The sequence below is a fragment of the Phyllostomus discolor genome, chromosome 2, assembly GCF_004126475.2.
Source record: "Phyllostomus discolor isolate MPI-MPIP mPhyDis1 chromosome 2, mPhyDis1.pri.v3, whole genome shotgun sequence".
NCBI classification, from domain to species: Eukaryota; Metazoa; Chordata; class Mammalia; order Chiroptera; family Phyllostomidae; genus Phyllostomus; species Phyllostomus discolor.
The window spans coordinates 166,582,747-166,643,694 of record NC_040904.2 but is presented as its reverse complement, the minus strand read 5'-3'; the positions used below and the strand labels follow the sequence as shown (position 1 = coordinate 166,643,694).

Genomic DNA, 60,948 nt, shown 5'->3' with positions numbered 1-60,948 from the left:
AATGAGGTAGAAATAGGAGCAGGTCTGGGCAAAGCCCAAGATCGGAGGGGAAGTTTAGAATGTGGCAACAGTTTGAGACCCAGTTGTGCCTCCCCTTCATGACGACAGAAGGCTAGACACTTAACTCCGCTAACCATCCAGCCCCTGAACCTCAGTCTGCAGGTCCCACCCATCTGATAGGTACAGGGGTTTAAACACATGCCCACGGCTACCGTCCCCAAGGGGCAGCCGCGCCCCGGCCCCAGGCCAGGGCAGTCTCTCCGACACAGCCCCCATTCCAGGCCCAGGCGGACCCCCATCCACCAATCCTGTTATCTTCTGGGTAAGCCTGGCCAGCTCCCCTGGTGCAGGGCTTGTTTGCTTCAGAAGGGTGCCCGGGACTGAGTCTCACCCACACCCCACCTGGTGCCCACATTCTCCTCACACCTGTCCATCCCTGAGTTCTCCCACAGAACAAACCAGTCGGGGGCACAGAGGGGCCTCTACGTTTTATTAGGGACACCGCAGAAGCAGAGGCTGGAAGCAGAGCAGCCGCATTTATAACAACAGATAAATTAACCGCAGTGCGGGGGTGGGGGTAGAAAGTGGGGAGTGGGCCAGGCGCTTTAATATAAAAAAAAAACAACGAAAAAGACAGACAAACGGACCCCAAAGACATGGGGCAGGGAAGGGCAGCACCATCCAGACAGCAGGGAGGACCAGGGCAGATGAGAGAGAAGGCAACTGGACCCCTCACCCCCAAACCCCGCGAGCACGTGGCCTCCGGGCTGGCCCCGTGGGGGCTGGGGCGGGGCGGGGGGCGGCCAGGTTGGGCGGAGATGGCACAGCTGGCGGGCAGGAAGCCCAGCACCACAGATGGCTCAGCCTGAAGTAGGAGCTAGGGCTGGGACACAGAGGCCTGGAGACTCAGTCCCTCAGAGGAAGAGCCTTACTCTGGGCGAGAGGAGGGACCAAAGGTGGGGTCTCTCCCTGAGCTGAGAGTGGTCATCTCCTCCACAGCAGCGGTGGGCGGTGGGGTGTGTCAGGGACCCCTTCGCCTTCTCATCCATCTGCCTCCTCGGTCCCTTGAGGGAGGAGCCCATGGCCCCCGAGCAGAGCTGGGCTGGGCTGCGGTCCCAGAGGGGCCGTGGCGCAGCTCCTCAGCCCTGACTCCCACAGGAGGAGAGCGAGTCGTAGAGCGAGTCGCTGAGAGACTCCGAGGTCTCCAGCCCTGGAGGGCCCCCGCTGGCCGCTCTGCCTTCCTCACCCATGTCCGATGTGCTGGGAGTGCGGCTGCCCCCGAACGCGGGGCCCTGGGGCGTTGTAGGGGCTGGGTGGCTGCGCTCCAGGCTCCGCTTCTGGTCCACAGGCAGGGCCTGAGAAAGGAACGGGAAGCTCAGGAGGAACCTCCTCTCACCTCCTGGCCCAGCCTGAAAGGCCCTGGGCTCTGCTCTCGGGCTGGGGGCTCTGCAGGCGGGGGCGGTGGAGATGGGCCGTGCTCAGAGGAAGCAGGCTGGAGGCAGGGCGGAGCACAGTCCCACCAGGGTTCTGTGGAGGGGGAGAAATGCTTCCCCCAGGAGGGGTGTAGGAAGGGGGTAGGTGGGCTGCCCAGAGGGGCATCCAAGGGGCTGTCCCCTCAATCCTCCGGGACAGGTCTGTATCTCACTGGAGAAACTGGCCTCCCTCTTTCCCTCTCACCCTCCAGTCCTATTCCCTTCCCCTTTGGCCGTGCTTACCATGGGGGTCCTGGGCAGCCCCTCCAATTGTCGGGGTGGACACAGGAAAGGGTCGGTGGATCCACCGGCCGCCCTGGCGTTGGGGAAGGTCCAGTTTTTGGCCAGCTGAACAGGAGGGGAAGGTCCTGGGTCTTCACAGGGATCTATGCAGTGACAAGGGGAAGGTAGGTGGTGGTGTGTGGAGCCCCAGGGACAGCCCTCCCCCCTGCCTGGACACTCACCATCAGGACAGGTCTGATGGCCCCGGTGGCCCGGAGCAGCAGCGAGCAGCGCGGGGAAGGCCGGCATGCTGGGGTGCCGCCCATTCACCAGCAGCTCCTCTATGCCCGGCACCTCCCGTTCCAGCGTGTGGGCGCGGCGGGGGACTTTGGTAAGGAGCGGTGGCCGAGCTGGGGGCCCCCCGGGTGGGGGCTCCAGCCTTGGGGGCTTGGTCTTGGGAGGATTCTTGCTGGGGGTACCACTGCTGCCATGGTCAGGGGGCGGGAAGGTCCCAATGCCACTGTCCAGGGTTCGAGTCAAGGAGCCACAGGCTGGGGAGGGGAGCGTAAGTCACCAACGTGAAGCTGCAGGTGGCTCATCCACTCTGACTTCTTCTAGGTTCCTGCCCTAGCCCCCAGCTCCAGCCCTGGTCCTGGCCCCTCCAGGCCCAACAGGCTTAGGGAATGGGGGGCAGGAACCCCTAGGGTAGGAAGGGGTAAATGTCTGTGCAGCCCCAGTGCCCACCCAGTGACTGGCACCAAGATGACACTCAGGGCCTGGCACCTGCTGCAGTGACAGGAAGGAGTAAAGCAAGCAGCAGGTGAGGAGCTAGTCACATCCTTGGCCCTTGACCCTGCTGACCTGTGAAGTGCGAGGTGGGCACTGGGTCAGCCAGGCTGTCCTCTGAGGGCATCTCTTCCCGCCTCCCTGGCTCGCTGCTTGGCTGTGGGAAACAGAAGAGCTCTGAGCCCATCCCTCCCCAGACTTCACCTTTAGGACCCCTGGAGTATGGATCTGAGAGTACCCAAACCCTGCCCGCCCTCAGGGGGCCCTCCCCCGCCCCAGCACCCTCTGCCACCCCTCCCTCCCAATAGAAGTGCATGCAGCAGCTTCCAGGCCTCAGGGAGGGGAGTCCCCACCCAGTCCCTGCCCCAAGAACTTACCTTCCCAGAAGGTTTTCCACAGCTCTGGAGAGGGCCCACCAGACCATTTCGGGGCCCACAGGCTGGCCAGGCGTTCTTGGGGTCAGAGGACACTGGCTGGAAGCCACCATACTCGGGTTTGGGCTCCCTCCAGCTCTTGGGTGGCAGCTCCTTGCCATCCACCCTAGGGGCAGCAGTGCAGAGGTGGTGTGGGCTAGTGAGGTACCCCCTGGCCGCCCCTGGAGAAGGGGACATACCCCTGGTGATTGCCCTTAGCAATCCCGTCTGACACTGGGAACAGGCAGAAACCCTAGGAAAAACCCCAGGGCAACAGCAGGGGCAGGGAAGATGGGAGAACTCTCCCAAAGCTATCTAGAGTCAAGCCTAGAGACCACTGGACAATGCTGACAGGCAGATGGCAGACCTGGTCATGTCCTGGTCCACACACAATGAACCTTGCCTGCCCCAGCTGCATCTGAGTGCATTTGCTGTCCAAATCCCACCTTACCTGGGGCCCAATTCCTGCGGACATTCTGCCTTGACCCGGCCCAGATATAGCACCCCCAGTCTGGGGTGGCCCCTTCTCTAAACCACAGCTCCCACTGCGGGGTCTATCGCAGGTACCGAAGAGCAAGATGGGAAGGAGACCTCCCCCTGTGCTACAAGATGGGAAGCCCCAGCGTAAGACCTTCAGCAGGCCGCAGTTAGGAACGGGCATTCCCTTGACCACTGGGCAGAGGCACTTAGGTAGCCCGTCTCATCTGCCACTGGAGACGGCCCAGCGAAGTGTGGTCTGTTCACTCCTCCCAAATGAGAAACTGGGTCTCAGCAAGTCTGAGGTCAGAGAGCCAGAGAGGCGGGGAGCTGGGACGCAAACCCTCCATCTTTCCTCTCGGTCAGACTACTAACCCCCAGGTACCTTGGTGGTGTTTTGCTTGGCTTCTGACCCCTTTTGACCTCTGCGAAGCCCAATCTCCCAAGCCAGGCAGTCCTAGCAGTCTCTGCTGTGCCCACGGAGGGACAAGTGCCTCTGGTCACCGAGTACCTGCCAACTGGTCCCAGGCCCTCACCTGTTGAGCAGCTGCTGCATGAAGGTGTCTGCGCCCTGGTACATGCCGGCCAGCTGGCCCTGGACCTGCCCCAGCCCCGCGCTGGGCCCTGGCGCCGGCCCCCCGGGCCGTGGCCTGGCCCTGCTGCTCAGGTAGGCCTTCTCCTCCTCCAGCGCGCGGCGCAGATCCTCCGCCTTAGCCATCAACTTGGAGATGTTGAGGCTCTCCGCCTCCAGCTTCCGGGATTCCACCTTGACCTCCTTCCGGAGTGGGGAGCTCCCGCCGGCCCCCTCCTTGTTCTTGGTGGCTTCTGTGCGGCGGTTCAGTGCGGGCAGCTTGCTCTTCTTCAGGCCAAACCAGCTGGCAATGCTGCTGGTGTTGCGGTGCTTGACTTCGGTGCCCGGGGCCCGCTCCTGGCCCTGCAGCCGCAGCACATTCTCCTCGATGCCCTTCATCACCTTCTCCTCAATGGCCGAGTGCGGGGCACGCCTCTCGGGGCCCTGGCTTGGGTCAGTGGGGCCAGGTGCGGAGGGTGTGGGCTGGGCCGTGGGGCTGCCGCAGTCTGTCCAAGGTGGGCCTCTCCCTTTGTCGGGCTTGGGGTGCTCCTTGGTGGCTGGCGGGGCTAGGGGTCGGGGCACTACCTTGGTAGGCGACTTGGAAGGTAGCTTTGTCGGGCTGCCGTGGGGGCTCTTACTGGGCTTGCCCTGGCTGGGGGCTGATGTTGGCACTTTGGCAGGGGTGCGGGGTACCTGGGGGCACAGGGCCCCTGCCAGCCGGCTCTTGGCCAGCTCCACTTTGGTGAGGCAGCTCCTTGGTGAGATAGGCTCCAGGTCCACCCGCGCTCCCATGGAGTGGGAGGAGTAGACTCGGGTCACAGGGTCCCCCAGGAGCCCAGGTTCTTGCTGCTTCAGGCTGCTTGTGCTCAAGGCCACTGTCCCCTGCAGGGCCCCCTTGGCTTCTGGTTGCTCAGGGGGCCTGGGGGTGGAGAGCACCATGTCTCCAGTGCTCTCCCTGGACCTTCCTGCTCCCCGCACCTTCTCAGTGCCGGGCCTGGCCGGCACCCCGTTCTTCTCTGGGCCCTGGGGCCCCTCGGGGCCAGTCTTCAGTTTCCCCAGGGCTGCCAGTCTGTCCCGCAGAGGTGTGTGGCCAGAATCTCCAGGTCGCCGCCCCGCCCCCTGGCTGGGCTTCTTGGCTGAGCCACCCGGGGTCCTGCGGCCAGGATGGGGTGACTCCAAGCCTGCCTTGTCCAAACTCTTCTCCTGGGGGCTCCCATAGGGGCAGGATTCCGGGAGGCAAGGGCTAGGGGGTGCTCCAGGGCTTCTCAGGGCCTCAGGGGCCCGCTGCACCTCCAGAGTTAGCTGTGGGTAGGTGGACACCTGCAGCGGGGATGGAGGCGGCTCCGGAGAAGGCCCTCTGAAGGTGCCCCGGGAAAGGTCCAGGATACTCTCGTAGCAGGGGGACACCGCCGATCCAGGGGATAGTGCGGTGGACAAGGCCGGCTGGGGAGGCCGCAGCTGTGCAGAGTCCAGGGCCGTGGAGCAGGGCAAAGGGCTGGTGGGCAGGCCCTGTGCCCCTTCTGGGGACAGCTCTCCTCCACCCAGGCCCTTCCGGGCCAGCAGCGGAGAGGGGCTGCCGTCTGAGCCGCTGTTCCGGCAGGGGATTCGGGAGTTCCGGGGGAACTGAGGGCTGAGCTGAGGGCCTCCTGGGCTGGGGACCTTCTCCGAGGCTGGAGGCAGCTTTAAGAACTTGAGACCTCTGGCTGGAGAGGGCAGAAGGGGTCCCTGGGTTTCCCCAGGAGAAGGGGGGCCAATTTGGAGCTTGCTTTTCACCTGAGATGAGGAGTGGGGGTGACCAGGTCGTAGGCCCAGGGGGGCGTCCCCTGCATCAATGAACATGCTGAGGAAGGGGAGGGGCTCCTGGCCCTCTGAGGTAGCACCAAAGCCCGGCCTGTGAGCCTCTGGGGTACCCCCACCCCAAGCCGACTTGGGGAGGCCTTTGAACTTGGACAGCTGTGGAGGCCCCTGGTCTGGGGAGGATGGCTGCCCGGGCCCAGGGTGGTCCCCATTGAGTGGGCCTGCAGCCCCAGCCAGGAAGGCCTGTAGGTAAGACTCTGTGTCCTCAAGGAGCTGACCCAGGTTCAGCTGTTTGCGGGCCAGGGCCCCGAGCAGGGTGTCGGGGCTGGGTGCCTCACTGGGCTCGCCTGCCTCATCAGAAGAAGAGGAGGAGCTGCTGCCCGGGACACAGGGTGGGCCAGAGATAGCACCTTGGGCCTGGGGGGATCCTCTGCTGGGGACCCAGGGCCGCCCAGCACCCTCTTCCTCCCCAGGGTTCCCCAAGAGGCGCTCCCAGTGGAGCAGGCCTCCGAGGCTACCAGGGCCGACTAGCAGGTAGGGGGCCCAGGGGGAGGGTTCAGGCTGGGGTGGGCCACAGAGCTCGCCGTTGATGGGCTCTGGGGAGCCAGGACCCTCGCTTGGAGGCCGCCAGGGGGTGGCAGGTGAGCAGAGAAGCAAGGGGTCAGTCTCCTCCAGGGCTCTCAGCACCTCCAGGATCTGGGCTTTCTTTTGAAGGAACGGGGATAAGGCATCCAGCGCTGGGGGTGGGGCGGCTGGGGGTCCTGGGCCTCCTCCTGGCCGTAGCTGCTGCTCCCAGCACACCTTGGGGGAGAAGCGGCATGAGGAGGAGACCACACACAGACCCGGGACCTGAGCCGCATGTGACGGAGTATGTCAGGAACACAGCTGGCCTGGTTCCTCCGTAGCCCCAAAGGGAATTTGACAGCTCCTGGGATATGACGGCTCATCTTCCTTAAGGGTCACCGAGCCCTGGTTAGCCCCACTATTTCTCCCGGCGTGACTGGGGTTGGGTGGGCACCCCAACCCCCTCCCTGGTTACATAAGCCCGCTTCCCCACCACTTCCCGCTGCTGTTTGGGCCGGCAGCTCTGACCACCTGCAACCCCGACAGCTGTGCTTGCCCCAGGGAAGGGAGGCCCGTTCATTTTTCAGCCTCCAGAAAGAACGCAGACACTCAAGAAGGGGCTGTGATGTGGCCAAGTCCAAGGTCAGTCACGGCAGGCAAGCCCAGGCCTTGTCAGGTCAGACAGCAACCTGCTGGCGTGGTCTCTGTGGAGAAGGGGATCCTTGCCTGACCCCTTAACATGCCCAATCCGGGCTAACACAGTGGTTAACTCCATGGGCTCTGGAGCCAGGCTGTGCAGGTTCAAGTACCAGACCTACTACAGAACTAGTTAGATGGCCTTTGGCAAGTTATCGAATCTCTAAGCTTTGTCATATCATCTGTAAAATGGATAGTGGTTATCTTTAACCTCATCACATAAGGTAGATGAGACCCAAGTGTTCAGCACAGTGCCTGGCACAGCAGAAGCTACGGCCCTTACTGCAGTATTAACCTGTTTGCTTGCAAGGCCAGTGGCAGGGGGTAGGATCTGTTTTCTCTTGGTATAAGGTGACAGCGGAGGGCTCATACCCAGCCTGGACAAGAATCTGCACGGTGACACAGTCCCTCCCCTGGGACTCATCAGGAAACAGCAAGGGAGATAACTGAGAAGCCCACAGCCAGGGGAGCCACGGACCACCACGCCCAGCCCTCCTACCTCTCTCTGCCCAGCACAGCGCCCCAGAGGCATCGAGGTGGCCGGCCCTTCAGCAGAGCTCAGGGACGGGGAGGCCGGTGGCTCGGACGGCGGCTGGAGCGGGGTCAGCGGGATCTGCAGGGAGGGACAGAGTTAGCACTGGTGCTTGGTCCCAGGTCTCTACTCCCTCATGAATTAGGTCTTCCCATCCCGGGGCAGGGACACCTCCCGGCCCAAGGGATGCTTTCACCACTGTCCCCGCCACTGGTCAGAGGAGCCTTAGGAGACCCAGGCACAGGCAGGCTGAGGAAGTGCACGCCCAGGAGGCAGACAGGGGACACTGGTCCGGGAGCTCTGGAGAAAGGGGGGTGCCCCGGGCCCGAGGGTGGCGGCGGCTCCAGGACCACTGCTTTTCTTAGGATCCTCTTCCCCGATTATGGGGGGGGGGGGGTGGCAGAGAGGCCCCCTCCTGTTCTGACTACTCGGGACCCTCGAGTTGCAGGCCGAGACTAGGGGAAGAGGCACTTGTCACTGGGTCCCAGAAAAGAGATGGTGGTGGAAGTCATCACTTCTGTCTCTTCCGATTGGTCTCTTGTGGCACTTGTGCTCTGAGGGTCACGAAAGTACCATTTAATCATAGGTCCCCTCTCCCCACCCCCAAGAATGTCACTTCCTTCACTTGGGCATCTTGACTAGACACCAGCCAGCTTTAACCCTTCCCCATCTCTCTGCCTCCACAGCTTTCAAACCCAGCCGGGCAGCACCTCTCTGCCTCCCCGCTGGCCGCCTGCAGCTGCTGCTTCAGCCCCGGTCCTCCGCCTCTGGCTGGGCGCGGCTCTTGGGCATTTCCATCTCTCCAACCTGGGTGGCCATTCAACCTTTCAGTCTCCGGTGTGCGAGATGGCCTAAAGCATCTTTTACTTTTTTTTCTAAAGCATCTTTGCGTTCCAAGCCTCTCGTGCCTGCCCACTGAAGACAAGTCTGAACCCCTCCACCGGCACTCCCGGCCTGGCAGGCCCGTTCTCCTGCCGCCGTCTCCAGCTCTGTCTCCCTCAAAGCTCCTCCACACCCTCTGTGCCAGCCCTGCCACACAGCCGGCTGCTCCCCTGACTTCCCTGCTCTGCTCCTTCCACAGGGAATCCCTTTTCTCTAACCCCTACTCCACTCCTTTCAAATCGCCCATCCCTCGAGGCCCAGGTTCCACGGCATCTTATGAAGGGAGCCCTCCCCAGCCTGTCTCCGACGGCCTCTCCCCACTCTGGCTCTCGGACAGCACTGCTCTGCACTCCTGCTGCTGCAGTACTCTGACTGCAGACCTGCCTGAGCTTCCGCAGCCCCAGCCTCCAGGGGTCCTGTGCGCTCGCCCAGGCCACAGCCCTGTCCAGTTCCGTGTGTGTTGGCAAAGGCACTACTCACAGTAAGAGCCTGATTAGCATTTTATCAATGGAGCTTTCATTCTAGCAAAGCACAGCTTGGGAATAACATTAATAATGATAAATAGCTGCCGAATGTTGACTACCCACTATAGGCCAAGCTCTACATATTATCTCATTTAATCCTGCAATACAGGCAGCCGTATCTCCACCTACAAGGAGAAACCGTGGTTTGTAAGATCATATAATTTGCCCAAGGTCACACAGCTAAGAATTAGCTAAGTTAGGGATCCAACCCAAGTTTATCTGAGGCAAAGGCTCATGTTTTTTCCATTACATCATGTTACCTCTGGGGAAGATAAATCTACTGCCCCAAACCAGAAAACTCATTTTAAAAACCCAAATTCAAGTCCCAGAATTCATTTCAGTAAAAAAGAAATGACTTAAGGGCGATCTACACCTCTTTTATCACCAGTTACTGAGAAGGGCATGGACGGGGCAAGACCGGCCAGTCCAGGTGAGCCCTGCCGCAGGATGAGATGCGGGGCCGGGGGCCGGCACAGTGGGGCAGACCGGGGCTCTGGAAAGGCCACGGTGATGGCAGCCTTCCTCTGCCAAGGGCCAGGCTTCCCAGGGAGCTGAGGGCTTCCTGCTCAGGGTCTAGGAACCAAGAGCGGCCTGGTTTGTATCAGACAGACAGACAGACAGACAGACGCACACACAGAAAGTACTTCTCTTCTTGTCAAGGTCAGAGGTGGGGTGGGGGTGCACTGGCTGACTTCAGAGCTTGCTGCTTACCTCAAGTACCAGGAGCTGCTCCTGATGCCTGCACCTGTGTCTCACCCCATCCTTGAGGCTTCCTGACACAGTGACCCCACATGACATCTTAACCAAGCCCACGGTTCACTGCCAGGAGGCCACTGCTCCTCCCGGGTGAGGCAGGTGTCAGGCAGGACTAGAGGCGGGCACCAGGGTCTGCGGCCATGCCCGAGTCAGTGGGTGAGCACACAGGGTGAGACAAAGCTAGGTTTACAGTTGTTTGTATGGGAAAAGTGTCATTATTAATCAATAACAGCACAAGAATAAACTGTGTTTTGCATACGCACAATGGTAAACCTACTCTCCCCACACCCTGTATGCAATGTGCACACGCAGAGATGCACACACGTGACCGGGTGGTCACATGCCTTCCCGACCTCTCTGTGACACGGAGCCCTGGGTGCCTTCCACCCAGCCCCACCCTTGCCCCTGGCGGAGAAGAGGCAACGCTGTGGCCAAGGGGGCCCCCTGGGAGTGTGAAATAATTAGTGCATTTTCAGTCTCCACCCTTCTCCCCACACAGGGTGAGAGCGAGCAAGAACCTTCTCTGTCAACAAGGAGGGATCCCCTCCAGCGGGCATGCGAGCACCTGCGAGGCAGGGACAGCCCAGCTGCAGGGGACTCAGGGGTCTCCCCCCACCTAAGGCTCGGATCTACCGGGCTGGGCAGGCCTTCCCTGGGAGGGGCGCGGCTGACAGCCAGTTCTGTGGGTGTCAGGGGAGGAGGGGGGTGGTGATGACGCTGGGGCTGGGGGGCCGGAACTGCAGTGTGAGGAGAGAGGGAGCACGGCCCCACGCACCTGAGGGAGGGAGCCTGTTGTGAGCTGGAGTTTCTGCTGAAACAGGGCGCTCAGCATCTGGTTCTGCCGTTCCAGGTCGAACACCCTCTTCTTCAGCTTGATGCACTCCTCCCGAAGGTCCTGCCGCAGCCAGGAGGCGGTGCGGGAAAAGGAGACAAGGTGGGAGGGGTGGAGTGTTCGAGCACAGCCCCTTAACCAGAGCAGCAAGTACTCCTCCCAGGCAAGCCCTCCCCGCAACCTCCTAGGAGGGAGCTGAGCTGCCAAAGTCTGTAGCTATCCAATCTCTAGGGGACGGTAAATTCTCTCAAGTCAACCACCCCAGGAGGGAGGTAAATCCACTCCCACTGGTACCTTCCCCAATTCTTGGAGCCGACCCCCTGCCTCTTAGAAACCACACATCAGAGAAGGGTGCATACAAGGCAGGGGAAGACCAAGGGGTCGGAGTGGACTGTAAGCCAAGAGGTTGCCCACGGCACTTGAGTAAACATTTCCATGCCACCTCATGGCACAACACTCGGCTCACAACATCAACACTGCTTTTTTTTTTTTAAGATTTTATTTTTTTATTTTTAGAGAGGGAAGGGAGGGAGACAGAGAGAGAGAGAAACATCAATGTGCGGTTGCTGGGGGTTATGGCCTGCAACCCAGGCATGTACCCTGGCTGGGAATTGAACCTGTGACACTTTGGTTCGCAGCCCATGCTCTACCCACTGAGCTACGCCAGCCAGGGCTCAACACTGCTTTTAGCACTGTCACAACCTGGAGAAACCAGCCGGAGCCCGGGGAAGGGAAGGGTTCCACTCAAATCAAAGGTGCCCTCACTCAGGGATCTGGCCTCACCTATCTCACCGCTGCCTCCAGGTGGAAGAGAGGCAGGGGGTGGGGAGTGTCGTTGGGTCAACAGCCCCAATCAGACGCTTAGCTGAGCAGGCTCAGGGGTTACCAGGGGGGCCTCCCCTGTGGTAGCCAGGGTCTCTCCCAGGGAGGCTGGGCTTGGGGGTGAAAATGTCTCCCGTGGCCACTTACCTTTTGGTTCAGCAGTGCCTGTACCACATGGTTGGCAACCTGCGGACAGAAAGCCCCAAGGCAGAGCTGTCAGCTGACACAGCCTCTGTGTGGAGGAGGTGAGCTGTGCTCCCCCAACCCCCCTCGGGGCCAGCCCCCCTGCAGACCCCACAGACCTCGTCCAGGCAGCGTTCATAGGTCTCCCGCTGGTTTTCGTTGGCCTGGGCCAGTGCCGAGTTCTCTGCCTGCAAGATGGCGGGAGAGGGCAGAAAGGAGGCCATGGGATCATTCTTCCCTCCGGGCAAATTCCTTTGGGGGAGGGAAGGGGAGGAGAGGAGCCTACAAACTACACCCCAACCCAGCTCTCGGTTCTGGTGGGATTCTGCCATGGGAGGCGGGATTCCGCCAAGGGCATTACGAAGGCAGAGCTGCAGTGCCTGGTTTTCTGTGAACCTCAGCCTCAGTCAGTGAGGCTGGCGAGGCTAGGGAGACACAGCAGCAAGAGGACCCAAGGTGGCAGGTGCCAAGAGTGACCCTTATTTCCCTGAGGAGAGGGCAGAGGAGGCTGGCGGGAGGAGGGCAGGATCTTAAGAATGTGACAAAGGGCCTTAGTTTAAGAATCTGTGTCCTTTTCCCTCAACTCCCGAGTGCCAGGTCGCCTAAACTCTTCTTCCTGTGGCCTCTGTGACCACCCCTCTGCTAGAGCCAGCAGAGGCATGACAGTGGGGGAGAAGAGGGGTAAAAAAGGGAGACATTTAGGGGTCAGGACAGCCCTGCCCTGCACATGACTCTTGTCCCTGAGCTGGCACCTGGCCCAGAGAGCTGACAGTGAGGAGGGGGCTTCTTAGAGGAGCTCTGCTAAGAAATGTCCGTCTCTGCCACAGCCTGGCAAACGGGGCAGAGAGGAAGGTGCAGCCCATCCGAAACTCCCCCAGCATGCGCAGAGGAAAGGGCAGGCCCGACGCCCCCACCCTGCCCGCGTCCCACCTCCAGCTCCCGCAGTCGGTGCAGGAGCTCCTGGCAGGTGCCTGGCTCCATGCTGCCGCCGGCACAGTCTCCTGGCCTCAGGTCTTCGGGACTTCCAGCCGGCGGGTCCATGGCCTCCGACATCAGGCCCTGGGAACAAGTGAGAGAAGGCCAGGCGGGCTACTCCAGGGCCCAGGGAGGAGGTGAGCAGGGGAGGAGGACACAGACGAGACTCGTCAGTATTCTCTGAGTTTAGCTCAGTGTGGCCGATGTGCTGTGGACATTGTAACAGCTCAGGGTCAGGCTGAGTCTCTCCTGGTCATGGGACAAAGACACTCTCATCTTAAGAACAGAAACCATTGTCTTATAAGCCCCTGTAACTGCACTCGCCCTACCACAGGTCACACGGACACTGGCCAGGAGCTGAGAAACCTGAATTCTCCATTGAGACTGGCGCCTGATGGCACACTGTACCCTCCTGGGGACAGTGGGAGGTGGCTTGCGTGCCTCCTGGAGCACGCGGGTCCTCTGTGGGCATCTCGACCCTTTACCCCACTTTCCATGTGACCAGCTCCTCCTCCTTCCTCAGGGCCCCCAATCCAAGCCCAGTTGGGCTCTCCAGCTCTGCCCCAGACTGTCGATGCCATGGGGGCAGGGACGCGGTATGCACTTCACTGCCCAGGCTGACACTTTCTGGTGTGACACCTGGTGTGTCTGTCACCGACTGAACACAACTCAGCCAGGTGTCTGACCTGAGTGTGGGTGTGACCCCACCCCACCACACCGTGGCCGAGGATACTGGCTGTCCTGACTGGGCCTCATCTTCCATTAGAGTTTCAATTTCTCTGCCAGAGGAAAGTGCTCATTTCCTTCGTCCGCAAATTACTGTGGAAATTTCCAGTAGATGGGAAACCCTTTCTAATGTAAAAGGGTGGAGGCTCTGATCCACAACCGACTACTCGCCTCCCTGCCCCGGCGAAGCTCCCACAAAACGCGCTTAGCACTTTTGGACCAAGGAAGAGAGAACCTCAGCAGCTCACCACAGGCATCTGAATGCTCTCGCCTCCCCGCTCCCCGGTGGGGCACAGGGGTGCCTCTCCCACCCCCAGCCTCCCCCCTCCAGCCCCCACCCCCAGCCTGCACAGGCCCCAGAGGCCCTCACCTGTGTCTGCCCCCTCGGCCAGGCTGGCACACTCACTCGAACAGCCAGAATGGTCACCTTGCCTGTGGAGGAACAGAGGGAGAGGTTAGCCGTGCATTCCACAAGCAAGGACTGAGCTACTGCTGTGTGCCAGCTGCTGGGCCACTGGGATGCACAGGCCAGCGAAAGCCCTGCCTTCATGACACTTCCATTCTACTGGGGGAGGCAGATAATACACAGATAAACCAAGGAACATATGTGGGGTCCAGCAAAGGCACTGGGAGGTGACAGTTAAGCAGAGACCTGAATGAAGTCCAGATGAAATCCCAGGATGGAAAAAGCATTCTGGGTAGAGGAAGAGCCAGTGCAAAGGTCCCAGCTTCCAGCCAGGGATCTCAGATGCCAGGTAGAAATGAACAGCAGTATGTGGTGCCTGACAGCTCTTTTGCAACCTAAGTCTTCTTCAAGCCTCACCACCACAAAGGGGGTCAGATGCTACTATGGACACCTGCGTTTGAGATGAGGAAACCAAGGAACAGAGGGTTACACTTGCACTCCCTGAGTGTACCCCGTGTCTCAGTACTTTCTCATGCACCATCCCGTTTGAGTCTCCTACCTACCCTGTCAGGGGAGCACCAGCCTGGGGAGGAAGCAGGCTCCAGAGGCAAAAGATGGGGCCCAACTCGCATGGCCAGTTCACAGAGCACACTGGACTGGCCTGGACCTTCCCCACCCCTGACGTGGCCACTCTGGACACAGGTTTTACTGGAAGCTCCTTATACTCAGTGAGCTCTGTGTAGCCCCCGGGTCTCCCGGAACATCGCAGCTAAACAGATCTGGGTTAGAATCCTGACTCTACAAGATGTTTCCTTACCTATATAATGGGGATAAAAATATTATGCAGAGCCCTGGCTGGTGGCTCAGCAACGTCCCGTACACCAAAAGGTTTCGGGTTCAGTCCCTGGTCAGGGCACGTGTGGGAGGAACTGATCCATGTTTCTCTCTTATAGCAATGTTTCTTCTTCTTCTCTCTCTCCCTCTCCCTCAAATCAGTAAGCATATTATCAGGTGGAGATTGACAAAACAAAGACTACTGTGCAGAAAGGGTTGTTGGAAGATGAAACAAGGTAACGTCAAGAGCGTCACGCGTGAACTCAGCAAATGCAGGTTTTCATGTTATCACATCCTGACGCAGGCGCCGCGCGAAGTCCTGCGGTGGAAGCTGAGGCTACACCCCCACTTCTGGTCTGCTCAAAGGCAGGTGGACCCTGAGTCTCAGGCCCTTCACCCTGGGGTGCCCACTTAGGGGCACCCGAAGATCTGAGGGTGCTGCCCAACCCGCCCTGTCCTTGGGGGGCTCCTCCTCTCCAACCCTCTTCCTGCCAACCCAGCCCCCGCTGATCTCTGCCTGACGCCCTAGAAAGTGGGGCACCCGCGAACGGGAGAACATGCCTCCCTCAGTGAGGGGGTGAGTGTGTGAGCCGCGGTGCAGGGGGTGGGTGGGGCTCCTGGAAATGAAAGAAAAGGGAAAAACCATGTAATATTTATTGTTAACACTCTACTACTATTAAAGTCCTTTGTTATTTTAGCATCACAAAGATGTATTTAGTATAATGTCATTTGCTTATGGCATTATCATGTTTGATATATTTAGAAATGGACAGGCCTGGGAAAAATTAAAAAAAAATTCAGGGCATATCCTCCTTCCCACAGATATAAATAGGGGTTAGAACCAAAACAAGGCCCTGGCTGGTGCGGCTCAGTGGATTGAGCAAACTGAAAGGTCGCTGGTTCGAGTCCCAGTCAGGGCACAGGCCTGGGTTGTGGGCCGGGTTTTCCAGGTGGGGACGAGCAAGAGGCAACTGACCGATGAGTTGCTCATATGTTGATGTTTCTCTCCCTCTCTTTCTCCCTCCCTTCCCCTCACTAAGAATAAATAAGTACAATCTTTAAGAAAAAAAGGCCTTGGGTTACCACCACCACTGGGCCAGTTCCGTCTACCCTGCAACACTCATCTCCGCGCCGGCACCCACTGGGTCCTGCTGGCCGTGCCCCTGCTCTAGGAGCCGCCTGCCCCCACTGATCACTAGCTTCCCCTCAATCCCCCCATTTACTTCCCCCGTAGACACTCCCAGGGAACAGGCGGGTCCGGACAGGCAGTGCCGAGGGCGTGAAGGATAAAGTTAGGCAGGCGAAGGACAGGGGTGGGACGGGCAGGGCAGTGCTGGGAGCCAGGGAAGCATAAAGCTGAAGCTGTGGACACCCAAGTCTTGCGTCCTTCACACAACAAAAAGCGAACTAAGGGTGGAGGTGGTTTAGGAGAATAACTTTTCCTAAAAACATAAATACAGGGTTCAGCCTTAGGCTCTTAGGCAGCCCCTGCCCTGAGCAACGAACGGTTGTACTAGGGGGAGACACCCTGGCCCCTGAACGTGTCTCCCCCAGTCAGCCCGAGAAACTAGGGTGCACCAGAGCCCTACAGAGGGCACCCAGGGATTGGAGCAGCAAGGGGCCTGGGGAAGAGCAGGAGGAAACCGGTACAGGCCCAGCTGGCTGCTCCCCCCAGCCCCTGAACCAAGCTCCTGAAGGAGGGGAGGTGGAGCGGCACCAGTGGGGGATGGAGAAGACGCAGCTGCAGACCGTCAGGGTCAGATCCAGGCCCTGGGGCTCCTGCCTGGGCTCGGGAGGTCAGACGTCCCGTGGGAAGACCCTCCGAGCCCGGCAGGTATCCCCTGCCGAGAAGTGACCATCTTGAGAGCTGCCTTATCTCCCTGCATCCCACACGGGAAGGAGCACAGGACTGAACACATCCCTGGCTGAAACGCCCATGCGCATCCTCCCCATCTCCCTTCCCACGGCAGGCCAGCTGGACCTCTCGGAGGCCCACTTTCTTCATTCTGTACATGAGGGGTCATCGGCCTGAGCCCGGTCCACCTTAGCATGTATCACTCTGGAGAATAAAGCACCCTATCCACACAGCTAACACACACACACACACACACACACACACACAAGTGAACAGCCAGAACAGACTCGAGGCCCCAAATGTGAGGACTGGCTGTGGGTTATGTACATGTGGTTTTGTGTGTCAAGGAGTGTGGGGACCCAATGCACCCCGCAGAGCCAACCATGCCACCCTCTGGTCTGACCCCCTGAGGGTCCCAGGGCAGGGAGGCCTGAGTCCCACTGTGACCTGGGAGACAGCCTCCAAGCGACAAGCCACCCAAGAGCAGCGGCTCTGCCACGTGCGTCTCAGACCCCCTGGCTGGCACTAGGAGCGGCTCCGAAAATGTCGGCGCAGGCAGGCTGTGACTCACCCTCACTTTGGGGAGATGTTGGCTGCTACTGGCCAAGGTAGTCTGGCCAACTCAGGATGAGTGTCCTTCTCTGTGTTTGCAGGGCCACATGGAGAGGGCAGGAAACTTTTGGCCAGGGTTGTTAGGAGTCACAGGGAAGAGGCCTGCATTTGAACTTGGTGGTGGGGAGGGGCTCACCCTATGAGTCAGACCAGAATTTGAGTTCCAGATTTCTATGGTGTTAGGAAAACTTCCTGTATCTTTATACTCCTCTGGGAAATACTAAGATCCAGAGAGATACCACCACCTCCGGCTCCCAATCAGCCTAATTAGGCCCTTCAGAGTCTGGGTTTTTTCACCTTAAATCTCATGAGAAAAAATCCCAACCCAGGTTAATTCCCCAGTGGCTGTCCCTGCTCAGTGGCACTGGGGGCCCCTCGCCTCAGGCCCGAGCACCCTCCCCGCCTTCTCCCAGGCCCACAACTACTCACAGCTCGTGTTCACCCTGACCTGCGGCCAGGGAAACCCCCGGCCTGGGTGTTCAGGATGGCCCTGGTTTCAAACATTCCTCCAGTGGTCCCAGAACACACCCTGGATGTTGGATGTTGGGTCTGGAACACATGAGGCCAGCCGGGCGGGTAGAGATGAAGCTGTAGGGGGTGGAAGCTCCAACTTGAACTGGTGGCTTCTCCCGCCAGAACTGCCAACCAATGGGCAGTCCTGCGTCCCACAAAGGCCTGATTCAGAGGGAGGTGACCTCAGTGCTAAGAGGAGGGAGGGAGAGGAAAAGCGCCTCTCTGGGTAGTCTGTGGGGGGTGAGGGCAGTTTGCAGACAGCCAGGGACAGGGATGGGGGAACAGCTGCTTGTGCTGGGTGAAGGTGGATCATCCCTGGCCTGGGGACGTGGCTGGGTGAGCCCAATTGCAGAGTGAATCTGGGTGACCACTATCTCTTCAGCCTAGTCAGGCATGACCCTACTACTCCCTGCTCCTTTTTATTTATTTTCAGAAAGGCGGGGAGGGAGGAGAAAGAAAGGGAGAGAAACATTGATATGCAATAGAAACATCAATCAGTTGCACAACCAATCCTGAACTGGGGACCTGGCCCACGACCCAGGCATGTGCCCTGACCAGCAATCAAACCTGAAACCCTTTGGTTTGCAGGCTGGCACTCAATCCACTGAGCCACACCAGCCAGGGCAGCCACTGCCCCTTTAAAGACAGGTGGGGACAGGGGCTTCCAGGGCTTCAAGAGAGAGATCCATCTTGGCCTTTCAGACAGCCAGATCAAAGGAGTCAGGTCTGCAGCTCCCACTCCCTCTCCGCCAGGGCACAGGCAGAACCCAAGTCCAGGCCCAGGAGGAAGGGGCCAGGGAAGCCGCAGCAAGCCTATCCTCCACACTCCTTAAGCTGGGCCCTTCGCCAAGGCCTCCGGGCCCTGGTGAGCCCCTCACTCACCAGCTGTTCCCCCCAGAGTCCTCTAAGGACAGAGCCAGGGACAGGAGGTGGGGGAGGGGTGGGCAGCTGCAGGAAGGCAGAGACGGAGAAGCTCCTTTTAATAACAGAATCATCCATAATACCAACGGTTTCCCCCTCTGCTCCCCCCACCCCTCAGCTGCTTTCTGGAATCCCCGTCACACCCAAGAGTCCACTTGTAAACAGCAACTTCTTCACCCACAGCAAACACCCTTCCCCAGCCAGGTCAGCCCGGGCTGCCTTGGGGTGTGGGGAGGAATATAAGGACAGAGGCCTGGCAGCGGCCACCTGCATTTCTAGCCCAAAGCGTCTTTTAACCCTAAGAATTCTAACGGGTCTCCTCCCCGATCAGGGAAAGAAGACCAGAATTTCCTTCCCTCCTCCTGACAACTGGTCCTAAGACACAATAGCCTTTCTGAGGGGCACTTGTCCATGGGGCAGGGGCCCCCAGAATCCCTTCTCTAACTTCCTCTTCACAGCCACTCCAAAAACCTCCACACTATGATGTGGGTTCTTTGCACTGACGGTGGGACCGGTCACCTGCCCTTCCAGGCAGGGCATGAGGGAGGGCAGCCATGCTGGGGGCCCAAAGGCTGACCTCCTCCCCGGGACTCTCATGTTCCCTGTCCAGAGCACAGGCCAACAACAGAAGAGCAGCTGCTAGGGGTGGGGAGAGGAAGGGGCTCCACACGGACACAATGGGTTTATTTATAGGACCACATGCCAGGGGCGCTGCAGCCAAGAAGCCTGAAGCCCAGGGGGCTCACCGCTAGCCCAGCCAAGGGCACTGGAAAAAGCCTAAGACCAGGAGGCAGAAGAATCAGTCTGGTCCCCACACTGCAATTTACTTGCTGTGTGACTTTAGGCAAATCCCACAGTCCCTCAGGGACAAGCTCCTTCAGGCCACGCGGGGGTTCTTCCAGAACAGTGCAGTAGGTCTGGGGACCCTGAAGCCCTTTCCAGGAATCCGCAGGGTCAAAACTTTTTCACCACACAACTAAGACATTACTTGCCTTTTTTACTCTCTCATAGAAGTACGTGGTAGCATTTTCCAGAGACTATGTGATATCACAAAAGATTGAATAAAGAATAGATACTGAGAACCCAGCTGCCTTCTATTAAGTCAGATATGATAGATTTGCAAAAATGAAGAACAATGCCATTCTTTTTACTAATGTTTTTGTTTTGGAAAATATATAATTATTTTTCATAAAATACGTTAACTTTTAACAGCATAGAACAACGATTTCTAACTGGTCTGCCGCAGGGATTTTTACAACATGCAACACCTGACTATTTAAGTCCGGGGCACCGACCTTTTCCCCTAGATTGTCAAACAGAAAATGACGACAGCTGACACAATGATAGCTGGCTGGTGTGAAGGAATCAAACGCACACCTATTTTCTTGTTAGATAAGCAGCAATCTAGTTTCTGGTGAGCACAGAGTTTCGGTCATCAGCTTCTGTGTGCAGTGGGATGAAAAGACTGAAAACTGCTGCGGGGAGGGGCCCTCAGGTCAAACAGCTGGAGAATCACTTTTCTTTTTTTTTTTTTAATTTTATTTATTTATTTATTTTTAGAGAGGGAAGGGAGGGAGAAAGAGAGAGAAACATCAATGTGCGGTTGCTGCGGGTTATGGCCTGCAACCCAGGCATGTACCCTGGCTGGGAATCGAACCTGGGACACTTTGGTTCCCAGCCTGTGCTCAATCCACTGAGCTATGCCAGCCAGGGCGAGAATCACTTTTCTAGAACAGTGTGGTCCAGCAGAACTTTCTGTGATGATGAAAATATTTATTCTGTGCTATTCAGTGTTGTAGCCACTCATCACATGTCCAACAGAGGAACTGAATTTTAAATCCGATGGCCACATGCAGTCAGCAGTTGCTGTGCACGACCGTGCCGCACAGCGTAGCCGTAGACGATCTCTGGAGTCTAGAAGATTCTTCTTCGCTTTAGCATTCCAAGTCCAAGCTTCTTTCCAGGCTCTAGAGGCTGGGGTAGGAGGGGACAGGAACTGACATGCACTCCTGTCCCCAGGCTTTTAGTCACACTATCTCTCCCTTTTCCTCACTCAAGGAAAGCGGTCTCAGCCAGATGGGCAGTCCCACCGGGCACTCTTACCAAGGCTTCCTGTTAGAGATGCCCTCTCACACTCTGACATGACTGCCTCACCAGCTCCTGGCTTACCTGCCGCCTCTCCACTCTCCTCAGACCTCTGGCTTACCCCCTCTCGTTTCCCTCTGGTGCATCCATCCTTTGCAATGAAAGCCAGCTGAGGGAAAACCCACCAAGTCCCTTGCCACCAGCCTCCCAGTGGCATCAAAATCTCTGCATTGCCTCCTATTACAGCAGACGGGCTGCCCTCTTCCCAGGCAAGTGGTCCTTCCCGCCCCAGACCCTGCCCATGTGTGTGTCTTCAGTAACCACCTCCTGGAGCAGGGCTGTCAGGCTCATTTCCACCGGGGGCCACATCACCCTCGAGGCTGCCTTCAAAGGGCTGAATGTAATTTTAGGACTGTATAAATGTAACTACTCCTTAACAGTAAAGCGAGAGATCAGTGCTGCCGCCAGGTAGAAACAAGGTGCTGGATTGGATAAAACGAGGTGGAGGGCCGGATTGGGCCCGTGGGCCTTATGTTTGCCACCTGTGTCCTGGAGGGAACTTTCCCATGGACCTTAAAACCTCTCAGGTGTTTTTCATCTTAATAATTCCCCCTGACATTTCTCCAGACTCTGCCCTCTTCTGTCTCTCACAGCCAAACTTCTCAAAAACAAAAACAAAAGACAACAGAAAGACCCATCCTCCTCTCACTCCTCAGCTTGGTCCAGCTCCAGCAGCGACTGCCGCGATGCTCAACGAGGGGTGGTTTTCAGCCCCCAGTGCTTCTCGGGCACAAGCACCTCTGGTGGCCACGGCTTCTTGGATTTTTCTTTTTTTTATAGCTTCAAAACATAGTCCACATCTCATACAACTAAGCCATTTAAAGCGAACAGTTCAGGGGTTTGTAGTATATCCAAAGGTACATGCGATCACGACCAGTAGATTTCAGAACATTTTCACTGCCTTCTAGTCAGTGTCCTCTGCCCCAGCCGCAGGCAGCCACTCATCTACTTTCTGTCTCTATAGTTCCCTATCCTGGACAGTCCGTACGGATGGAATCATAAGTGGTCTTTTGTAACTGGCTTCTTTCACTTCATTCCTTTTTATGGTCGAATGATACCCCATCGTATGACTATCCACAGTTGGTTTGTCCGTTGGGTCATTTCCACTTTTTGGCTGTTATTGATAATGTGGCCTTGAGCGTTCACACACACGGTTTTGTGTGGATGTGTTTTTCACTTCTCTTGAGAATGTACCTAGGAGTGGAGCTGCTGGGTCATATGGCAACTTTAGATTAAACTTTTTGAGGAACTGTCCAACTATATTTCAAATAGATACACCATTTCCCAGTCCCACCAACAGTACACGAGAGCTCTAGTTTCTTCACATCCTCACCTCTTGTTATTGTCTGATTTCCTGATTCGCCGTTGCAGTAAGCGTGAAGCTGTGTCTCGTCTTGGTTTTGATTCCCACTTCCCTGATGTGGAGCACCTTTGCATGTGCTGATTGGCCATTTGTATATCCTTCCTGGAGAAAGGTCTACTTAGATCCTTTGCTCATTTTAAAATTGGATTATGTGTCTTTTTATTATGGACTTGTAAGAATACATTCTATATTCTCAATATAAGTCCCTTATCTGATATATAATTTGCAAATACGTTCTCCATTCTGTAGGTTGTCTTTTCACTTTCTGGATGACTTTCCCCTTGTCTACTGCGGTCCTTTCCCCCCGCCCTCAGCCTACCTTCCACCTCTATTTCCCTGTGTGTTATTATTGTGCATGCACATATTCTATATTTTTTAAACAGATACAGCAGCATGCTCTCACTCTTCTACATCTTTCTTTAGCAGAACAATTTTAAAAAATGAAACCACAGACTTTATTTTGGAGAATGTTCCCTAATTTGGGTTTGTCTGACGTTTTGTCCAATTAGACTGAGGTTATGAATGTTTGAAAAGAATACCATGGAGGTGATACGCCCTCCTCAGTGCATTATATCAGGGCTTATGCATGACATTAACCTTGATCACTTGGTTAGGAGTGTCTACTGGGGGTTTCCCCACCATGAAGTTACTATTTTTTCCTTTAGAATTAATACATATTCAGGGAGCAATATTATGTGACCATGCAAATAGCCATCTCTGCTTAAATTTTCAGTGGACCTTACTTGTAACATTTGCCCCAGTGTTCTAATGACAATTTTCCATTTCCCTCCTTCCTTGCACATTTACTAACTGGAAATTTTCTGTAAGGAAGAGCTGCCCCTTCACTCCCATTTATTTACTTTATTACATATTTATACTAGTGTGAGTCATGGACATTAATTTTAATCTTCGGATTAAGAGTCAATAGGATTATCACTTACTTCATTGCTTCAATTCAGCTTTGGCTGATGAAGATTCTTTCAGGTTAGCTCCTACATCCTCCCTTCAACACTTCCCCAATCTCCATTTCGAAAAAGTTATTTTTTACCATTTGCTCACTTTCCAGCACCGTAAGCTGTTCCAGACTTATCTTGTATTTCCCCTGCCACAATCGCTTCTTTTTAACTTTATTTTTAGAGAGAGAAAGGGAGGGACAGAGTGAAAGAGAGAGAGAAACACTGATTTGTTGTTCCACTTATTGATGCATTCATTGGTTGATTCTTGTGTGTGCCCTGACTGGGGATCGAACCTGCAGCCTTAGCATATGGGGACAACGCTCCAATGAACTAAGCTACACAGCCAGGGTCACAATCACTTTCCTGGGGCTCTACCAGAGCAACCTTCTTTCTAAAGCTATAAATCTGATTGTGTCCCTCCCTCTTCAAATCTTCCTATGACCTCCTACTGTGCTGGTGACAGACCAAAGCCCTCAGCACGACTCGGGCAGCCCTGCCCTGGTTTGGCAAGCTGAAAAGCTAACCTGGACTGACACAGCCCACATCCATCTTTCTTCTTAGAGTGCCTCCTGCAGATCAGTATTTCAGACTGCAGTGCACCTGTTCTCTAGTGCTCCCTGAGAGGAAGAGGGGACTTGCCGTGCTATCAGAAGGGGGCCCCCTGAGGAGGGATCCTGACTGTATCTCTGTTCTCCCTCCACACTCTCTGCCGGCACACCGCTCCCATCAGTGAGGCCCTGAACCTGGGGATCTGTTTCATTCCAGACAGAAAAAGACCAGAAAGAAAAGACAGGTGGGAATGTACAATGGGCTCATCAGGTTCCCCAAAAGACCCCCAACTGACTCCTACCCAAATGGCTTTGAGGGCCCACTGACAGACCATACTGAAAAGTGAATAGGAGGGACATTTTCAGATTTGTCCTTGACATTAATATGACCTTTTCCAAGCTCTCAACCCATTCCCAGACCTCAGTGACTCCCTCTGGCAAATGAGGCTAATTTATTCAATCTTGAGATATTTCCAGACAGATCACTCAGTATGAGGCATATGCTGGGTACTAGGGTGCAGTTCAGAGACGGGTCAGCTCTTAGACTCCCTGGAGCTTGGAGTCAGCAGGGAACATAAGCCAGGCAGGGTAAATAGCTGGACTGTGAAAGAAGTTCCACGTGTTAAGTCTTGGAGAACTTTAAAAATCAGGAGAGAAAGATTAAGAGGAAGCTTTAAGAGTTTTTCAGAAATTGAGCCATCAAGTAAACTGAGCCTTTATAGATGTGGGTAGGACTTATGTACAAGGAAAAGGGAAGGGGACCATCCAGTCAGAAGAAAGGGCATAAACAGAAACAGGAGGCAGAAACCTCTGGATGTACATGGAAACAGAATGACTCAGTGCAGCCGGACCAAAGGGCATCTGAAGGAGAGTGTTTCCTGGTCCCCTTGCCCAGGAAACTCCTCTCCTATCCCCTGACTGAATAGGACCGTCAGCATCTTTGCAACATCCCGGGTGTAACCAGAGACATAAACTGGGTCCCATAGGAGGACTGGAGGCAGAGAGGCTCCTGGAGGCAGCAGCAGAGCTGAATACTGGAACATCAGCTATCTGCTCTCAGATCCAAGAGAAAAAGGGTCTGGGAGGCCACATGGCCCGCTGGCTCTCAGGCGGTACCAGCAGGCCCAGGGCTGCTGGGCGCATGTCCCCCAACCCCCATGCTCAGCCCCCAGTGCTCGCTCCCTCAAGCTTCATATCCTGGCCTCTTTTTTCAAAGGAAACAGGCTGCGGCCAGCCAACAGCCTCCTGTGCCCAGGTGGCTCAGGGTTGACTCGTGGGCATCATTTGGCCGGAGCCCAGAAGCAACCTCCTGTGCCACCAGCTCTGCTCTAGGAGGAGAAAGTAGCTCTAGTTCTCCCACAAGCCTCCACTGGGCTCTCCTCTTGTTTGTGTCCACTAATGGAAACCGGCTTCCTGGTTCCAGTCCAGGAGCAGCCATGTGCATGACCCTAGGCGAAGCCTGGGAACCCTCTAGGACTCAGTGTTCGTATCTGTAAAACGGGGTGAGCTCTGATTCCTCTCTCCCTGCAGGGCACAGAAGAAAAGGATGAGATCATGTCTGGGAAAGAACTGCAGCTGCAAAGGCAGGTCTCCTTGTGTGGGGTAGGGGTGGGAGTGAGGAGCTCGGCAGGGCCTTTGGGGAGCAGTCGTTGGCTTTGATGTCACCTTCCTCCTGGAGAGGAAGGGACTGCAAAGCCAAGAGCTTTAACCTTCTCCTAGCTCCCGGGACAGGAAGTGAGGTGCCGTCTACAGAGGAAGTAAGAAGCAAACAGCCCCCAACTTCCCCTCAGCCTACAGTGGAAAGGAAGGCCCATGGCTGGGGAAAGAGAAAGCTGGGGCAGGGGTGGGGAGGACGCATTATCAACACCATCTGGTGGAGAAGGGGGTTTCACGTCTTGGACACAATAAAACTCAAGGGCACAGACCAGGGGAGGCGGGAGAAGAGAAGCCACTGAAGCTGAGAATCCCTGCGTTCCAGGTCACATGGCATCGTATCTGCAGTTCTGGGCCCCGGCTCCTGCCCTGCTTCGCCCCCGCCCCACCCCCCACACCGAGACGGGCCGGGTTTGATTACTCACTCTTACAGTGTACGTCCTTTCTTCGCAGCCTTCATCACAGCTGTAATTCTGTAACTGTTTAATTATTTGATTAATGGGGGCCTTTGTTGATGAACATTTTACCTCCAGAGCCCAGCATGGCACCCAGCACGTAGTTAAGTGCTGACTGAATGCATGTGCTGACCACTGCTCAAGAATTTCTCAGGCTGCTTTTGGCTTAACCCCTGCATCTGAGTGAAATTCAGTGTACGAAGATGAACAAACACTGCTCATGGCCTGGGGTCAACTGGGGACCACAAGGTGAGTGACAAAGGTCAGAAACTGACAGAGGTGCCAGGGAAAATCTATGCACGCTCCTATACTGCCAACAGGTAAGGCGACAGAAGAAGACAGTATACGCTATATGCTATCCTTTGGGTAAAAAGAAAAAAAGAATACATATTTGTATTTGTTTTTGTGTAAAGAAACTCTTGAGGGAGAGGTAAGGAATTAGTAAGTGATTATCTATGGAGGGAGAAGGGAGGGGAGGTGGCAGCAAGATTTCTCAGGGTATGGCTTGTTGCCTCGTTCTGATTTCTGCACTAGGTAAAAAAAATGTAGTTAAATAATAACAAACTTTTAAAAAATGTTAGAAGGAATAACCATGTGAGCAGGTGATTTCTAAAGCCCTCCCGGCTGGGGCCATTTATTCTCTTCCCCTCTTAGAGAGCAGGAACCAGGCCCCTGGAATGGGAGCGGGTAAGAAGGTCTGGCCAGGTGAGTGGGGGGTTCTGGCCAAGGGATGCCCCGTCTCCACTTCCTTTCTTCCCAGAAATTTCTCCTTGGGCTAGAAGAGAGGCCCTCCCACACCAGACTGTGGTGTGGCACCAAACTATTCACAAGTTGATCAGGGCCACTTCTGATCTGATAAGAGTTCATTCTAGCCCTGGCTGTGTAGCTTAGTGGATTGACCACGGGCTGTGAAACAAAAGGTTGAAAGTTCAATTCCCAGTCAGGGCACATGCCTGGGTTGCGGGCCAGGTTCAGTGGGGGCCACGTGAGAGGTAACCACACATTGATGTTTCTCTCCCTGTTTTCCTCCCTACCCAACCCCCCCACCCCACTTAAAAAAAAAAAGGAGTTCATTCTAGATTCTTGGGAAGGGGGTTAATAGGGTCTGGCCAAGGTCAGGGGCACAGTGGGAGGTTGGGCAAGGTGAGAGTTTGGGGCAGGTGGGGGTAAAGTTGGGTAAAGTGACTCTTGAATAGGCCTGGGGCTGTTGCAGCAGGTTCTGGGGGTGTCTCAACAGATCCTCACACAAAAAGGCCAATTACAGCCCCCACTCAAGCTAGCCAGGGGTCAAGTGAATAGCCCCTGGGAACTACAGCTCCTGAGAACCCCAGGGCCACACCCCAGGAGTTCCAGGGACTCTCACAGTCCTGTTTAGGAAAAGCCTCATTATTCCCCTACCCAGAGCGCCTTTAGGGAAGGACAGCAGAGAATGGCAGACCCATGCCCCCAGCAGCACCTACCACCCAAGCCTTGCAGGCAAAGCATGAGCTGCAGAATAGGGTAGTCTCTCCTTAAAAAATATCTACACATTCAAAACAAAAACCAAAAAACCCAACCTTCTTGAGGACTGAAGAATTGCCAGAGCTAAAGGACCAAATATAAGGTTTAGAGAGCTGTGCCTGACTGGGCTCTTCTCAGAGGCTGGTGGATTTTTAGAAATCAGTAATAACAGCAATGATAATTCACCTTAATAACAGCCTGGCTTTCTCGGGCCTCTTTCATCTGTGGAACTCCCAGAGCTGGGAAAACGGTAATTATCGAGCAGGTGCCACACCCCAGCGATGATGTGTTATTAATCCATCAGCACAGCCTGGGAAACTGAGGCCCAGGGAGAAGGATTTCCCCTCACACAGAGCTGAGGCTGCAAGCATCAGGGCCCTTGGGCGGAGAAGAAACAAAGGTGCCAGCCCCTCAGCTGTTGTGTTTTGAGAGCTCACTGAAGATGAGGGTACTCCTTCCAGAGTCAGCCAGATCTGGGTTTGGGGAGGTGAGGGAAGACCCCAAATGTGTGTCTCAAGCCACCCCCGCCCCAACCCCAGGCTGCAGCAGGGCTTGGTGGTGGCCCTGGCTGGGAGCCAGGGCCTCTGATCTTGAGCCCATGCACCCCACTCTCCCAAAGTTCTGCAAAGCAGGCCGACAGCTGCTTGGAGCATCTCTGCCATCTGCAATGCGAGCAGACACCATAGGGTGAGAGAGGGCTTAGCCCTCCAAACCACCCATGCCACAGGCTTAATATAGTAGGACTGGGGGGCATCCTGCAGCTGGACGGGTGGATCAGATCAAGAACCAGAACCCATCAAGAAGTAGAGAGACTGCTTCTTGGGAACCTGAGCCCATCTCCACAGCCCCCTTCCATCTTTGGCACTGATCTCAGAATAATGAGATCCTTCCTACAGCAAGGCCTGTTTGGGCTGATCATGCTGCAGAAAACTGCAGAGGAGGCCCAGCTGGCCCGTGCCCTCCAGAGGGTAGGGGAGGGCGGGCAAAGAGTCATAAAACACCAAAGACCTTTTCCCATGGCGGTCACAGAGGGAAGCTACAGAGACTGAAGTGAGCACGTAAGGGTAAAGGCATTGCCTATGCAGATCTATCCACAGCCTGTCTGTGCCTGGTCCTGGGAGAGATGCTGGGGACAGATGCGGTCTCAGCTCCAGGAAAACCGTAAGGGCCAAGCCAGGCAGCAACCAATGACCTTGTCCTCTGACTTTCCAGGGCAGGGCCTGGGGAACAGCATTAAGGATGTTGTTAGAAGGGATCTGGAGTTGTTTTACTTGTACATATTAGACAGCTGACCAGGGCCCCTAGGGGAGGTTCCAGAAATAATACTGTGCCCCTCCTAGGGCCCAGCTTTCCATAATCTCAGGTTCAAGAACTGCCCTCTCTGCTTTAAATTCAGCCGGGCCTCCTCCTGCATGAAAACTAAGGCAGAATGGCTCTGTGGAAAACACTTGACCCGAGTCAGGAGCCCTGCCTGACACTCAACCACTGTATGAATCACTTTCCCCTCCGGACTCCAGTTTCCCCATTTTAAACACGAGGGCGTTGGACTAGCCTGTCTCTAGGATTCCTTCCAGCCTATGATTCTATGTTGTTTTGATGTGGTGGCAAATCCCAGATTGATCTACATAAATTTGCATGTTCAATCAGAAACCCCAAACTCTGAGTGTAGAAAATCCAATCAGTCCATTAGTGCAGCTGGAGGAGCCTGCCAAGTTCGGGTGAGGACTGTCACAGCAGACAGTGGTGGTGAATTGGGGGAGGAGCCAGAGGAAGCTGGGGCGGGAAGCAGCATTTGTTCTCAGAGATACAGTTCTGGTGACCCAGGGCTGATGGGGCCTGGGACCCCACTTCAGCTACCAAACAAGGGTCCTTTCTCCTCCTGCTTTTAAAGAGGTCTCTGGCTGGCCAGCGTCAGCCACACCCCACGAGGGAACAGCAGCTTCTGCCTAGCAACAGCTGCATCCTTCACTCTGACAGGGACTCCACCATTACCCACTTGCTGGGAAACTGACCTCCCTGGGAGTGTCCATTCTCCCTTCCAGGGCCTCCTAGCAGTGAGAAAGATTTCCTTGGGATGTAACGTAAATACCTCCTGCTGCAGCTTCACTCCCATGGGCAGCAGGGCCCACGGGGGCTACCAGAGGGAAGAGCAATGCAGGAGAACGGGTCCCACATCCAACCAATCCCAGGGCCTCTCTAACTACTACCTCTCCTTCGACATCCCACTCAGCACCTGGGAGACCAAGGATGAAAACAAACAAGGAGGATGTGGAGGCCTTTGGCTCTTGGGCTACAGAGCAAGTCCCAACCTGGGGAGCCTGACTCCTGAGAAAGCCCTAATCCCTGAGGGAAGGAGGCTGAGAAAGGTGGGGTAGGGGCAGCCTGTCTCTGCAGCTGCTGGGCTAGCATGTCAGGGACTGGAAGGCTGGCTGGGTTGGGCAAGGGCAGCAGGGAAGATTCCTTAGCCCCTTGACTGGGAGCCGGGGTGTGAGTGCAGAGGTGAGGTGAGTAGGGCAAGAACTGGAATGGGCACCAACAGTGGGCCCTCCTTGTCTTCTTCCCATAAGAAGGCAGATGAGTGTGCTGTGTTCTCTGGCCCTGATCCTAAAACAAGTCCCAACAGCTGAGGTGCAAACTGTCTCCTGGGAATCTGCTTACCTTGCTGGCCTTCGGCTGCCTCCTTTCTCAACCCCTCCCCACAGGCCCAACTCAAAGACGGGCCCATGAGGCCAGGATGTCTCACCAGAGGACTTCATGGGTGGGCCAAACCCTAGGCTGCAAGAGTTCACAGCCCAAGGCACCAGGGGTGAGCAGGACAAGGGCTACTCTTAGGCAGGATAAGGGAGTCTACTCCCTTCCACCCAAGGTTCTAATCTCAAGTAACTGAACCACATCACCCAACACCTACTTCTCCAAACTGAGTCACCCTGCCAGAGGACCTTTCTCCCTCATCAGTGGAACCGCACAGTATCAAAAGTGGAAGGAAATGACAGAGCTCTCTAATCCGACTGGTGAATTTTACAGATGGGGTAAACTGGCCCAGAGAGGCAAACTGTCTTGGCCAAGGCCACACAGCAAGCTAGGAAGCTCAGGGACCAGAGTTTCTGACTCAGTGCACAGTGACAACAGCTTGGTCCTTATGCATGTTGATTCACCTGCCTATTGTGAAGAACCTTCTTCCCTGCAGCCAAGGCCACCTACCTCTGTAGGTTCTTACTCTCTCCCAAAGGCCTGAGTGGGAGAAAAGATGATGGAGGGCCCACGCCACCTCACACAGACCACAGATTTTGAAAACGAAGTTGGGCCCTGGCTGGTGTGGCTCAGTGGACTAGGAGCCAGCTGGTGAACTGCGTCACCAGTTGATTCCTAGTCAGGGCACATGCCTAGGTGGCGGGGTGTGCGAGAAGCAACTGATCAATGTTTCTACTGCACATTGATGTTTCTCTCACTCTCTTTCTCCTTCCCTTTCCTCTCTCTCAAAATAAAGAAATAAAATCTTTTAAAAAACCAACAACAACAACAACAAAACCCAGAGTTGAAGTATGTGTGAATTTCCTCAGACAGGAATACTTGTATTCCTCTGAGGTAGGAAGTACAATAACCCAGGTTGTTCTAAGAGAGACAAGGGGCCAATTTGGGAAGTGGATTTTGTCTCCCTTCTTGCCAGACAAGGAGTCTCAGAGTCAGCTGGCATAATGTCTTTCAAAAGAGGGTCTGCAACAAGGTAACTGGGCTAGGTCCATTACCCTCAAAAGTACTGACCACAGAATGGTTAGACACTGGCCCCCTCTTTACTGCCCCTCAGGACCATCCCTGTCCCAGGTATCTGCTTCCAGCCACTATCTCTGGCGGACAATTGTGCTTAGAGACAGGAAGACCTGTTGGAGACAGAGAAGAGTAGAGAGGGAATAAGAGGAGTTGCCTTTACAGCCAGGGAATTCATCATCTTAAGAACCCTGGCTCCTCAGGAAAGACAGCATTTAAAAAGGAGAGCTGGGCAGGCTGAGTGTATAGCACTGACACACCTGGAAAACCAGGCCTGTGGGAGGTGAGAGCCCTCTGTACCCTTGGGGCAGTGCCAGGGCTGTATCCCACCTTGGGCCCAGGATAAGGAGATGGCGGCTGGGGTTCGACAGCCGCTTTCCTAGTCGGGCTAGGCCAGGGGAGTGTCGGGCACAGATAAATTCTCGGCATTCTTCTGGCACCGCAGCGAGGACCCAGAGTCTTTTCTCCAGGCGCTGCCCTGGACCCATTCCCTTCCCAGCCCTTCTTCCTCCCTCAGCCTCTCTTTAGTGTTCAGCCCACTGAGCTGCCCTCCTCCTAACCGCAGACCCTCAAAACCCCGATGGGTCGTTCCTGCAGGCCCAGATCTCTCTGCCTCTCCCCACCTCCCTCACGCCCTACCACCCCAGGCCACGGGAACTACTAAGTGCGAAGAGGAGCCCGGGGCTCTGCTCCGCGCCTGCGCTTAGGGAAGAGCCTCCCCTACCGCAACAACCCGGCACCGCTAAGCGGCACCCGGACGGTGGGATGCGGGTGGGGTGGAGTGTGCAGCTGAGGCAAGGTCAGTGCTTTCAAAGAGGGAGGGAGACCGGCCCCCGGAACATCCCCTCTCCCGAAAGTTTCCCTTCCGGGGCCACGGAGTGTGCGCGAGGATGGCGCGGGGGGCAGGAGGGGGTGGGGTAGGGGTGGACAGAGTCCCAGCCGGACCCCTGGGGGAGAGCGCGGCGGGGAGGGGCAGGCAGCAAGGTCCTGGCTGGTAGCCGCGCCGCCCCTTCCGAACCGAGGCTTACACGACAGCCTTACCCTTTACAACCCTCACTCCCAGCCCGAGGCTTACAGACCCCACCACTCGCCTCCCTTTAAATCCCAAGTAGGCTACAACTCACCGAAATCAGGTGTTGAGCTGGGCCAGGGCAGGCTGGATCCGTCGGGTCCATGGCCGAGGATAAGGGGCGAGGGGCAGAAAAGGGGGGTGTTGGGGCCGCCTCTTGATGTCAAGGCTTTAAAGGGGCCAGGGAGCTCCGCCCCTCGCTCGGGTCCCGCCTCCTTTCTCCCGCGCAGCCAATCCACGTTCACTCTGGATGCACGCCCCTCCCAGCTCCTCCAGATGTTCCCAGGACGAGAGCTAAGTCTGCCCCGCCGGCGCGCGCCGCTTCCGCCCCAGAGGGAAGGAGTGCCCCTCCCCCCTACGGAGAAACACTCTCCCCAGCCTGGGCTGGGTCCGGCCTGGTAAACCTCCCCCGAGCCAGGCTACAGGACCTCAGTCCAGGCCGAGCTGGGATGAAATTGGGGGCATATATAGCACAGAAAACTTAAGTAGGTGCGCGCGATCCCAAAGGCACGTGCGTCTGCTTCTGTGAGGTTGGCCGTGCACGTGTCTTTGTGGTTGTGAGCGTCGGTGTTTGTAATTTGCCTTCCTGCATACGTGTTAGGAGTAAATCTATGGGAAGAGCCTTGAATGCCTCCTTGGCCTTAAATGCTCCCGCCTCCCTTTTCTTCCTTCGGGATGGGGTCCTCCCAGTAATATGGAGAACTGGGCTCTGGGAACGGACTCCATTCCTCTCCAGAGAAATGCTGGCTCGGTTCCTCACTGGTTTAGGAGGAGGGAAACCTGAGCAGAAAAAGCATAAAACCGTGTTCTCAGCCACTTGCTATCTCAGTGAGGATGAGTTTCTCCCCTGTTGAACTAACTAGCCGCATGCTTAAAAGAGGAAAAGCAAACAACCCACCTAGGCCCTTGAGGGCCTCAGAGCTCCCATCAATCCTATTCTCAGTGGTCCTTGGATAAACATCTGTTTGTCCTCCATCTGGATACCATAATCTTCAGAATCTTTATTGTACTGACTGGCTGGGAAATGAAGGTTCTGAGCTGCGTTCTGCAAGGAAATACAAAGGGATCCCTAGCCAGTCTCCGTCCATTTTACTTAAATTGCTTCTGTTGTGGGATGTATTGCAGGGTTGTCCAACCTACCTCCCTGCCAGCTGCATGGGGCTCAGGATGGTTATCAGTGTGGTCCAAAACAAAATTGTAAATTTACTTTAAACCTTTTTTTCGCTCATCAGTTTTCATTAGCGTTTGTGTATTTAATATGTGGCCTAGAGTCACCAAAAGGTTGGACACTTAGAGCATCATGTTATCGGTGAAATAAAGGAACATAAAAGCTGAGGGAACATAGGGTGTACAGACTGGCTAGGATTAATCAAGAGTTCCTCTGGGAAGAAGCTCCTTAATTTAAAGTGGGATTTCAAGGGCAGAGAAAAAATTTGAGTAGGATACAGGCAGGGTGAGCACACAAGGAGACTCAGAGGAAAGAGCGAATTATCTGTGTGGGGTAGTGAGCAGATCAGGTTGGTAGGGTGAGAAGTGGGAGTTCTTGGAGGAGGCTTTGTATGGAGGAAATCAGAACCAGGATACAGATTTGACAGCACAGGTGATGTCGTTGTGGGTTCTTGAGCATAAGGGGTAGCTTGACTTTTTCAAATGACTGATGACAGTTATTATCAGAGCCTAAAGGATGTCATGATGTTTGCTCTCACCAACTTTCTCACCTTTGCTTTGAAAAAAATTTTTTTATTGATTTGTGCTTAACATACAATTACACACACAGATCATAAGTGTTCTGTTTGGCGCATTTCAACAATAATATCCACCTATCTAACTCCCCAAATAAGATACTGAAACATCACCCCAGAAAGTTCCCTCAAGTCCCTTTTAGGGAACAGTTGATTACCCTGCACCTACCACCACCAGCCTCTGCAGCTTCTTGAATCCTGTCACTGTAGTTTTGTCTGCACTTGGGCTTTGTGTAAGTGGAATCATACATCATGTACTCTTACATGTATATTTTTAAAAAGTTTTACTGATTGATTTTGAGAGAGAGGGAGAGAAACATCTATTTTGTTGTTCCACTTATTTATGCATTCTATGGTTGATTCATTCATTGATATTGCCCTGACCAGGGATCGAACCTGGAAACTTCACCATCAGGACAACATTCTAACCAACCGCACTACCGGGCCATGCTTGCATCTGTGTTATTTAGCTGAGTAATGTTTTTGAGATCCAGCCATGTGTAATGCATTCTTTTTTTATTGCTAAGTAATAGTCCATTGTATTACATCACAGTCTGTTTATCCATTCTTCAGCTGATAGATATTTGAGTGTTTCTATTTTGGTCTGTTATCAATAAGGCTGTTAAAACATTCCTTTCCAAACATTTTTGTGAATATGTTTTCATTTCTCTCACCTTATTTCTTTTTTTTTTAAATTTATTGATTTTACAGAGAGGAAGAGAGAGATTGATTTGTTGTTCCATTTATTTATCCATTCACTGGTTGTTTCTTGTATGTGCCCTGACCAGGGAGAGAACCTGCAATATTGGCATATCAGGATGATGCTCTAACCAACTGAGCTACCCGGCCAGGATGTCTCACCTTCTTCCTTTTTTTTTTTTTTTTAAAGATTTTATTTATTTTTAGAGAGAGGGGAAGGGAGGGAGAAAGAGAGGGACAGAAACATCAATGTGTGGTTGCCTCTCACACTCCCCCTACTGGGGACCTGGTTTGCAACCAGGCATGTGCCCTGACTAGGAATCCAACCTGCGACCCTTTGCTTCACGGGCCTGTGCTCAATCCACTGAGCCACACCAGCCAGGGCTCTCACCTTATGTCTTGATGATAGATAGTGGCACCTTTGGAATCCTGGAGCATTAATTAATTCTTATTCATTCAACCATCCAACATTTATTGAACAGGGATCTATAGGAGAGTTCTTGGTTTACAACAAAAATTAGACGTGTTTCTTTCTTCAAATGGCTTAAAGTCCTGTAAAACTCCATGTAATGTTGCATTCCAAAACTCCATGTATCTGTTGCATGGAGTAGATAAATTTTGAGAGTCTGCCAGGCATTTCTAAGTATTTTTTGATATTTCCAAATAACTAAATTTTGGGAAGCGAACAGACCATCCAAGTGATTTTTTACTTTTCATTCAGATGTTTACCACTGTTTAATAAACACGGCCATGCCCTGTCTGGGTAGCTCCTCAGTTGGTTAGAGCATTGTCCCAGTACACCAAGGTTGCAGATCCCTCGTCAGGACACATACAGGAATTAACCAGTAAATATATAAATAAGTGGGACAACAAATCAATGTTTCTCTCAAATCAATTTTAAAAATTAAAAATAAACACAGAACATCTGTACTTGTCAGAGCTAGTACTTGCCTTATTTAAAATGCTCTTGCACACATGGAAGTTTAGGCATTCAGGTGTTGGCAGGTGCTCCGCAGACCTTCATCTTCACTGACAGGAGGTGAAAGAAGGATGGCTAACTTTGCTCCGTAATCGCTTTCTGTCTTCAATGAGGCTTCGAACACCTTCACTCTTCAGTGGTATTATTCACTTAAATTATTAAAAATACAGAAGCTCCAAAGTTGGTTTTGTACTTGTATATACTACTGATCATACATTGTTCTTTACTTGAATTGTCTGTGTTACAAAATAAACAGGCTTCATAGGTTTGTGGTTGCTGTGAGCCATTGGAAACAAACCAGTTTGGTGGTGTGGTCTAACTGTGCGTACAGCGCTGATGACTGGCTGGCATCTCAGAGACCTTCACATCAGTGCTTTGGGGTCCTCTGCTTCAATACTATGTGGCCATTAACTCAGTGTTGGAACATTTTCTTTTCTGTTTGGCACTGTAGCCATTTGGCCACTGTGTTACATTGGTTGCTGAATTGGACTGATTCTGGCTCTTTTTAAAAATTTTTATTTATTTATTTTTAGAGAGAGGGGAAGGGAAGGAGAAAGAGAAGGAGAGAAATATCAGTGTGTGGTTGCCTCTTGCACACCCCACACTGGGGATCTGGCCTGCAACTCAGGCATGTGCTCTGACTGGGAATTGAACCGGCGACCCTTTAGTTTACTGGCTGGTGCTCAATTCACTGAGCCATACCAGCCAGGGCTGATTCTGAGTGTTTTCTTGATATCTTTCCTGCTCAGTAAGAGAAAGAAAGGAGCTGGGATAGGTTAGTGTTTGGTCATTTACTGAGTAGAAATGATCTTTGCTAGTGCCATTTAATTCGACATGGGACAATTAAGCTCCTTGAGTTCTGACAGCATTGCCAGTATGTGCTTTGAAACCCACCTGGCACAAATATTATGGATCTGGTCAGGTCCTTGAACCCCCTTTCCTTCATTTTCATTAATAGAAAACTCTTACTGAGCCTTTACCATATGCCAGGCACTAAGCACTAGGTGACATGTGGGGTATGGTAAGTAAAGAGATTGAAAAGTTAAACAGTGGAAGATCATACTTCATTCTAACAACGATGGAAAGGCTCTGAATGGTTTTAAGCAGGAGGGTGGCATAACCAAAATTCCACTTTAGAAAAATCAGTGTGGTTGCAGTGTAGGGAACAGAGAGAGTAGGAGTGAAGTCAGGGGGACCAAACAGAATGAGAAATGTGCTCTGGACTAGGAATGTGATAGTGATGAACAGGAGATGACTTCCAGGAAATGAACGGCTCTTTCACCATGTGAGGACACAGCCAGAAGTTGCTGGCTGTGAACCGGGAAGAGGGCTCTCATTTCTTAGAATGTGACTATGCTGGTATCTTCATCTTGGCCTGCTTAGCCTCTGGGACTGTGAGAAGTATTTATAAGCCACCCAGTACATGCTATTCTGTTATAGCAGGCTGAACGGATTAAGACAGAATTTGGCACCAAGAGGCAGCATGCTGCTTTAACAAATATCTAAAATTGTGGGAGTGGCTTTGGAATTGGGTAATAGGTAGAAGCTGGAAGAGTTTTGAATTTCATGCTAGAAAAGGTTTACATTGCCATGAACAGACCATTAAGGGTGGTTCTGGTAAGAACTCAGAAAGAAAATAGCCCTGACTAGTGTGGCTCAGTTGGTTGGGTGTCGTCCTGCAAAGCAAAAGGTTTCTGGTTCAATTCCCAGTCAGGGCACATACCTGGGTTTGGTTCCTGGTTGGGGACTGTACGGCAGGCAACTGATGTCTCTTTCCCTTTCTTTCTCCTTCCCTTCCCCTTTCTCTAAAAATAAATAAAATCTTTTTTAAAAAAGAAAGGAAATAGGAGAGCTGTAGAAAAAGCCTTAATCTTAAAGAATACCTAAGTCATTCTTAACAGAATGTTGATAGAAATATTCAGATCATAAAGGCCAATTATGATGAAGCCTCAGATGGGAATGAGGAACATGCTGGAAACTAGAGAAAAGACCCAGAGTTTCTCCTGCAAGACAAACCCAGAGAGAGGCTGGAGGCACCCCATCAAGATGGGAAGAAGTTAATTCCTTCTGGGATGAAACATTGGAAAAAATTCCTAAAGGCATCTTTCCCCCAAAACTTGACATTTATTATTATCATGGTTTGAATGATTCTTTCATTGATTTCTAGATTACTTGAACCACCTTCTAATGTTAAAGTGACTTTATTTTATAAATTAAACTTGGCTAAAACATATCTTCATTCTATCCCTACTTAAAATGGACTTTTTTGAGTTTGTGATGCCCTGTTTGTAACTCATCAATGAGACTTTTCTATGACTTTCTGTGACTCCCCTAGCATACTCCTCACAATTTTTATTGTTGAATTGACATCTCTTCCTCTTTTAAAGCATAATAAGTAGAAATTGGTTTTTAAAATATTTTATTTATTTATTTTTAGAGAGAGGGGAAGGGAAGGAGAAAGAGAGGGAGAGAAACATCAATGCGTGGTTGCCTCTTGTGTGCCCCCTACTGGGGACCTGGCCCGAAACCCAGGCATGTACCCTGATTGGGAATCGAACTGGCAACCCTTTGGTTCACAGGCCGGCACTCAATCCACTGAGCCACACCAGCCTGGGCTGCTTTTTTTGAAAAAGAAAGAAAAGAAATAAACAGTAGTGGAGCCAGCAGGTCTCTTGGGACTGGGAGTGGAGGGAATCAGAGAGCTAAGCCAACACTGGGTAGCTTGCAGATGATAGGGCCGCTTGCTGAAATAAAAACCACTCGAGGTTTCATCAAGGAGTAAGATTATGAACTCTTGGCGGGGAGGGGTGGAGAGAAAATACACACAACTGTAATTGAACAATAAAATAATAAAAATAAGATTATAAACTCTTTTTTTACTGATTACTTTTAGAGAGATAGGAAAGGAGAGAGGGAGAAACAACAATCTGCTGTCCCACTTGTGCACTCATTGGTTGTAAAAGCTAAACTCAAAAAAACCACCACAGGTAGAGCAGGTCTGGGAGATGATACGCTCACTTTCAAACATGCCGACATTGAGATTAATGGGGGACACTCAAGGGGAAATGATTGTCCACGAGGCCAGAGCGCCCCAGCTGCCATGCCTCCAGAAGAGGCTACAGGTGTGTTGCACATCAGCCTTCTCACACCCGGAGGCAGCACGTGCTCCCCTGACAGAGAGCAGTCTCAGTTATGCTGGTTGCTGTGAAAACTCCATTTTCAGTGTGCAACATGATGTCAAAAGGGTTGGGAAGCACTGAAGTATAATGCTGTTGGGTGTAGGAGACTGTTCTGCGTGGCGTGGGCCCAGCTCCCACTCGGAGATGCACAGGACCCACATCCATGGATAGGTTCTCCTGTGGGGAATCAGACCTGCAATGTACCTAGGCCACTTTGAGTCTTGCTCTTGCTAAAGAACTCCCTCACCCTGAATTGAGGACATTTACTGCAAAGTAACTTCCTAAAATCCATGCTAAACCTTCCAAGGATGAGTGTAACCAGTTCAACCACTTTGCCTTTTCATTTGCAAATATCCCTCTTCTGTGATGTGATTAGTGGCATTTGCTCCTTTGTTTTCTGTAAAAGGTAACCACCTAAAGCAAATCTGTGCATAGAAAATGAGGGCCATCATGTAATGGACGGAGAAACCCAATAAAGGCCTGTCATGGGGGCGGGCCTGGCTTTTGCTCCCCTTGAGAGAAAAGCTAGGCTGTCCCTTTTCCTCCACCGGACTCGGTAGTCCATGTGAGTGTCTCATTTCATCCATAATGACTTGGACACTGTGGGCCAGTGTCTGCATCAGTTGGGTAAGTAATTCTGAAGATCAGGAGAGAGATCTGGATGACAGATATGAGATCTGTGAGTTGTCAGGACACACGTGGTGACGGAAGACATGGAGTGCAGGAGATCACTCGAGGAGAGAAGAGGGACTGGAGCAGAACCCCCCAAGGAGCAGCAACGTGAAAGCGGGGCCTCCAGAGCAGGAGGAAGAAAACTGGCTGAATGCTATCACTAGAGCCCAAGAGGTTAAAAAAAAAAAAAGACCAAATAGTTCCCTGATATCATTGATGTCAAGCTGGATCAGGACTGAGATGTGCCTGCTGACTTCAACCACATATCATTGGTTACTAGCAAAAACAGATTCTGAAGGGTTGAGAGAGATATGTAATATAGGAAGGGACACAAGAAGTGTTTAAAACTCTTTCAATAACTTTGGCTATGCTGTGAGACACAGGTTAGATGGGTAGGTGGGGTAATGGGGGATGAGAATTATTTTAGACAGACACTGCTTAATTTAATTTTATTTGAAAATTATTTAAAATGTTACTTTTAAAAAGCATTGTGTGCATGTGGTTAAAAAATCAGATAATACAGAAGCGATTATTTGCTTCATTTTCCACACTTAGCAATGAGTCATTTTAACCTTTTGGCTGTTTCGATATGACTACATATGCCATTCTTTGATTTTTCACTTTCAGATTTACTTTATTACCTATGTGTATATTCTTTTAATAGGTAAAAAAGTGGCATCTTACCATCCACACTGTTCTGAACCTTACTTCTTGCTCTTAAAATACCTTGCAGACCTTTCCATATCAGCATACATAGCCTACCTTGTTCTTTTAATGGTTGTACCACATTTTTGTTTCCTACCGATGGGATTTAGGTTGTTTCCAGCTTTTCACTTTTACCCACTGACTGTAATGGGTACCCACTAGTGTGTGTACCCACTATTGTACACACATCCTTGCATGCTTACGTGAGTATATCCACAGGATGAATTCCTAGCAACGGGCTTCCTGAGAATGTACAATACATTTTGATAAATATTAATAAGTTACCTTTCAAAATGGCCGTGCTAATTTACATTCCCACTAACAGGATATGAGAATACCCATTTTCCCACATTCTTTCTGCAACTTTCCTGGATCTTTTTTTTTTTTAAATTACCTTATGTAGTCAAATTTATTGATCTTTTCTGTTATGGAAAATTTGGGAAATTTAAATTTTAAATTTAAAACTTTAAAGTTTTGGGTTCTTTGTTATGCTTAGAAAGTACTCCAATTTTTAAAATTCTCTTTTTTTTCTAGTGAAAATTACCTTTTTGCTCTAGTAGTTTTCTTTTTACTTTTAAATATTCCATCCAGGACCTACTTAAATGGCAGAGACCACTGGTATTTCCCATGTCTGCCCAGAGTGACGTCTCCAGTCTAGACACCTTGGTCTGTCTGTTCTCCAAGTGCAGAGCGCCCATTCCTGGGAACCCTGCCAAGAGGGTCCTTTCTCCAGGCTCATACGGCATGCCGTTTTTCCCTCTTGTCCATCATCCCATAAGCTATATTCCTTTCAGGGACCATTCGAACCCCATACCCTTCAGAGAGTTTTGGTGCCTATTGTAGCCTACAGAAAATTTTCCTTTTCTGAAGCTCACATGATCGTATGCTATCTTGGATGAGCTTCTCCTTTTCTTCTCAACTTGAGCATATTTGCTGAATGAATGAAATCTAACCTTTGGAAGCCCAGGGTTGTTTAATCTACTTTTCCCTACTCCCTCAGCAGCTAAAAGTATGCTGGGTATGTGGAAGGAACCTGATAAAATACTTAGTTTGCCATAACAGTGTATGCATTAGCCCTGTGTGGCTAGTGTGCATCCGAAGTGCGGCTGGTCCAAACTGAGAGGGGTCATCCGTGTAAACTCCACATCAACTTTTGAAGAGGGCATTCAAAAAATAATGTAACATATCTCATGAATAGTTTTTATATTGAAGGCACGTTGAAGTACATTTTAAATAAATAAATAAATATATATATATATATATATATAAAGATAAATAAGCCCTGGCTGGCATAGTTCAGTGGATTGAGCGTGGGCTGCGAACCAAAGTGTTGCAGGTTCGATTCCCAGTCAGGGTATATGCCTGGGTTGCAGGCCATGACCCCCAGCAACCGCACATTGATGTTTCTCTCTCTCTTTCTCCCTCCCTTCCCTCTCTAAAAATAAATAAATAAAAAATCTTAAAAAAAAGGATAAATAAAACTTGTAGATGTTAAAGTATATCCGGGATCATTCTCTATTCTTGCGACTGAAGAAGTTTTGTTATGCTCAGTATTGGTTCCTAAATTAGTTTGAGTTGAGGATAAATAAGATGATCTTTTCTTGAAGCCAAAGAGATTCTGTCTCCAAGGGCTGTCATAGGTCATTATGTAAGCATTACCTTCTTGGTGTGTCAGGACCTGATCTTCTTTAAAAATTGATTTTAGAGAAAAAAGGAAGGGAGGGAGGGTGAGGGGGGAAGGGAGAGAGAGAGCAAGAGGAAACACTGATTTGTTGTTTCATTCATTTACGTGTCCATTTGTGGACTCTTGTGTGTGCCCTGACTGGGGACTGAAGCCCGAAACCTTGGTGTTATCAGGCTACCCGGCCAGGGCTCAGGGCCTCATCTTTGTGAGTGCTGTTTACACATCTTTGACACTAACTGCTGCAGACTTGAAATGCAACAGTTCCTCCCAAACAGGTGGTATCTGCTCAGCCAATAGAAATATTAGTAGGGAACAGTTGGTTAGGTTCAGATGCTGAAGCCTCTCCCAAAGTTTTAATGATTGATGATTCTTTAGATAACCATGTTGATGGAGCCCCTGCCCGCCCTTTGGCCACTAGGGCCATTTTCTGCCATCAAGGAGTTATTTGGGACAGATGCCACTTGGCTTTTAGCCTAGTCTCATTGTAGTCAGAGCTCCTGTATTAGTTTCCTATCCCTGCTGTAATGAATCATCACAAACTTAGTGGTTTAAAACAACACAAATATATGCTCTTATAGTTCTAGAGGTCAGAAATCTAAAATCAAGGTGCTGGGCCCTGATTGGTGTGGCTCAGTTGGTTGGGCATCGTCCCACAAAGAGAAAGGTCACAGGTTCAATTCCTAATCAAGGCAGATGCCTGGGTTGTGGTTTGGTCCTTTGTTCAGGGGTGTGCAGGAGGCAACTGATTGATATTTCTCTCTCAGACTGACGTTTTTCTTACTTTCTCTCCCCTTCCCTTCCCTCTCTATAAAAACAAGTAAATAAAATATTTTAAAAATCAAATCAAATCAAATCAAATCAAGGTGTTGGCAGAACTGCATTCCTTCAGAGGAGAATCCATTTCCCTGACTTTTCTAACTTCTAGAAGCCACTTGTGATTCTTGGCTTGTTGTAGCCTTTACATCATTCCAACCTCTTGTTTCTGCCATTACATCTGCTATGGCCAAATCTCCCTTTGCCTCCCTCTTATAAGGACACTTGTTACATTTAGAGCCCATCATGATAATCCAGATTAATCTCCCCATCTGAAAACCCTTAATCCTTAGCCAAGATTCTTAATCTACATATGTACACACTTGTAAACATCTACAAAGTTATTTTTGCTATATAAGGTAGCATTCACAAGTCCCAGGACTGGGGATATGGACATCTTGGGGGACCCTTACTCAGCCTGCCACAGCCCGACATACATTTATTCACACCGCCCTGGTGAAGGGTAGCGGGAGAGAGTCCCCAGCAAGGAAGGTCGCAAGGTTTCAAAGTGTTCTTAGGTTAAGATGGACAGATAAGTGGGTAAATTCAGATCTGTAACTACTGCGATCACTCTGGGATAATCATAAACTGGCCTCATTTCCATTAGCAATGCTTGCTCCTTCCCAGCATTGCTTCCTTTAAAATGCTCTGCAGCGTGGAAGCTGAATTCCTTATTACTCTCTCATCCTAAAAAACAAAGTCTTAGAGATAGTAAGATGCATGTTTTCTACAGAGATGTAACTAGCCTGGTTGTTGTCTGGGCCAGGCTTGCAGACTGTTCTAACATTCTGTATTCTGCAGAATACCTTCACATCCTTTGGCTCATTTGGGCGTGGGAAAAGGAAGGAGGGCTTGCTATAGCAGTTGTACAGATGAGTAAACTGAGGCTCAGGGAGGTTAAATGACTCAAACAGGGTTGTCATACAATGAGTTATGGGAAGATTTCAGTTCAAACTTGGTGATCTTTCCACTGTGCTATTCCCAGGCCAAACTCGATCCCAGGGGGCTGATAAGGAGCTGACTGTTGGGCTTGGAATCCCTGCCTCTTGAGCTTAGAACAGGTCGAAACACACTTTTCTAAGGTTCTACCCAGGGGTCAAAGGTAGAGGCAGATGGAAATTTCAGGAATTCAGGGGAAAGTTAGGGTACAGGGCAAACCAAGGATACAGTGAAGGGGTAGGTGGGACTGAGGGAGATTTAAAAGGGTCTATGTGTGCTCTATGTGACTGCCAACTACTCTTCCAAAACACCCGTGAGGACCAAGCTTGTTTAACTGGTAGACGGCAGCAAGAGTGTACTATTCATGTACTTGACCTAGGATTAGGTCTCACTTCTGTAACAGAAATTCTAAGAACGGCAGGGAGACCTAGGAGTGGCCTGGCTGGGACTCTTATTCCCAGGTCTGAACACATAATTTGAGGAGGCAGTAACTCCGGAGCCCGCGCTCTTTCACACTGGCTCTCCAGAGCCTCTCCCTGATCTCGGTTTCAGTGACATCTCAAGGCCTAGCAGGCAAGGCCCAGACTCTGGAACAACGTAGCCTACGTTCAAAGCCCGACCCTGCCACTTACTTGGCATGTGGCCTTGGGAAAGTCAATTAACCTGTGTGTTTTAGGTCTCTCATACCTCTTATATCTGGGGATAATGGTATCTACCTCATAGGGTTGTTTCAAGAATTAAAAATTAAGTTGCCTGGCACATGGTACTGTATTATTATTTGTCTTATTTCTAACCAGACCTCTTTTAGTTCTTCCTTTTTCAGCCCTCAGACCTAGGACCTGGTACCCTATCATACCTACGTATTTTTGGAGTTTACTACTCATTAAATCTTAATCACTCTATATGAATGACTTCCAGAGTTTATATTCAGTTTTGACTTCCTAAACCATCAATAATGAAGTCCTTGAAGACCATTAGTATCCAACAGAACTTTCTGCACCAACCGAAATGTTCTATATTTGTCCTGCCCAGTAAGGAATCACTAGTCACATATAGCTACTGTATACCTGAAATGTGGCTAGTATGACTGAGGAGCTGAATGTTAAATACTTTAATTTTTATTTTAGAGAGAGGGGAAGGGAAAGAGAAACAGAGGGTGAGAAACATTGATTGGTTGCCTTCTGTACATGCCCTGGGGGACCAAACTGCAATCCAGGAATGTGCCCTGATGGGGAATAGAACCAGTGACCTTTTGGTTCATGGGACCACACCCAACCAACTGAGCCACACTGGCTGGGGCCAGCTGAATTTTATTGCATTTTACTTAATTTAAATAGTAAGTACCTACTGTATTAACAAAATGAGTTTAGGTGCTGGATAAAGGACAAAACTCTAGGTCACTGAAGGTTTTAAGAGAGAAAGAACACTGGCAGCAGGACAGAGAATGGACTGGAGGACAGATGACAGAAACCCATGGCAGGTGCCAGCCACATGGACAGAATAAACACGGGACTTACATGTTATGGACAGAACTGGTTGTACTTGTCACTATTTCAATGTGACTATTTCAACTTGTTACTCTTTCAATGAGTAAAAGTGAGGAGAGTCAACTGAGGTTTGTAGTTTGAGCAATGGGAGGTTGCCACCGTTGAGACAGGAGTAGGTTTAGAATGAGGGTAATGAGTTTGCTTCTGGGATATGTTGAACTTGCTGTGTCTGTAGGAGACCATTCTGCATGGCATGGGCCCAGCTCCCACTCGGAGATGCACAGGACCCATGTCCATGGATAGGTTCTCCCGTGGGGAATCAGGCCTGCAATGTGCCTAGGCCGCTTTGAGTCTTGCTCTTGCTAAAACTCCCTCACCCTGAATTGAAGACATTTACTACAAAGTAACTTCCTAAAATCCATGCTAAACCTTCCAAGGATGAGTGTAACCAGTTCAACCACTTTGCCTTCTCATTTGCAAATATTCCTCTTCTGTGATGTGATTAGTGGCACTGGCTCCTTTGTTTTCTATAAAAGGTAACCACCTAAAGCAAATCTGTGCATAGTAAATGAGGACCATCATGTAATGGGCGGAGAAACGCCTATCATGGGGGAGGGCTTGGCTTTTGCTCCCCTTGAGAGAAAAACCATGCTGTCCCTTTTCCTCCACCGGACTCAGTAGTCCATGTGAGTGTCTCATTTCATCCATAATGACTTGGACACTGTGGGCTGGTGTCTGCATCAGGTGTCTAAGAAATATCTGGGGGATATGACTACAAAACAGGAAAAACATTCACCTGGAACAGTGGAGGTAGGCTACCAACATATTTGGGGATTATTAGTATATAGGCAGTTGTTAAAGGCAGGGAGTGGAGGAACTCACCCCAGGAAAAATATGTAGAAGAGGACTGGATGGAACCCTAGGTGTGGTCTGTGTCTGCTTACATCAGAACCATCTAGGATGTTTGTTAAAAACAGAGTCCTCATTGTCAATTTATTTAATGACATGGAATCATTCACTTAAAAATGGTTAAAATGGCTCTGGCTGGTGGATTGAGTGCTGGCCTGCAAACCAAAGGGTTGCTGGTTCAGTTCCCAGTCAGGGCACATGCCTGGGTTGCAGGCCAGGTCCCCAGTGGGGGCCATGTGAGAGGCAACCACACACTGATGTTTCTCTCCCTCTCTTTCTCCCTTCCCCCTCTCTAAAACTAAATAAAATCTAAAAAAAAAATTTTAATGGTTAAAATGGTAAATTTTATGTTAGTTATTGTACCACAATTGAAAAATGTGAAAACAAAACAAAACAAAAAAGATTCCTAAGTCACATTCCTGACCTGAATCACTGTTTTTGAAGATGAATCCAGGACTCACCAGGTAGCTCTTATGCAAATTAAAAATTGAACCAATTGCTTAAGGGATAGTGAGAAACTAAGAGATAGGCAGAAAATAAAGGGAGGAAAGTATGGTGGAGAAACCAAGTGTTCAAGGAGGGGTTGAGAGTGTTGACTGGTGCCACTGCACAGGAGGAAGACTGAAAAAAGTCCACAGATTTGGCATTTAGGTGGTTACTGGTGAATGGGAAGTGGGGGAGTAGAGGCTGCGGGGGTATATTGTCTCAAAGGATTTGCTCACATGTGGTGGTAAAGATAGGGAAGGAAAGATTGCATGATCTTGAAGAGATAGGACACAGGAAAAATTGGTGGTTTTGAAGGTGAGAAAGAGTTGAACCTGTTGGTGGGAGGTGGATAGAAAGGGGTCGATGAGGCCAAGGAGGCACCAAAGGGATCCTCCATAAAGCATAATTTGGGAGAGGTAGCAGAGGTTGGGATCAAGAATTTAGGCAGAGATTACTTGGTAATCACTGGGAAAGTTTAGAAGTGAAAAGGAGGCCAGATGAACAATTTCAAGACTGAGGGCAAGAAAAGACTTCCTGATGCAGCAAACAAGAATGACATTCAGTCCTGGCTGGTGTAGCTCAGTGGATTGAGTGTGGGCCTGTAAACCAAAAGGTTGCTGGTTCGATTTCCAGTCAGGGCACGTGCCTGGGTTGTGGGCCAGATCCGCAGTAGGGGATGTGTGAGACACAGCCACACATTGATGTTTCTCTCCCTTTCTCCTTTCCTTCCCCTCTCTATTAAAAAAAAAAGAATGACCACTTCTGGCAAGATGGAGGAATAGGTGGATGCACTGTACCTCCTCGCACAACCAAGATTAGAACAACAATAATTTACATATAGAATAACACCCAAAACTGACAGAGGATTTATCTGAATGGAAGTTGGACAGCCAAGAAGTTGAAGTAGACCCATATATCCAGACTGGTAGGAGAAGACGAGCTGGGCGGGCGCTGGAATGGTGCGGGTCGGCGGCGCGAGGAGGTCGGGGAAAATTTGGCACGAAATCGGCGTGACAGCCATCTGGGGCACAAGAATGCAGCGGTGATCCCTGAGTACGCAAGCTGCAGCTGGTGGACCCAGTGAGGCGGTGATTGTGGACCAGGGCAGAGCTCGCAGCCCAGTATCCCAGAGAAGGGTCTGAGCCCAGGAGAACGGAACTACCGACATTGTTCCCTCCCGTCCCTGCTCCTGCCCCCGCCCCCACCCCCACATATAACATCATAATCTAGCGACTGGGGTGCCCAGCCCCGGTGAACACCTAAGGCTCTGCCCCCCACTGTAACAAGAGCGACCAGATGGGGGGGTGGGGTGGGGGAGGAGAGACAGGGAAAGATATGTTTCCAACAGAACAGATCAGTCCCCCAGGACTCATCCTTTTGAGCGACCAAGAATTAGCCAATCTATCAGATGCGCAGTTCAAAACACTGGTGATCAGAAAGCTCACAGAATTGGTTGATTTTGGGCACAATTTAGATGAAAGGATGCAGGTTACCATAAAAGAGATGCAGGAAGATATATGGAGGAGAGCCAATAGTGAAAGGAAGGAATCTGAGTCTCAAAACAATACAGTGGACCAGAAGGAAGACAGAATCAACCAAGCAGGAAAGCATGATGAAATAAGAATTCAAAAAATCGAGGAAAAGCTGAAGAGCATCCAGGACACCTTTAAATGTTCCAACATCCGAATTATAGGGGTACCAGGATGGGAAGGGGAAAAGCAACAAATTGAGCACTTATTTGAACAAATAATAAAGGAGAACTTCCCCATTCTGGCAAAGGGAACAGTCTTCCAAGAAATCCAAGAAGCTCAGAGAGCCCCAAAGAAGTTGGACCCAAGAAGAAACACACCAAGGCACATCATAATTACATTAGCCAAGGTAAAAACGAAGGAGAGAATCCTAGAAGCAGCAAGAGATAAGGGGACAGTAACCTACAAAGGAGTTCCCATCAGACTGTCAGCTGATTTCTCCAAAGAGACCTTACAGGCAAGAAGGGGCTGGAAAGAAATATTCCAAGTCATGAAAGACAAGGACCTACATCCCAGATTGCTCTATCCAGCAAAGCTCTCATTTAGAATGGAAGAGCAGATAAAGTGCTTTTCAGATAAGGTCAAGTTAAGGAGTTCATCATCACCAAGCCCTTATTTTATGAAATGCTAAAGGGACTTATCTAAGAAAAGAAGATAAAGAAAAGACATGTATAGTAAAAGGACAGCAAACTCACAATTATTAACAACCACACCTAAAGCAAAACCAAAAGAAACTAAACAACTAGAATAGGAATAGAACCACAGAAATGGAGGACACATGGAGGGTTAGCAGCAGGGGGGTGGGAGGAGGAAAGAGGGGGAAAAGGTATAGAGAATAAGTAGCATAGAATGTAGGTTGAAAATAGATAGGGGGAGGGCAAGAATAGTACGGGAAATGTAGAAGCTAAAGAACTCGTAAGTATGACACATGGACATGAACTAAAGGGGGGAAACGTGGGTGGGAGAGGGGGTACAGGGTGGAGGGGAGAGAAGGGGGGAAATGGGACAACTGTAATAGCATAATCAATAAAATATATTAAAGAAAAGAAGTACAAATAGGTAGTTACAGAATAGTCAGGGGGATATAAATTACAGTTTAGGTAATGGGGTAGCCCAAGAACTTATACACATGACCCATGGACATGAACAATGGTGTGATGATTGCCTGAGGAACTGGGGTTGCTGGGTTGAGGGTGACAAAGGGGAAAAACTAGGACAACTATAATAGCATAATCAATAAAACATAATGCAAAACATAAAAAAAAAAGAATGACATTCGTTGGTGTTTAGGCCATCTGCTTAGATTAACTGAGCAGGGGTATGTACAGTCAAGAGCCTGTAGCAGGGCAGAGGGTAAAAGTCTGGAAGAGTCACTAGGATAAAAGTGGTCAGGAGCAGCAATATAAAAAGATTGCAAAATAATACTGGAATCTAATTGAGATTGGAAATGGCATCAACCAACAAAACTAGCCTGCAAAAAGTAGAAAAACTGGTTTTTCTAAATGAAAGTTTGCCCTGGCTAGTGTGGCTCAGTGGACTGAGTGCTGGCCTGCAAACCAAAGGGTCACCTATTCAATTTCCAGACTAGTGCACATGCCCGGGGTTGCTGGCCAGGTCCCCAGCAGGGGGTGTGTGAGAGGCAACCACACAGTCATGTTTCTCTCCTTTCTCTCTCCATTCCCCTCTCTAAAAATAAATGAAATCTTAAAAATAAATACATAAATGAAGGTTTTAGTTCCACTCTCATATTGTATAGGGACAGCAGTGGCCTCTTGTTCTCTCTTGCATAAAGTTCAAATTTCTTAGCAGGAGATTTTACCTAATTTCCCCATCAATAGGTCCCAATGTCAGAATGGTGGCCCAGATGCTCTTGTTCTCTCTTCCTTCTTCTGTGACTTCAATTCAGAAAAATAATAGGATTTTAGGGACTTTGAAGCTCATCAACCCAATCTCCCTTCTTAGCTAGATACTGTATTTTGCCGTGTATAATGTGAACTTTTTTTTGCCAACTTTTAAGGGAAAAATAAGAATGCACATTACACATGGGTAGTTCTAATTCCATACCTATATAAACGTTTTTAATTATTTATGCTTATGTGTTAAAAGTGTAAGTCTAGAAAGCAGTAACGATACCTGTATGCAAAATAATACCCTGGAATATGATAATTGGTTTTGTTGTACCAAATTTCTTGTACCTTGTATCTGTTTTTGTTTTGTAGTTATTTGAATTAAAAAATTAAAACAAAAGATTTTTTCCTGAAAGTTTGAGCCAAAAACGTGGGTGTGCATTATACATGGCAAACACTCTATGTTTTGTTTCCATCTTCTTGTCACCAAACAGATCTTTGCCCATCTTTTACTTCTCCTTGGATTCAACTGGGGGGTGTTTTAAAAATCAGAACCTAACAGACATCAGTAGTACCATCCCACAGCACTTATGGTGTAGCTACCCAATTGTAGACTGCGTTCTGGGCATGCTTCTTGCACATATCCCCACCCCCATACTGGTGTGTGTCCCCCACCTCCATAATGGTGTTCTTTGGTAGAGGATGCTGCCCCAAAAGTCCAGAGTTAACTTACTCACTGGCTTGTTTTCTGTTCTGAGCTTGGGTGAGGTTTTTGCTTGAGCCAAAACTTCCTGGACAGAGTGGGTAAAGGCAGAAGTTTCTTATCTACCCTAGATTCACAGGACATTCTCAACCATCCTCGTCATTTTTATTATATATAATTATATGTTTTATATTCAGTGCCACTTCATTTCATTTATACTACTTGGATTTGGGGTTCATAATTAAAATTATTTATTGAATTTATTGGGGTGACATTGGTTAATAAAAATTATACAGGTTTCAGGTGTACAATTCTATAATACATCATCTATATATTGTATTGTTGTGTTCATCACCCAAAGTCAAGTTTCATTCCATCACCATTTATCCTCCACTTTACCTCTTCTATCTCCTCCCATAATTTAACCAGATCTTTTGAATGTCAGCCAGAGCATATCTCCTAGGATCTGGAATTGCTGTGCTGAGCCTGGTCATGTTGGAGACTTGGCCTGCTCTGGAAAGATAAGATGTTTTCCCTACTAACCCTCTCCTTTAGCCAGGTCATTGACTGTTTCAGATTGTATTGTTAGGTTTTTCCCCAAGGCATGATGAGTAAATCCTGAAGCAGCCAGATCAGACTCAAACGGCCCAGGGAACTGATGCATTCTAAGGCTGGCCTGGTCTTTATAAATAGCCACCAAAAGCAGCTCCTATCCCAGAAACAGGATCACTTCCTGCAGGCCATCTAAATCCAGATAGCCCAGGACAGATGCATTCTCCTCCAGGATCATCCTAAATAATGAGGAAGACATTCTATTTTCTTTTTTCAATTGCATCTTGGACATTTTGCCAAAAGCTTTCCCCCAGATTTTGAAGCAGCCTAACTGTTAAGGAGTTAAGGAGAGTGAAATTAATTCTCAGGATAAAACCCTCACAGTATTTCTTTCTTAGTCTTCTCACCCTCTCACCTCTCTACCTCCAGGATCTTAATCTGTTCCTTTCTTTCCCTTCTAGCAGTGATTCAGGGATCAAATGAGTCTCTGTGGTTTGTTTTGCCCTGAAGAGCAAAAGGCTTCGGTCCCAGCTGGTGTTGCCAAAGCAGCATACTAATTCCATGCCATGGTCCTGGGTCAAGATTTGTACAATCTGATTGGCCATATCACCTCGGATGGCAAGGGAGTGGAAGTGGTCAAAATTATGGAGGCCCAGCTTTCGAAGACGCCTTGCAGCTGCCCGATAACATTTCCAGGGCTGTGGCTCCACAAGGAGGTAGGCGCAGAGGGAGGAGAGGTGAGCCAGGAACTCCCACAGGCCACGGTCCCCATGGTTCAGATGAATCCACATGGTTATTGACATGCAGAAGCCAATGTCAAAAGCTGAGCGTCCAAACTGGCTTAAGAATGAGTTCAAGAGAACTTTCCGGCTCCTTTGATTCATGAAGTCCAAGGTAATAAAAGTCAAGGCATCAGGAAAAGGGCATTCTTTTTCAGCTCGCTCCACCAGGACCGGATCTATGTCGCAGCAGAGGAGACGGAATTCTCTTGAAGCGTCTGAGAGGGTCTCCCCATCACGTAGGGAAAGGAAGTGCTTGTACAGAGCCACACTTAGGTCCTAGAGGAATCCAAAAGAGTTTTGTCATTGCCGCTTTCAACCAGTGAACAGAAGAGAAGCTTATCTCTTACCCTCTTATCTTTGACTGAGAGCCATCTACTCCTGGCTTTAGAGGGTGAGAGGCTCCTAAACTACAGCCAGAAGAGGTTGCCCGGAAAGTTTTCCACAAAGCAGGCTCTCAGCGCCCTCCAGGGGTGACAGGCTGTAATGAATTATCTCTACGCTTTCCTGACTGATGGCAGACTGGGTAGTATGGTTGAAAGTCACAACCCAATAGATGCAGGAAAGAAACTAGAGCAGTCTTTTTCAGCTTCATATGCTTGTAAATATCTGTTTGTTTTGGGGGCATCTCAGGCTCCAGGGAGGAGGAAAGGTTCTAGGGGCATACCTTGTGTTCCTTACCAGGAAGGTGAGGAATAGAGCAAGCACCATCTTAAGAAAACCTGCTTCTCAGACCTGTGGTTGGGAAAGTGGACTCCAAAAAGTCCTCACTCAGCCATCACTCTACAGCTTTAATTTACTACCTGCCCTATGCTTCACCACTTCTTTCTGAGACTTATTCTGTTTCTGCATGTATGATTTTCACCATCTTAGCACTTTTTTTGACTCTTAAACAAGTGACCACCTCCTTTCTCCAACTTTGACTTCTATAACCATTATTACTAATTCAAATTTATGTTGTTCTACACATTTTTTCCAAGGCATTTTCCTATTCATTACCCCATTTGCTCTATGTAACAATCCTGTGAGGAAAATATTTATGCCTTTGGTGCAGGTGAAGAGAATGTGGCTGGAGACAACCCAGATGTCCTATAATAGTAGCATGGATAAATAAATGTAATGTAGTCATTAAGATGGAAAACTAAATAGTTAAAAATGAAGGAATTCAGCTAATTGCAGCAACATCAGTGACTTTCATAAATATATATAATGCTGAAAAAAGAGCAAAACGTAAAAGAAAATACATGATAAACTTCCATTTATATGAAATTCAAAAATGGATAAAATTAGCTCTAGCCAAGTAACTCAGTTGGCTAGAGCATTGCACCAGCATGCCAAGGTTGCAGATTTGATCCCTGGTCAGGGTACATACAATAATCAACCAATGTATAAATAAGTGGAACAACAAATCAATATTTCTCTTTCAATTGAAAAAAGATAAAATTAAATTTTATTGTTTAGGAATACAAAAATAGTGAGGTATAAAGAAACAATGAAAGTCAGACTGGTTCTTACCTCTGTGTAGAGAGGGGAGTTAATGAACAGAAAAAGGTATATGGGAAACTCGTGGGCTACTGAAGATGTTTTATTCTTGACCTAGACAGTAGTCATAAAGGGGGCTGTTTTATAATAACTCATAGGTATAGATTTATGTTTTATGCACTTTTCTGTGTGGAATAGTTCTTCCTCTCTCTCTCTCTCTCTCTCTCACACACACACACACACACACAACTGTATTTTAAAAATTATGGTCCAGAGGCTAGTACTTTACTTGCTCCATGTCACATGTAAGTATACAGCAAGAGTTAGGTTACATTAGATTCTTTCTTCTACACCAGGCTTCTCACTCTTCAATGGGCATACTCATCGCATGGGGTCTTGTGAAAATAAATGCTGATTTAGCAAATCTGGAGTGGGGGCTGTGATTCTGAATTTCTAATAAGCTTCTAAGTCGTGCTGAAGCTACAGTTCACAACCACACTTTGAGTAGGAGGGTTCTATACTACCCTGCTTCATTTCCTCCCCATGTATTTACTTCTTTGCAGTCTCCCTCCCCCTGTCTGATCTTGGGTGTGCCCCATGTTTGACCAGTCATTTTGTCATATCAGCCCCTCCTCCACCACATCTCTTCATCCTCTCCATCCTTGATTCTCCAATCCTAGCGTCCCCTGGAAGCTTAAAAAAGAAAATACAGACTCAAGGGTTTAACATCCCAAGATCCTGGTTCAGTAGGTCTACAGTGGGACCTAGGAGTTTTTAAAGTTTAAACAAAAGCATCCCATAAATTGTGGTGCATCCATAAATTATGGACCCATCTGTACAATAAAATATTATGAAGCTGCTGAAAAAGAATGTAGTGACATGAGTGACCTTCAAATTATTAAATAAAAAGCAAGGTGCAATACAATATACAGATGATGTATCATAGAATTGTACACCGAATTCTATATAATTTTATTTTTATTTTATTTATTTATTTTTAGAGGGAGGAAGAGAAGGAGAGAAACATCAATGTGTGGTTGCCTCTTGCACACCCCCACCAGGGACCTGGCTGGCAACCCAGGCATATGCCCTGACTGGGAATTGAACCTGCAACCCTTTGGTTCGCAGGCCAGCACTCAATCCACTGAGCTACACCAGCCAGGGCTCGAATTCTATATAATTTTATTAACCCACATTACCCCAGTAAACTCAAAAAAAGAAAAAAAGAAAAGCAGGGTGCAAAATATTGTACTACTATTTATGAAACTAAAAGAGAGAAGGTATTTATATATATATAAATGTTTATATACACATAGGACACATAGCCAAGAAGTTATGAATGGCATTTGCCACCATGTAGGGAAAAGGAAGATTTAGAGCCAGTAGAGACTTGCTCCTTAAATGTACAACCAGGCTTGGGAACCACTGCCCTCATTAATTGCAACTACGTCCTTGCCGCTAACATGTATATATACACCTCTGTCAACTTTAAAATCTATGGTTTCCTAATGCCTTTCATGAAATCCCAAGCCTTAAACCCAGTCCTTCTTTTATATTGCTTCCCTTCTCTGACTTCCTATATCATCATAGTGGAGAAATGTTTTCAGGGGACACCCAGAAACCCACCTATTTGCTTATTCCCGCTTTGAGTTTGTATCCAAATGTCCCTCTCTCCTTTATCAGCTGTGTCTCTATAGCCTTCAGCCCTTCACCAAAATCTCCGTTGCGGATGACCAGCAACACAACAAAATTCTCCCACCATCTGCTGCTCTTGGAGGTAGAGTAAGCACTTGGTGTCACAGAGACATTTTGCTATTTTGCACATGATTTAACTGTAACCGTCACATGTCTAAGAATATCTTTTCGGTTAGACAGCATGGCAATGCCTTCCTCAACTAGGTTGCCGTATTCCTCCTTCTCGCCCCTCTCCACACTGTATTCCATAAACTCATTGCTTTTAAAATAAATATCAACTTGACTCCAGGGTGTCCTGTACCACAGAGCACATGAATCTTAATTCCAGGCATGATTCGGTCACCTCTGGCTCATCTCTTCCAGTAAATCTATCCCACTCCCATGCTCCCAAACGTAGGTCTCTGGAAGACCCCTCTACCCAGCCATGGGCTTCTCTGACCCATGTGCTTCCGGCAGGAGGCAAGCGCCAGAGGCCCAGACACAGTGAATCTTCCCATCCGGGTTTGGCCTCCAGGTGGCGGAGGCGGAGACGCGGAAATTCGAAAAGTAGCTATAAACATTCCGCCACAAGATTCCTGACAGATGGTGGTGGGACCTCGGAGAGCAGCTAGTAGCAGCGCGGAGTCGATCAACGCTACACCTTTAAGCTCATTTTGGGAAGGTGTGATGTCAAGCCCAGGCCAGAACCCCAGTGGACATGAAGGTAGCCAACCGCTGGGCTACCCGATCTCCGACACTTCTCCTGTCACTCACCCCGGAGTTACAACCCACGTCTAGCCCAAGAATGGGCTTCGTCTCGGGACCCTGAGGGAAGAGCTGGCTAAGCAGCTCCGGAGGCAGGAGGCGGAGCCGTTGCTCTGGAGAGTGGAAGCGGGAATAGTGAGGGAAATTTCCAAACGGGGCGGCCCCGGGTTCCAGGACTTGCAGTTTCTCTTCCACCGCGGCCTCCTCTACACCTCCGGTGGTCTGCTCTGCGGACGCCGCCATTAGCTCCGGTCTGGCCCCTGGGTCCCGGCGGAACCGGAAGTCGGAAGCCCGCCGCCGCGGCGCCAGTGCGCCTGCGCCGATCGACTAAGGCAGTGAACCAGAAGGCGCCCTGTGTTGAGCGAACGCTGACACCCGGCGCTGGCTTTCCTTGAGGAGTGGCTTTCCCAACTGGGAAGTGGTTGGTAATATTATCCCATTTTACACGTGAGGAAACAAGAACAGAGAGGTTAAGTGGCTTTCCCAAACCGGCTTAGTTTCAACTTGGCTTATCCAGAACGAGGAGCTTGTTGGGATCTTGGGAATCAATTTTGGTCCAACTTTCTTCCTTTACAAATGGATAAAGTGAGAGCCAGAGAGTAGAAGTTACTTGTCCAGGTTCACACGGTGAAACTGTGACACAGGAATCTGCACTTGGTTTATCCCGTGATTCCACGAAAGGGTAGCCAGGAATCGTGTCACTTGAGGTACCAAAAGACCCAAATCGCCATGTCTGCCAAAAGACCCAAGTGGGACAGGTGGACAGGGCAAGTGTAGTCTGTGAGCTTCTTGAGAGGCAAGGACTATGCCTTAGGAGCCAGCGCTTAAGAGTGCTTACCCGGTGTCAGACACTTTTCTAAGCCCTTTAACATGCAATAACCAATCCTCACACCAACTCTGTGAGGAAAGAACCATAAATATTATCCATTTCATACAGATAAGGACATTGGGGCACAAAGAAGTTAGTGACTTGCCCAAGGTCACACAGTTAGAAATGGTTGTACCAGAATTTGATCCCAGGCAGTCTGGCTCCAGAGGGTGTGCATGCAACCATTGCGTTATTCACAGCCTTGAATCACCATGCCAACCACAATGCTTGGGCCAAAGATGCTCAAATATTTGTTGAATGAAAACTCAATGTCAACAAATGCTGCTGGGAAAACTGGTTATTCATATGAAGAAGAATGAAAGTAGACCCTTATCTTACACAGAAATTAACTCAAAATAGATTAACAACTTAAACATGAGACCTGAAACTTTATCACTGCTAGAAAAAAAAAAGGCTTCATGACATTGATCTTGGCAATGAGTTCATATATATGAAAACAAAAGCACAGACAAGAAAAGCAAAAATAGAGAAGTGGGACTACATCAAGCTAAAAAGCTTATGTACAGCAAAGGAAACCATTGAGAAATTGAAAAGACAACCTACAGAATGGAAGAACATATTTGCAAAGCATATATCTGATAAGGGATTAATTTCCTAAATATAGAAGGAACTCCAACTCAATAGCAAAACAACAACAGCAACAAAACTAATAAAATGATTTTAAAATGGTCAAAGAACTTGACATTTCTGCAAAGGAAGACATACAAATGGACACCAGGTATATGTAGAGATCAATGTCACTAATCATCAGGGAAATGCAAATCGAAACCACAATGAAATGTCACCTCACATCTGCTAGGATGGCTGTTATAAAAACAACAAAAGACAAGTGTTGGCTTGTCTTTTTGGAGATGTGGAGAAATTGGAACCATTGTATGCTATTGGTAGGAATGTAAAATGGCGCAGCCTCCATAGAAAATAGTATGGAGTTTCTGCAAAAAATTAAAAATAGAACTCCAATATGATCCAGCAATCTTATTTTTGGATATTTATCCAAAAGAATTGAAATCAGGATGTCAAAGAGATATTAATACTTCCTTGTTCATTGCAACATTACTCACAATTAGCCAATATGTGGAAACAAATGTCTATCAACAGATGGACAGATTTTAAAATGTGTTATACACATATAATGGAATATTATTCATTTCAAAAAGAAGGAAATCCTGCCATTTATGAAAACATGGATGAACCTTGAGAATATTATCCTGAGTAAAGTAAGTCAGTCATGGAAGGACAAATACTGTAGGATTCCACTTATATAAAGGTGTTTAAAATAGTCAAACTCACAGAATCGAAGAATAGGATGGCAGTTGCCAGGTGCTGGAGGAGAGGGAAAGGGAGAGTTGCTAATCAATAGACATAAATTTCAGTTATGCAAGGTGAATAAGGTTAGAGATCTGTACAACATTATGCCTATGGAAAACAACACTGTACTGTATATTTAAAAACATGTTAAGAGGGCAGATCTTAAGTGTTCTTATCACAACGAAATGAATTATTTTTTTTAAATAGCAAACTTAATAAACGATGGAAGGGATTACCTTCCTTGGTGACTAAAGCCAGATCTGATTTGCAGAAACAAAAATGGAAGGAAGAAAGGAACCAAACTGAAACAGACGTGGTGGAAAAGAGCTGGGCAGAATGTGGGCTGAGCCCGAGACAGGAAACAGCAGAGCTGGTAAGGAGCGAAACTCAGGGGTCAGCCTAGGTAGCAGGTTCAAGTCAGAAGCCAGAATGACCCAGAATCTCCAACAGGTTCAGCCAGGGGTCAGCAGAGTTGCGCTGACCTCTCCCTACCTGAATAACCATCTTAAAGAGGCTTTCTGATTCTCGAGGCCAGCAATTTGCTGAACTTCTAAGGGACTGAAGCATGAACTCTGCAGACAGTGCCATCAGGGTAAACGTAGGCCCTCTTTTCCTCCCAGTTTTTACTTCACATTTTGATCTCTGCCTGATCTGTTTGAGGACATAAATTAATGATCAAAAATCACAGGGGAACTGAATAAACCGCAGTACTCTGCACAATTTCCAGAGAAGGGGAGAAAGGGTGGGGGTGGGGGAAACAGCAGCACTAGCACCATGTCTGTTCCTAGTGTTTGACAGATGAGGGCAAACTGTCTTGCCCCTTTTTGTCACTAGAGGATGCTAATGCAAACACTTTGCAACACCTAATTATCAAGGAGCTGGAATCACCTTGCTTATTGGTAAACATTGTTTTTGTTTGCTTGTTTAAACAATGTATAGATAAAATTTGCCAGTAAAGAGTTTAATTTCATTAAGGATTAGGGACACTGGTATGTTTTTGAATTCTCAAAACACTGTTCATCAAGGCAAAAAAAAAAAAAAAAGAAAAAGAAAAGAAAAGGCATCAGGCCCACATGGTAAAAAGCAGGTTCCTCCTGACCCTGGAATCCTTGAGAAGCAAAGATTGGGGTGGTCCTGGTAGTGTTACCAGGGACCTAAAATGCCTCAGAGGTGAGCCCATGAGGAAGCATTTTAGTTTGATCCACTTTGGTGACTTTTTGAACCTGTACCCATTTTTCAGAGCTGGACAGGTCCAGACAACCTGACAGTACTCAGCTCCTGGGTCTGGGGCCTGAGAAATCAGTCCCAGCACTTGAAATAGCTGCAGCAGCACCTGAGGGCGTGCTCTGCACCGCAGTGGGCCGGGTTTTCTAGAGCCCACCGCTTACACGATTGTGGGGGTGGGGGATTTTAAAGGAAAAGCCCCACAAACATAAAGACATGTTAAAGTGAATAGTATTTATTTACAATAAGAACATAAATTACAACAAACGACACTTTTTAATTTATTAATTTTATGGGGGGAATGTTGATTTGTTGTTCCACTTATTGATGCATCCATTGGTTGATTCTTGTATGCGCCCTGAGCAAGGATTGAGCCTGCAACCTTGGAGTGTCTGTCGGGACAATGCACTAATGAACTGAGCTACCCGGCCAGGGGAACAATTCACACATTTGAAAAAGCTGACGAATACCACAGCTATCACAAAAAGCTCCCATACTCGAATATTTTGGCTGTTTAATCTTTGATTTTGGCTCTTTACTCTTTGATTGCTTCTTTATATGACAATATTTTGATAGTAGTATGCCTTTATAGAGAGGACTACAAAGTTAATTCAGACTATTCTTAGCAGGGTGGTCAGATTTCTTTTACTTTTTGATTGTTTAGGAAAGTTTCTTTCAGGTTCACAGTTTGCTTTTGGCAATACCATGTAAACACTTAAGTTTGTCACCAAATTGGGAAAAACCCTTGATCAAAATTTCTTTCATCTGTGAGCTATAAGATTCCAGAGCATTTCAAATTTTCTTGTGCAGGGACTAATCTTAACTGACTCCTTTTTAAAAAAATTATTTACAAAACATAGGCTATGTTTATTCAGAGTCCCAGCAGTTGTCTCTCTCAGTGTGACTCAAAGCACAAGAAGCCACTCCCACTTCCATGCTGGCCCCCACTCGAGAAGCCACAGTCCTCGAGTGGGGACCAGGTGGAAGGAGCGCTGCCGGGCCCATCACACGTCCACAGGTTTCTCCCTGAGGGCGACCTGCGACTGTGCGAGCCTGGCCAGGTGGCGTGGTTTCGGAGTCATCAGAAACTATCTGGGGCGCTCGGGTAACCAGACTCATCAAGAAGCGGTGCCTGGTATCGTCGGCTGACCCCTTCCCAGTCCACACAACCTCTGCGCCCTGCGACGCTGTGTCAGGGCCTGCTGCGTGAGAGCCCACGACCCGGCCGCTTGCTGCGGATCACTTGAGCGTCCAACCACCCGGTTGGGGCTAAAACGGGTCTTCATGGTCAGATCCACTCCAATGTGTTCAGGGTCATAATACGCGTATTTCACCGTCAGAGGTGTGAACAGCATCCCCGCGGTGCCCCCAGGGACACCCATTAAAGTGCTGACATAAGCCTTGTGCCCCCGCAACCATTCTGGAGGCTCGCGCCCACAGTGAGGTGGATGGGGCTGGGCCTTCCCCGCCGCAGTGCTCGCGGACCAGCAGCGTGCTCTGTGGCTTCCCGGCCTGTGGCATACCAGCTCAGGATGAGCTCATTTGGAGAGGCTTTCTTGTTCAATTCATACATGTTCTTAGCAAATTTCATGTCAGCAGCCACGTCGTCTTCTAAACTCATTGTGAGGCGCTGAAAAACAATTCGGTGACTTCCTCCGAGTGCTTGTCAATGGTTCCCAGCGGAGTCCTGATAACTTTGGAGAACCCTGGTTGCGTCACTTGTACCTGTCCACGACGGAGGCCAAAATGATCTGGTGCAGCCGGACCACACAGCCGCCAGGAAGGGACCTGGCAGAGCGGGACCAGCCGACAACTGCGCAGGGGTATGCGCTGGGGCTGGTGCTGAGGTCCAATCTGGCCAGGAGCCCACAGTTCGCAGCCGCTGCGCTGCCACTGGGTCTGGGAATAATGCTGATGCTGGAGTTGGAGCTGGAACCGGCGCTGGAGCTGGGGCCGCTGGTGGAGCTGAGGTTGGGGCCAGGTCTGGGACTGAGGCTTGGGGCCACGGGGCTGGAGTGGTCGCAGGAGTACTAGCTGGTACTGCTGGTATGGGCATCTTGTCAAGAGATCTGTACTC

The 60,948-nt window shown here is 50.0% G+C and overlaps 2 protein-coding genes and 1 pseudogene across 4 annotated transcripts; all 3 read right to left on the bottom strand.

The window, feature by feature from the left end:
* Positions 1–469: 469 nt before the first annotated feature.
* Positions 470–32,012, bottom strand: NCKAP5L (NCK associated protein 5 like). 3 transcript variants are annotated; one of them, XM_036019054.1, is made up of 13 exons: positions 31,881–32,012; positions 13,601–13,662; positions 12,460–12,621; positions 11,649–11,717; positions 11,494–11,532; positions 10,468–10,587; positions 7,498–7,611; positions 3,907–6,539; positions 2,858–3,020; positions 2,556–2,637; positions 1,937–2,245; positions 1,716–1,858; positions 470–1,355 (listed from the first exon to the last, which is right to left on the bottom strand). In XM_036019054.1, the coding sequence occupies exons 3-13, from the start codon at positions 12,580–12,582 to the stop codon at positions 1,140–1,142; spliced, it is 4,011 nt and encodes a 1,336-aa protein (XP_035874947.1). In that variant the 5' UTR covers positions 12,583–12,621; positions 13,601–13,662; positions 31,881–32,012; the 3' UTR covers positions 470–1,139. The 3 variants fall into 3 exon arrangements, with proteins under 3 accessions (XP_035874947.1, XP_035874948.1, XP_028388145.1); XM_036019055.1 differs by having other exon boundaries at positions 12,460–12,618; XM_028532344.2 differs by having other exon boundaries at positions 12,460–12,588.
* An 18,895-nt stretch (positions 32,013–50,907) lies between these two features.
* On the bottom strand, positions 50,908–55,737 carry BCDIN3D (BCDIN3 domain containing RNA methyltransferase). The gene is made up of 2 exons (XM_028532263.2): positions 55,460–55,737; positions 50,908–51,808 (listed from the first exon to the last, which is right to left on the bottom strand). Exons 1-2 carry the CDS (start codon positions 55,691–55,693, stop codon positions 51,170–51,172), a joined length of 873 nt encoding a protein of 290 aa, XP_028388064.1. The 5' UTR covers positions 55,694–55,737; the 3' UTR covers positions 50,908–51,169.
* A 4,001-nt stretch (positions 55,738–59,738) lies between these two features.
* The window catches only part of LOC114513042, a 1,227-nt pseudogene continuing 17 nt past the window's right edge, over positions 59,739–60,948 (bottom strand).

Bases quoted from the DNA above. Each gene is read 5' to 3' on its own strand.
- BCDIN3D (XM_028532263.2), bottom strand. From the start codon at position 55,693: ATGGCGGCGTCCGCAGAGCAGACCACCGGAGGTGTAGAGGAGGCCGCG. The intron at 51,809-55,459 runs GTGAGTGACAGG...GGATTCCTCTAG, and splicing joins ACGTGGGTTGTAACTCCGGG to GACCTAAGTGTGGCTCTGTA.
- NCKAP5L (XM_036019054.1), bottom strand. From the start codon at position 12,582: ATGTCGGAGGCCATGGACCCGCCGGCTGGAAGTCCCGAAGACCTGAGG. The intron at 11,533-11,648 runs GTCTGTGGGGTC...TTCTGTCCGCAG, and splicing joins ATGAACGCTGCCTGGACGAG to GTTGCCAACCATGTGGTACA. The intron at 2,638-2,857 runs GTAAGTTCTTGG...TGTTTCCCACAG, and splicing joins GTGGAAAACCTTCTGGGAAG to CCAAGCAGCGAGCCAGGGAG.